Genomic DNA, 60,948 nt, shown 5'->3' with positions numbered 1-60,948 from the left:
TTTACTTTCTTTTGATGAAGAGGTACCTCTGGAAGATGAAGGGTGAAGTCTCAACACAAGTCTGTTACATTGACGTCAAAATCTATCTCTGAGTGAATTTCTCCTCCATTATTTTGTTTAACCTTCACAAAACCAAGCATGTCTAATGGTATATGTTATGGTTATAGATTAATAGTAAAACAGAGTAGAGCCAATGTTTCAGCCAATTAGAAAGTCCCCAGTTGTCTAATCCACCCCACTCACCATTAAGCATTTGATATTTGTCTGAAAGCCGGAAAAACTGGAAAACCCAGATCTTCTTGTTACCGAAAGAGCATGTGGGATCAGGCTGCTCACTGCTCAAAAGCCAATAAACAGGCCAGGCTGGTGGAAAGGAAAGTCTACTTTCTTTCAGATGCTAGCAACTGGGCGGGCGCGCGGGCGGGTCATGGAAACCTGTCCAAAGGCCACTCCCCTTCCACCTGCGACCGTGGGGCAAGAGCTCTCATAGAGAGAAGGCAGGGGAGGGGGGCGTGCGCGGGGAAGGGGGAATATGCAGAAACAGCGCAGCCATCTCTCACAGCCATCTTCAACTGGCCTTCAGTGGTCTGACCAGCATCGTCTTGGTTGTTTTAGGTGCAGTTAATCTTCACTTCCAGGGTGCACTTATTCCTGTTTCTTTGCAGTCGATTCTTGGAATTGTGGCAGCTCGCGTCCCGGCTACAGTCCGATCATCATGTGGTTAACTTCTCCACCTGGGGTTTTAGTGTCTATAAGGCAGCTCACAGGATATGGCTCAGAATATTATCTACAGCCCTTGAGAGAGAGCTAACAGTGCTCGACTCTGCTTAATGCCTACATTACTATTGTTTAGTCTCCTGACTGTTTTCCTCTGTTTCAGCACTTCTCAATTCTCTGATTAGACTTAGTCTTTGACTAAAGCTTCCCACAGGCGTAAGGCAGGCAGCGGGCATGGTGCGGGGGCCTGGACCATAGGGTCCTGCTCCGTTTAACTCCCTCCTTTCATTCTTTCCTTCAGTCTAGGTCAGTGTTTCCCAAACTTTGAATTCAAGGAATCACAATGCACTGTCTTGTTTTGTTATCGCTACCGTTTTATTTTGCCTTGTGTGTGTGTGACTTTTGGTCCCACAGTGCACCATGGAGGATCTTAGCTCCCTGACAAAGGATCAAACCCACGCCCCCTGCCCTGGGAGCAGAGTTTTAACCACCAGGGAACCCACACAGTCGCTTTGTTGCTTTTGTTTCTCCTAAGCAAATTCAAGTAAATCAGACTTTACAGAACTTCAAAGGTGTTCATTCGTGTGTCTTGGCATGGGCGAGCCATAGACTTCAGGACCTAAAATGGCTTTAGAAACTGCAGATCGACCCCAGGACCCCCAGTAAGACCGCCTGCTCTTGCCACTGCTGTTTCCTTCAGCTGAGCGCTCCAACAGCTGAAACTGATAACTACAGGTACCAGGAACTGCCTCTATGCCAGTCATGACAATAGGCATCTTTTGTTGGTTATCTCTGATCCATACCACAGAAAAAGATGGGTGTAACTATCACTATTTACAGAAGAAAAAACAGAGGTTTCCGCCAAGGAGAGCAACACCCTGAGGTCCCTTGGCTAGAGAGCAATGTGGTCAAAACTCAAGCCTGAGGTGTATCCCATGCAAATAGCTCTTTGTACTAGGATGTACCACAGTCGTGATGCCCAGTTCAGAATTCTGCTAGACAGACTCGCTGTGATAACCCAGGCCATGTAAAAGGCCATGTAAATACACATTATTTTTGATATGATCTCTGCTTTATCCAAAGGCTAAAAATAGTAACACTCAGGAAGCAGGCAGTGCTCACTCTTGATCCAATTTAGTTTTCAAGATATACTCACGACACGGGAACTGATTTATCTACGATGTTTCATGGATGAGGCTGAATAACGTGCCCAAGATCACCCACCTTATCAGGGACAAGGGTGTAGCCCCAGTGTCTTGGGCTTTGCTTACCATTATGGAGCCAGCCTATACCCTAGGAAGCTAGGGCCCAGCTGCCAGGGAATCAGGCTTTGGGAGAAATGGCATCTGAAATACAGAAGTCTAATGATCATCTGGTTTCTGTTGTTCAAGGGTACTGACTTTCAGTTGCAAATTTGTTCAAAGAGATTCTGAAGCAAAAAGCATGAAGCATATCATTGTACAAAGAACTTCCCTGAAATCTACCCTTGGTATACACTTCAAATATTGAGGACTAGGAAATAAAGCTTCTTGCTGATATGACAGCTGTGGAGCGAGCTAAACCTCTCTTTGAAAGGACTTGGATAGCAACACTGATGAGCTTGAGAAAACTCTGGGAGACAGAAAGGAACAGGGAAGCCTGGTGTGCTGCCATCCATGGGGTCGCAAAGAGTCAGACACGACTTAGCAACTGAGCAACAACAGCAATCTCATCTTGAGGATTCCCAGGTGGCTCAGGGCTAAGGAATCTGCCTGCCAGAGCTGGAGACGAAGGAGACTCAGGTTCAGTCCCGGGGTCAGGAAGATCCCCTGGAGGAGAAGATGGCAATCCTCTCCAGCACTCCTGCCTGGATGGATGAGGAGGCTGGTGGGCTACAGTCCATGGGGACACAAGTGAGCAACTGAGCATGCGTGCGTCTCATCTTGAAGATTATGACTTTGGAGGAACTAAACTAATTGGAAAGAATCAAAGTATGTGAAATTCCTTAAGAATTTATTGACTTAAATAATTTCACCTATGTTACACCTTAAAAAAAAAAAAACTTTAGTGCAGGGAAAAGGAAGTATCTTGCTTTTCTTTCATCCCCTCTCTGGATTCCTGTTTAAACCCTTTTCCCTTATCCCTAAATTGTCCGATAGTGAGAATTCTCAGTAGCACAGTTCACCAATGTATTGTAGCTAATCCAAACCCTAACTTTCCTCTTTTCTTTTTAAATGATTTACTACTCTTATTGCTATTCTATTTGCATTTTTATTTTGGTCACAAGGCACATGGGATCTTAGTTCCTTGGCCAGGGAGGGAACCTACACTCCCCTCACTGGAAGGCGGAGCCTGGACTACAGGGAAGTTCCCAAACCCTAATTTCTCATAATTAGAAATCAATAGAGGCTCTAACAGAAAATTAGACAGAAAGAAAGGAGTTTTTATTATGTTAGAATAAGTCACAAAATGAAGCACTTTTTCTAAATCACTATGCCACAGACAATTCCTTTTAGCCATTGGAATTCGTCTTGAAAACAAAGTTTCTACTTGAAATAATAAATTTGATGAAAAAAATGAATGAAGTAGGACCTGTCAGGGTAGAGAAGTGAGTTCTCTTGGGCAGACAGAAAATCATACGGACGTGAGCTGTGAGGCTGATGAAATAACAGGAAAACATAAGGTTTCAAACACTTTTTATTTAATTATATTTTTTAAATGTGCCATTAACTTGTGCTAGACACTTTTCTAAGTGCTTTATAAATATTAGCTAGTTTACTCTCACAGCACCCCTGTTAGGTAGGTACTGGTTTTAGCCCTCCTTCTCCAGGGTGCAGTGAAGGAAGGGCTGAGCTGGGACCCAGACTAAGCTCTCTGCTCCCCAGTCTGCTCTTACCCAGCTCTGTGTTGTGTTCCTGTGGCCATGCGTCCTAGGGTAACCAGATAACTAGACAGCAGATAACTAGATAACTAGACAGCAAGGACATGGAAACAGATAACTAGACAGCAAGGACATGGAAACTAAGACATATCCACCTAATACCTCAGCCAACAGTTTTGGAAAACACTGTACCTTCGGTCGTGTGCAACACTTTGTGACCCTGTGAACTGTAGCCCACCAGGCTCCTCTGTCTATGGGGTTTTCCAGGCAAGAATATTGGAGTGGGTTGTCGCTGCCTCCTCCAGGGGGTCTCCCTGACCCAGGGATTGAACTCATATCTCTGAAGTCTCCTGTATGGGCACACAGGTTCTTTACCACTGATGTCTTCTGGGAAGCATCAAAAAATAGAAAACTGCTTGACTGGGAATCGAACCTAGGTCGTGGTAGTGAAAGCACTGAATCCTAGCCACTAGACCACCGGGGAACTGTGCACACAGTACCGAGTCTAGACTACATCTAGCTGAATATCCTCTCAAGGAATAAACCCTGCTAACGCAAGTTTGTGCACCCAACCCACAGTGAAGCTAAACAAACCGAAATGTCAGACTTTGGAACAGAGAAAGGCTTAATGTGGGGCCACGCAAGGAGATGAGTGTCCATGCCCTAAAAATCCCCAAACTCCCCAAGCACTGAAAAAAAAATAAATTTACTGCTTTTTGGCTGTGCTGGTTCTTCGTTGCCACACACAGGCTTTCTCTAGTTACGGCAAGTGGGGGCTACTCCTCCTTTGGACGAGCAGGCTTCTCACTGCGGTGGCTTCTCTTGTTGCGGACCGCAGCTCTGGAGCAAGGGCTCCAGGAGGTGTGGCTCATGGGCTGAGTTGCCAGTGGATTCTAGGGCAAAGCACTGCAGTCAGAGGGAAAGGGGAAGACAAGAGGTCAGAGGCAGCAGGTGGCCTCCCAGATAAGGAGGCCAGAATAACTTGAAGGGCATCCACGGCGGACGCCTTCAGATGCCTTGGTAGAGGACCTGATGTTTACCCTAATCGGCTGGGCAATCACCATGAGGCCCTCAACAGAGGAATGACATCGTTCTGGCTGTTTTAATAGGATAACTCTCGCTGCTGTACTGAAAACAGATTTAAGTGGAGCCAAAACAGGAAGAGAAGGGCAGTCAGTAGGGACTTCCTGGTTGGTCCAGGGATTAAGAATCCTCCTTGCAATTTAAAGGATGCAGGTTCATTCTCTGGGTGGGGAGCTAAGATCCCACATGCCAGGGAACAGCGAAGCTCATGTGCCATAACTACTGAGTGCACACACCATGACTAGAGAGACTGCACACTGCAGCCATCCCACGCGCCACAGCTAAGACCCGACACGGCCAAATAAATGAATAAGACGCTGTTTAAAATAAAGAAGAGCAGTTCATAGAATAAGGCCAATCCACTGCTCGAGCGGTGATGGTGGTTTTACCAGGATGGTATTAAGGAGCTGCTGAGAAATCAGATTCTGAATTTATTTTGGAAAAAAAAAAAAAAAAGTCAACGGCTTTGCTGAAGAACTTGATCTGGGTAAAGAAAGAAAGACTGACTCTGTCTTGATGAAATATGTGAGTGGAACAACCATCTTCTTCAACGAGGGGAAATATAGGAGAAGCAGTTTCACCAGGGTCCAGGAACTCAGATTAGAACTTGCAAAAGGCAAGATGCCTTTTAGACAGCCAAGTGACTGTGTTGCTGCTGGTGCAAAGTACAGATTTCGTCTGTGAGTCATCAGCATGTAGATGGCATTTAGACCTGTGAGCCAGAATGAAATCATCCTGGGAGGGAACAAAGACTGAAAAAGGAAATGGTCCAAAAACCTGAAACTTGGGAAACTCCAAAACTTGTAAGAAAATGGGAGGAAGCAGAGAAATAGACAGAAAGGGAGAAGCCAGAGACGTGAAAGGATTTGGGGTGTCCCTCCAATAGAGGGTGGCTTTCAAGGGATTCAGCCAGGAGGGATGGCCAGAGATGGCCACACCTCCTTCAAAGCAGCCTGGGGTGTGGGGGGCTGGCTCCTCTGTCCTTCTGAATAGGCACACACTTCAGGGACAGCAGTGAGCCTGCAGAACAGGGAGCCTAGGGGACGGGAGAGGACTATGCGACAATCTCAGGTCAAGTTCCTTGGACTAGAGTCATCAGATTGTCTACAGAACGTGCCCCTGAGACGGCAGCTTCACGGGGGATGGGGGAGCCATTAAATACTGTGAAAGACACACAAAGACCCGAGGTGAGAGCTCTGCAAGCTTCTCACAGGAAATGGGGCTATTTGCTGTACTTCAGCTGAAAAGTGTCAATGTGAAAAAAGTATATATATATATACAGAGAGGGAATTAAAAGTGTATATATATATATATATACACAGAGAGAGAAAGTCAAAAAGGGCAAGGGAAGCTTGACAAATGTCCTCTGACAGGTCAGTGCAAAGTCTTACAAGGTGGAGAAGGGATCACTGGGGTCTTGGAGGATCCAACAAGTTTGGTTCCTTCAAGCTGACATTGGAAATGGGCTTCACAGGCCTTGTTTTCCAGGCAAATATAAGAAAGCTCCTCCAGGCAAAAGGAAGCGCCTTTTCTCTTTTAATTGGAGGATAACTGCTTCACAGAGTCGTGCTGGTTTCTGCTGTCACTTCTGTCGCTCAGTCATATCCAACTCTTTGTGACCCCGTGGTGTGCAGCACGCCAGGCTTCCCTGTCCATCACCAACTCATGGAGCTTGCTCAAACTCATGCCTGTCGCGGCGGTTTCTGCTGTAGGACAACAGGAAGTCAGCTGTAGGACAACAGGAAGTCAGCCATAAGCGTGTATATATCCCCTCCCCCGGGAGCCCCCTCCCCCGGGAGCCCCCTCCCCCGGGAGCCCCTCCCCTCCCCCTTCTCCACTCTCTGGGTCGTCGCAGAGCCCTGAGCTGAGCTCCTTTGGTCATGCAGTAGCCTCCCGTTAGCTATCTAGTTTATGCAAGAGCCGTGCAGCGCTTAGGCACTCAGTCACGCCTGACTCTTCACAACCCCGTGGACTGTAGCCCGCCAGGCTCCTCTGTCCGTGGGACTCTCCAGGAAAGAATACTGGAGTCGGTTGCCATGCCCTCCTCCTGGGGATCTTCCCCACCCAGGGACTGAACCCAGGTCTCCCGCATGGCAAGCGGATTCTTTACCAGCTGAGCCACCAGGGAAGCCCGATTTTGCACATGGGAGTGTAGATATCAATGCTGCTTTCTCAATTCACCAGAAGGGAAAGGCTGAATAAAGACATGGAGCGATGTCTGTGGGGTGGAAGGGTTGATGAGCCGTGGGGTGAAAGAGGGGGAGGAAGAAGAGGGTCCGAGGAGGGGACAGGAGTCGGGCGGGCAGCTTCCCCGCCTGGCAATGGGAGCACAAAGAGAGGACGGCCAGCCTGGACCCCTCCACGCTCCATGTGCCATTGCTCAGCCGTCATGAAGAAGTGACCGGAATAATCATTCTGTGCTGCAGAACAAGCCTTAGCCTTTGGCCTAAAAATCGCAGTTCACAGTTTTGAAGCGCCTAGAAGCTCCAGGCCTTCAGGGAACCAGAAATCCATCTGCTTTTCACTATTGTTCAGACTCAAGGACTAAACCTACATGGGCAGAAGGAGGAAGGGTCACACAATTAGCAGAAATATGCAGGGGAGGGGATGGGACAGACCAGAAGAGGAAGTCTGAGCAAAAACGAAACTTCAAGCAAGAGAAACTACAAATTATAGACTAAACGCTTGCTAAACGTATAATTATAGCTATTCAAAACTTTCAGCGTTACGCTGCCCTCAAGTTAAGTACGAGGAGAGCCAAGAGGCATTGACTCCAATCCTTCAACAGTGAGATACTTCCAAAAAGCACAGAGTTTCTCTGTAAGGTTTTGCTATGTTTTGGTAATTTTTTTCATTTTTCACTAATGAAAAAGAAATATGAAAGTATTTAGAAAAGAGAATCAAAGAACAAAGATCTAAATCTATACTATGCCGATTCTTACACTTCCTTTTCACAAAGTTACAGTGAGTGATACATGTTCTTTCTCTACCTCATCTGAGAATTCAAATCTCACCTACTCTTTGGAATTTGTATATAAATACATAACTTAAATATTCAATTTATTGTTGAAAATAATAATAAATTTAAAAATTATATAATATACATAATAGCAATCAATAGTATCAGTAAATTCTGTGGCTTACATGGTTCCATGTAAAAATCATCAACATTAACACAGAAACCAAACATGGTTCATGCCACTCAAAGAAAATTGTGTTATTTGGTTTAACTTCTAAATACAAACGAAAAGGATAAAATAGGAATAGAATAAACAGGAAAATGAAAACAAATGATTCCAAATAAGTTGAACAGGAAAAATTCTAGGGGTTTCCCTGGCAGTCCAGGGTTAAGATTTCTCCTTCCAAAGCAGACGATGCAGGTCTGACCCCTGCTCAGGGAGCTATGATCCCACAGGCCTCCCAGCCAAAAAACCAAGACAAGAACAACAGCGGCAATATTGTAGCAAAGTCAATAAAAACGAAAAATGGTTCACATTTTTAAAAATCTTTAAAGATTTGTATTTGCCTAAAACAAGCATTTCTGAGGAGGAAGTTTCAGTAATCGAGACCTAAGTTAAGCCAAATCTCACTTTGCTTTGGTTTTTTTTCTAACTGATCACCTAGCATTTTATTTGATCCATATTTTAACTGTGTTTTAAGCAGAGGGAAAAGCCAATTGATATTGCTTGTTTTCCCTGTTCAACTTTTTCATGAGGAAAAGAGAAATATGGAAGGAAAGAGAGAGATTTCTGAGAAGAAAGATGATTTGGGTTGGGGAGAGGGAAGGGCTTGGTTGACCTTGAGATCAGCTCAGTTCTTCCACTCAGGAGCCCCTGACCTCGGGGCTGCCCCTCAGGTTTTCTGAGACGCAGTTTCCTGAGACTGGTCTTGCTTATTTTATACACACTCTACCGTCTGTGCTGATGAAATCAGTACGTCATGTGACAACAATACCCATTCCCAGGGCTGCTGTGAGAATCAGATGGGTGAGTGTGCGGAAATATGCATCGTAGTTGTGGAGTATCAGAGCCAGTTCTGTTGGCATTTTGTTAGCGAACAGGAAAAGAGATTCTCGTCGATTAGCACCTCCACAATACAAAATATTTGAAAAAAAAACTCAAAACCTGGGTTATTAACATATAACATTTTTTTAGCTTTTTATTTTATAATAGAAAATAGCCAATTAACAATGCTGTGATAGTTTTAAGGTCACCCGAGATGGATGGATCGTGGTGGAGAGGTCTGACAAAACGTGGTCCACTGGGGAAGGGAATGGCAAACCACTTCAGTATTCTTGCGTTGAGAACCCCATGAACAGTATGAAAAGGCAAAAAGATAGGACACTGACAGATGACCCCCCCAGGTCAGTAGGGGCCCAATATGCTACTGGAGAAGAGTGGAGAAAAAACTCCAGAAAGAATGAGACAGAACCAAAGTGAAAACAACACACTGCTGTGGATGCGCCTGGTGATGGCAGTAAATTCCGATGCTGTAAAGAGCAATATTGCATAGGAACCTGGAATGCTAGGTCCATGAATCAAAGAAAATTGGAAGTGGTCAAACAGGGGATGGCAAGAGTGAACATCAACATTTTAGCAATCAGTGAGCTAAAATGGACCGGAATGGGTGAATTTTATTCAGATGCCCATTATATCTACTTTTGTGGGCAAGAATCCCTTAGAAGAAATGGAGTAGCCATCATAGTCAGCAAAAGTCCAAAATGCAGAACTTGGGTGCAATCTCAAAAATGACAGAATGATCTCTGTTCGTTTCCAAGGCAAACCATTTAGTATCACAATAATCCAACTCTGTGTCCCAAACGCTAATGCTGAAGAAGCTGAAGTTGAAGGGTTCTGTGAAGACCCTTCTAGAACTAACACCAAAAATAGATGTCCTTTTCATCATAGGGGACTGGAATGCAAAAATAGGAAGTCAAGAGATACCTGGAGTAACAGGCAAGTTTGGCCTTGGAGTACAAAATGAAACAGGGCAAAGGCTAATAGAGTTTTGCCAAGAGAATGCACTGGTCACAGCGAACACCCTCTTCCAACAACACAAGAGACAACTCTACACATGGATCTCACTAGACAGTCAACACCAAAATCAGATCGATTCTATTCTTTGAAGCCAAAGATGGAGAATCTCTACACAGTCAGCCAAAACAAGACCGGGAGCTGACTGTGGCTCAGATCATGAACTCTTTGGGAAACCACTAGACCATTCAGGTAAGACCTAAATTGAATCCCTTACAATTTTTCAGTGGAAGTGAGAAATAGATTCAAGGGAGTAGATCTGATAGACAGAGTGCCTGAAGAACTATGGACGGAGGTTCATGACATTTTATAGAAGGTAGTGATCAAGACCATCCCCAAGAAAAAGAAATGCAAAAAGCAAAATGATTGTCTAAGGAGGCCTTACAATAGTTGAGAAAAGAAGAGAAACTAAAGGCAAAGAAGAAAATGAAAAATATAAGCATCTGAATGCAGAGTTCCAAAGAATAGCAAGGAGAGATAAGAAAGCCTTTCTCAGTGATCAGTGCAAAGAAAGAGAGGAAAACAATAGAATGGGAAAGACTACAGATATCTTCAAGAAAATTAGACATACCAAGGGAGAATTTCATGCAAAGATGGAAACAGTAAAGGACAGAAATGGTATGGACCCAACAGAAGCAGAAGATACTAAGAAGAGGTAGCAAGAATACACAGAAGAACTGTACAAAAAAAGACCTTCATGATGCAGATGGTGTGATCACTCACCTAGAGCCAGACATCCTGGAATGTGAAGTCAAGTGGGCCTTAGGAAGCATCACTACAAACAAAGCTAGTGGAGGTGACGGAATTCCAGTTGAGCTATTTCAAATCCTAAAAGAGGATGCTGTGAAAGTGCTGCACTCAATATGTCAGGAAATTTGGAAAACTCAGCAGTGACCACACGACTGGAAAAGCAAGAGAGTTCCAGAAAAATATCTCCTTCTGCTTTATTGACTATGCCAAAGCCTCTGACTGTGTGGATCACAACAAACTGTGGAAAATTCTGAGAAATGGGAATGCCAGACCACCTGCCCTATCTCCTGAGATATCTGTATATAGGTTAAGAAGCAACAGTTAGAACTGGTCATGGAACTGTAGACTGGTTTCAAATCAGGAAAGGAGTATGTCAAGGCTATATATTGTCATCATGATTATTTAACTTCTATGCAGAGTTTATCATGAGAAAGGCTGGGCTGGAAGAAGCACAAGCTGGAATCAAGATTGCCGGGAGAAATATCAATAACCTCAGACATGCAGATGACAGCACTCTTATGGCAGAAAGCAAAGAACTAAAGAGCCTCTTGATGAAAGTGAAAGAGGAGAGTGAAAAAGTTGGCTTAAAACACAACATTCAAAAAACGAAACTCATGACATTGCCATCACTTCATGGCAAATAGATGGGGAAACAGTAGAAACAGTGAGAGACTTTATTTTGGGGGCTCCAAAATCACTGCAGATGGTGACTGCAACCATGAAATTAAAAGATGCTTGCTCTTTGAAAGAAAACCTATGACCAACCTAGACAGCATATTCAAAAGCAGAGACATTACTTTGCCAACAAAGGTCCGTCTAGTCAAAGCTATGGTTTTTCCAGTGGTCATGTATGGATGTGAGAGTTGGACTATAAAGAAAGCTGAGTGCTGAAGAATTGATGCTTTCGAACTGTGGTGTTGGAAAAAACCCTTGAGAGTCCTTTGGACTGCCAGCAGATCAAACCAGTCAACGCTAAAGGAAATCAGTCCTGAATATTCATTGGAAGGACTGATGCTGAAGCTGATGTTTCAATCCTTTGGCCACCTGATGCAAAGAACTGACTCCTTGGAAAAGACTCTGATGCTGGTCAAGATCGAAGGCAGGAGGAGAAGTTGATGACAGAGGATGAGATGGTTGGAGGGTTTCACCGACTCAATGAACATGAGTTCAAACAAGCTCTGGGAGTTGGTGATGGACAGGGAAGCCTGGTGTGCTGCAGTCCATGGGGTCACAAAGAGTTGGGCATGACTGAGTGACTGAACTGAACTGATTTTATAATGGAATATAGCCAATTGACAATGCTGTGATAGTTTCAGGTGGACAGCAAAGGGACTCAGCCCTATATATATGTATCCATTCTCCCCCAGACTGCTCTCCTATCTAGGCTGCCACATTACATTGAGCCAGTTCCCTGTGCTATAGAGTAGGACTTTGTTGCTTACGCATTTTAAATATCACAGTGTGTACATATACATCCCAAACTCCCTACCTAAAATTTTCAATGTATGATTATTCTCAAAATATTAGCTTTGATTTTAAAAGGGCCTTAACTCAGTTACAGTAAGTAACCTTTCAAAAAAAGCAAACCATTAGTTGCTCAGTCATGTCTGACTCTTTGTGACTCTATGGAATGTAGTCTGCCAGGCTCCTCTGTCCACAGAATTCTCCAGGCAAGAGTACTGGAGTGAGTAGCCATTCCTTTCTCCAGGGGATCTTCTCAACCCAGGGATCGAATTCAGGTCTTCCATATTGTGGGCAGATTCTCTATCGTCTGAGCCACGAGGGAAGCCCAAGTGACCCTTGGCGTGGTCGAAACAAGCCCCTCCTTCTATGATACAGTTCAGATTCCCCCCAGGCTCCTGGCCCCAGCCGCTTCCTCACTGCCCACCTCCCCTGGACTTGACCTTCCCGTTTATTTGCAGTTTAGATTGTCAACTCCAGCCCAGGGTGGTTTTGTCTCTACAGAAGATCCTGCGAATACACTTTCCAACTCTCCCATGGGTAGGTCTATAGTTATTTTTTTTCCTCCCAGAGCCCTGGCTGAGAGGAGATTTTTCTCTGCTTTTGGGTGGGTTTTTCTATCCCTCCTCATTACTAGGAAGGTGACCCTTCAAGAGTCAGGTGAAGACAAGACTGAATCAGTCTAACTTCCTACTTTGAGTTACGCTCAAAGCCCTTTTCTGTGTGAGTGGACACCTCCCCCAGAATTCCACTTTGCATCTTTTCTCAAGAAGGGTCATGCAACATCCCATGGGTATTTTTGGCCCTGGAAAAGACTCCTCTACTAATTAAATAAAGAGAAGGCAAACTTCTGTCATAAAATTTGAAATTATGTGTGAGATGCTAAAGGAAATTGATTACAATTTTCTGTAATTGACATGTTCACTGCAAACTATGGATATTTTGAAGTTGCCTGACAATATTATTGTGCCAGTAGCAACTAAGAATGGATTTTCCTCTGTTCTGATTTAACATCTAGGTATCAAAAATTGTCATTGCTGTATGGACTTCCTTGGTGGTCCAGGAATTAAGATTTAGCCTTCCAGTTCTTGGGGTGTGGGTTTGAACCCCAGTCAGAGAGCTAAGCTCCCACGTGCCTCACCGCCAAAAACTCAAAACATTAAACAGAAGCTATATTGCATGAGATCCGTGCAAAAGTAATCATGGTTTTGCCTTGTTGAACTTTGCCATTTGATATTGGAATACTTTCTTAAATAAATGTGGTTATACTTCATTTCAATGCACACATCTCACTTTGCTTTTTTTTTTTTTTTTTTTGGCCAATGACCTATTACTTGTTGCTTATTTTCTATTTATTTCAGACTATAAAAATGATGTTAGACAAAAAGCGAAGTCAAGCAATTTTCTTATTCAAGTTCAAAATGGGTCAGAAAGCAGCAGAGACAACTCTCACCAGCAGCAACACATTTGGCCCAGGAACTGCTAACGAACGGACTGTGCAGTGGTGGCTCAAGGAGTTTTGCAAAAGAGATGAGCACCTTGAAGATGAGGAGCGCAGCGGCTGGCCGTCAGAAGGTGATGATGACCAACAGAGAGGACCATCAAAGCTGATCCTCCTACAACCATATGAGAAGGTGCCCAGGAACTCAGCGTCAACCATCCCATGGTCATTCAGCATTGGCAGCAAATAGGAAAGGTGCAAAAGCTCGTTAAGTGGGTGACTCAAGAGCTGACCACAAATCAGAAAAATTGTCATTTTGAAGCGTCATCTTCTCTTATTCTACACAACAATGAACCATTTCTGGATCGGATTGGGCTGTGAGACCAAAGCTGGGGTTTTATATGAGATCATGGTCAGTCGTAGGTGCTCTGCTGCCAGTCTGACCCACCGCAGCTTTCTGAATCCTGGGAAAATCATTACAGCTAAGGAGGATGCTCACCAAACGCATGAGATGCACCAAAAACTGCAATGCCTGCAGCCGGCATTGGGCAACAGAAAGGGCCCAGTTCACAACAACGCCCAGCTGCACGTCACACCACCAATGCTTCAGAAGCACATTGGACTAAGATGTTTTGCCTCATTCCCCACATCCACCTGACCTCTCGCCAACCAACTACCAGCTCTTCAAACATCTCAAAGACTTTTTGCAGGGAATATGGCTTCCACAACCAGCAGGAGGCAGAAAATGCTTTCCAAGAGGCTGTTGAATCCCAAAGCGTCGATTTTTATGCTACAGGAATAAACAATCTTCTCATTGGCAAAGATGTATTGATTGTTCATCAAAATGGTTCCTATTTTGATTAATAAAGATGCATTTGAACCTAGTTAGAATGATTTAAAATTCATGGTCTGAAACCATGATTACATCTGTACCAACCTAATAACAAATTCAATGAAGACTTTAAAAATGGTCCACATCAAAAGAAAAAAAAATCTTAAAGAAAAAGAAGTTGTCATTACTACAAAATGCAGTTGCCATATGATCCAACAATCCCACTCCTGGACATATATCCAGACAAAACTATAATTCAAAAGGTACATTCACCCCTATGTTTAGAGAAGCAGTATGTACAACGTCCAAGACCTAGAAGTAACCTAAATCCATCAACAGAGGAATGAATGAAAAAGCTGCGATACATGTATACAATGGAATATTACTCAGCCATAACACAGAATGAAATAATGCCATTGGCAGCAACATGAATAGATCTAGAGCTTATCACACTAAGCCAGAAAGAGAAAGACAAACACTGTATGTAATCCCTTCCACATGGAATCTAAAATATGACACAATGAACTTATCTATGAAATAGAAACAGACATAGAGAACAGATTTGTGGTTGCTGGAGACTGAGGGAAAGCAGGATGAATTTGTCCCAAGCAGATAATTAAATCATTAGAAACAAATAAAGGAAAAGACCTAAAACTGGAACCACAGGGACAAAGAACAAAGGAAAATCTGGTTTAAAGTTAAGTTGGAAGAAAAATGGCACAAATAAGTCAATATTGCTTGGAAGGAGAGGGACGCTGATCTCCCTACAGATATTTTATTCATTCTTTGTAAGCGAACACAGCACCCCCTTAAAAGTGTTCTTAATTCCCAGAAAAGAGCTAAAGTTGACAAAACTAGGTCCTCAGCTGCCTTAACTTGTTTTTCTGGATTCCACCCTTGAGCTCTCCTTGGAGTCCAGTAGCCCACACCTCAGGACGCTTTGGGAGCAGCAGCTGTGCTTGAAGCTCACTGTTGACACAACAGTGTGAGCTCTGGGCTGATTTCTCTAAGGACAGACAGAGCCGCCCCTTCCCACAGCTGCAAAAGCTGCCTGACCTAGAGCCACTGCCATGGCCAGCCAGTGGCAAGGCATCCACCAGCTCCTCCAGGCAGAGAAGAGGGCCAAGGACAAGCTCGAGGAAGCCAAGAGGAGTAAGTCTCTTCCGTCCCATCTGATATGTCCGGGGCAAGAGGCACAGGTTCGATCCCTGGGTCGGGAAGATCCCTGGAAGTAATACAGCAATCCACTCCAGTATTCTCGGCTGGAGAATCCCGTGGACAGAGGAGCCTGGTGGGCTCCAGTCCACGGGGTCGCAGAGAGTTAGACACGACTGAGCACGCACCTTCTCTGTCACAAAACAGGATGAGGGGAGTGCAGCAGGGTGGGTATGCACAGGTGTCGGGGGTGGGGGAGATGCCAGTGAAATCCTGGTCCCACCACACTCCCTCGGAGGGGCTGGCTGCTTCCCAGAAACCACCCACGTGTCTGTGTCCCATCACTGTAGTGGGGATGGGTTTCTCGACTCAGATCTGTAAGACCAGTCACGGGCTAAGGGAGACAGTTAAGGGCACTGAAGTCACGGAGCCTTAAGCTTTGCCTCTGAGTTTCCTCCATGGCACTACAGCTCAGAGTCTCAATACTGTGCCATGGTTCCGAGACGGACAACCAGGAACCCCCTGGCCGCCCCCAGGGCCCAGTCCTTGGTTGGGGAACTAAGATCTCATGAGTTCTGGAGCATGGCCAAGAAGACAAAAAAACAAGGATGACTTCCAGACTAAATCTACTTAATAGGGAGTGAATTTCCGCAAGTGACTTATCCTCTGTAAGCTTCGGTTTCTGTTCCTGTAAAATTGTGATCGTAACAGCTCATGGCTCATTCTCCTCCCTCTCTGGATGGCTTTTCATTTCCAATGTTCAAAATTTTTCATTTGCTGTTTAGTTGCTTCAGTCATGTCTGACTCTGTGCGACCCCGTGGACCGTAGGCCACCAGGCTTCCCTGTCTGTGGGATTCTCCAGGCAAGAACACTGCAGTGGGCTGCCGTTTCTCTCTCCTGGGGGTCTTCCCGACCCAGGGATCAAACCTGCACTGGGTCTCTGGGGCTTTCGCTTCTCCTGCATTGTCAGGTGGAGTCTTTACCACTGAGACATCTTTAAAAATATTTCCATTTAATTCTCATTTGCGAACGTTCTTGCTATTTAGTCATGCATCTACTTAATTACATGTAGGATATCCTCCTTAAACCGGTATCTCCTTCCTCTTCTCTTTGCTATTCACAACAACCATATGAATTAGGTATTACTATTATTTCCATTTCATGTATGTGGAAATAATATTTTTTAAAAACTAGAAAAATTCATCCAGGTACCATGACCAAAGCATATCTTGTTTACTCCTCACACCAACCTATTTTGCAAAAAGGGGAACATGACCCTTAGAGAAATCATGCCGGTTGCCCAAGGTTGCACAAAGGATACATCGTAGAGACAGACTTGGATGGGGTCTGAGTCCCGAGGCGCAATCTGCCCTGTACAAAATGTACTTGGTTTTTATACGAATGAACTAACACTGAAGATCTCTGACCCTCTCAGGTTCCCTGAGCCAAGATCTCTTTCTGCACGCCCCGGTTTCCTATCACATCACCACTTAATCCGTCACAGAGAGGGTCATCACCTTCCTCCTAACTACACGCTCTGTCCCTGCGGCAATCAGAATCTAAGCCCTGCAGATTAGGATAGTGTCTTAAAACCATTGTTTATCAGTTCAGTCAGCTCAGTCGCTCAGTCGTGTCCGACTCTTTGCAGCCCCATGAATCGCAGCACACCAGGCCTCCCTGTCCATCACCATCTCCTGGAGTTCACTCAAACTCACATCCATCGAGTCGGTGATGCCATCCAGCCATCTCACCCTCTGTCGTCCCCTTTTCCTCCTGCCCCCAATCCCTCCCAGCATCAGAGTCTTTTCCAATGAGTCAACGCTTCGTACGAGGTGGCCAAAGTACTGGAGTTTCAGCTTTGGCATCATTCCTTCCAAAGAACACCCAGGGCTTATCTCCTTTACAATGGACTGGTTGGATCTCCTTGCAGTCCAAGGGACTCTCAAGAGTCTTCTCCAACACCACAGTTCAAAAGCAACAATTCTTTGGCGCTCAGCTTTCTTCACAGTCCGACTCTCACATCCATATATGACCACTGGAAAAACCATAGCCTTGACTAGATGGACCTTTGTTGGCAAAGTAATGTCTCTGCTTTTTAATATGCTTTCTAGGTTGGTCATAACTTTCCTTCCAAGGAGTGAGCGTCTTTTAATTTCATGGCTGCAGTCACTATCTGCAGTGATTTTGGAGCCCAAAAAAATTTCCCATGAAGTGATGGGACCAGATGCCATGATCTTTGTTTTCTGTATGGTGGGTCCTGCTTTAATATGCTGAATGAAAGACAGGCACAGGACCCTGCAACGAGAGAGAGACAGAGACAGAGATGGAGAGAGAGAGACAGAGATGGAGAGAGAGACAGAGATGGAGAGAAAGGGAGGGAGGGAGACAGAGAGAGACAGAGAGACAGAGATGGAGAGAGAGACAGAGATGGAGAGAAAAGGAGGGAGGGAGACAGAGAGAGAAAGAGACAGAGAGAGACAGAGACAGAGATGGAGAGAGAGACAGAGATGGAGAGAAAAGGAGGGAGGGAGACAGAGAGAGAAAGAGACAGAGAGAGACAGAGACAGAGATGGAGAGAGAGACAGAGATGGAGAGAAAAGGAGGGAGGGAGACAGAGAGAGAGAGACAGAGAGAGACAGAGATGTAGAAAAAGAGAGAGAGGGAGGCAGAGAGACAGATGGAGAGAGAGAAACAGAGAGAGAGAGAGGGAGGCAGGGTCAGGCACCCCTCAGTCCCCGGGGGTTTTCTACTGCAGGTAAAATCATTTTCTTTTCTTAAGATAAGTTGATTACCTGAGCACTCAGCCATGTGGGCACCAACGACAAAAAGAGAAAGAGCCTCGTGGAGGAGCTGGGAGAGGAAAGGCGGGCGAGAGCGAGCGAGGCCAGCCCAGCCCGCCTCCGCCCGCCTCTGCGGGAGCCCAGCCGGGACTGGCCTGCTGGCGCGTGGTTAGGGCGCCACACTTCCAGTGCAGGGGGCGTGGGTTCCATCCTTGGTCAGGGAACTAAAAATGAAATTCTTTAAAAAAAAATTTTAATTAAAAATAAAATTTTAAAAAACATGGCCAAGGATAGCAAAATGGTATAAATGCAGAGCAACTGTAGAGAAAACAAAGTCGCCCAGGACCTGCTGGCTGAAACAGTGTAGAAAATTTGCTTATCTTTTATTCAAATTTCTTTACCACATTTAAACTTTCCAGAACAGAAGACAAGCTGATTTAAGACTTAATAATTATGTTACCTTTGCTTTCCCTTATAGAAGAAACAAAACAATAATAAAATACACAAACAATATTATCAATAAACAATAAGGTCCTACTGTGTAGCACAGAAAACTATATTCAGTACCCTATAGTAAACTATAATGGAAAAGAGTATTTTTTTAAAAATGTATATGTGTGTATAACTGAATCACTTTCCTGTACAGCAGAAATCAATACAACATTGTAAATCAACTATACTTCAATTTTAAAAAATGACAAATCAGAAAAATAAAATAAAGACTATCATCGTAGGGTCCAAATGTTTTTTACCAATTATTTCTCATTTTTCAATGTCATCAGAGCAGCCTAATGAGTCTTGCAAGTTGTTGGGAGGTGGAACCCTCCACAGGATCTAACCTCGGATTTCATAATAAAGATAAAAGCCAAGCCTCTGTTCCTTTCCTCTGGTAAACATGCTGCCTTTGGGCAATCATCCCTCAGAAGTCAGTACTGGAAAATCCATACCGAGTTTTTCTTATGAAAAATGTTAATTTTGTTTACCAGTCGCTGAAAGTATTTGTGTACTTTTTTTTTCTTCGTCTTTGTTCAGAAGTAGTCAAGCAAATATCAGTCAGTAATAGTAAATACTCTGACCTTAAAAACCATTTTGGAGAATATGTTTGTGAATGTTATTTCAACCAATAACCTCTGCCGTCTGCACACACACAATTTTCTTTTAATTTACTTATTTTTTAATTGAAGGATAAATGCTTTGCAGGATTTTGTTGTTTTCTGCCAAACCTCAGCCTGAATCAGCCACAGGTGTACATAATATCCCCTCCCTTTTGAACCTCCCTCCCCTTTCCTACCCCACCCCTCTAGGCTGATACAGAGGCCCTGTTTGTGCACTCAGTTTTTTAAGCAAATATTTGCTTGTTTGTTTGGCTGCAGCAGGGGTTGCCCGTGGCACATGGGACCTCCCACGTTCGTGGCAGCATGTCGGCTCTAGCGCCCTGACCAGGGATCGAAGCTGGGCCCCTGCATTGAGAGCACAGAATCTTAGCCCCTGGACCACCAGGGAAGTCCCTGCCCCCCACTTTATATAGGGTGTCTGTCTTTTTCCTCAAAAAGCGTGGGCCCTGAGGACCGTTTTCACTGGATAAGCCCGGTTTTCTTGCTCAGCTATAGCTGAGCATCGCACTCCCTTCACAGGCAGGCCGGGGTATCCTGGGTAGCTTCTCTTGTATTTCACTGTTCTTTTCTTTCATTCATTTATTTATTCAGTTCAATTGCATCTTTGATCAGAATTAGAATAAAAAATTCAAGGTACTATTATCAACAGGAGGAGTAAGGACTTGTGTCTTTGGAAATACGATTTTTTTACTTTAAGCTTGACGTTTTATTAGAGCACTATTTATCTCACTTATACACACTGCAGTCTCAGAGATGGAGACACCTGTAAGGATGGTAACCAGACAGTGTGGGCTGAGCCTTGGGCTGGCGGGATGGTGCTGGGCAGGTCCATGTTCCATGAAGTCCCACTGAATTACACTTTGCGAGTATGTGATTGCTCAGTCGTGTCTGACTCTTAGAGATCCCGTGGACTGTAGCCCACCAGGCTCCTCTATCCACGGGATTCTCCAGACAAGAATACTGGAGTGGGTTGTGATGCCCTCCTCCAGGGGAATGATACTTTTGCAAAATAAATAATTTAAATATTTCTACTTCTTACTTAGATAACACATCAGTGAGTACAATGATATAGACTTGTTCGGATGGCTTGCCATGAGTTTTTTTGTAATTGCTTATTTGTTTTCCCAATATACAGATATTCCAAATTTATTTCAACAAGCATCTTGACTTACTCATATTTTTCATGATGCAAGTCAGTGTTCTGATTCAGGGAGACATGAATTCTACTTAACTAATAAAACAAAAAATGTGGCAGTAGCAATTCATGGCCCTGTTTGGCATGTTTTGTAAGCTTGTAAACGCTTCCTTTTACTTTATAGTCCACAGACTAATGGGGTATTTGTAGGTACACTGGGCTCTGATATCTTCGAGTGGGTCGTGTTAAAATAATAACCATACAACATTGTCGTCTATTAAAAACAGTTGGTTATATTCAACCTAGGATCTACATAAAACTACATATAATGTAAATATATATATATACATATTTTAACAAGGAAAGAACAAGTAAAAGGAAAACTAAAGGAATTACAAGCAGGCAGAGGAACGAGAGGAGACGCGAGGACCAGCAGAGAAGCCGCACTCTAGCAGTCAAGACCCCGGTAGAGAAATGCTGCTTTGCTTTCCGGGTTATTTACTACTGTTTGTGGTAGGTGAGCAGAATGAGGGCGCATGGTTATATCATAATATTAACAACCCTCTCAAAGCCAGGAGAGATTTTTTTTTTCCTCTCCTTCCATGTAGTAGAGCTTCCCGGGTGGCACAGCGGTAAAGAATCTGCCTGCCAATTCAGGTTTGATCCCTGAGAGAAGGGAATGGCAGCCCACCCCCAGTATTCTTGCCTGGGAAAGCAAGCAATGGACAGAGGAACCTGGCGGGCTACAGCCCATGGGATCACACACACACACACACACACACACACACACACACACACGGTAAAACAGAATAAAAATGTTATTAGTAACAGATAGAATCTCCAAACACTCCCAAAGTGCCCTTTCTGTTTATACCAAATCAAGGTGACCCCTGCTCCGTTTATGCCTTTTTTTCCTTTTTCCATTTGGATACTTAACTCTTTCTACCACACCCAACTACCTGACTTTGCTTCCACTGCTCAACAAACGTTGTTTCTCTGAGCCTTAGCTTCTTCTCAGGACTCCTGTAACCAGGCACCCCACACAGGGTGGCTGGCAGCAACAGAAAGGTGTTAGCCTCCAGGTCTGGCAGCCAGAGTCCAGACTCAAGCTGCTGGGGGTGGGGGCGGCCCTTCCTCACGGGTCTCGGGGAGGACCTTTGCCCTGCTTGTCTCCCAGCTCCCGCTGATGGTCAGCAGCCCTTGCCTTCCCTTGGCCGGGAGCCGCGTCCTTCTAACACGCCTCTGCAGTCAGGCGGCCGCCGCTGTGTGTCTGCTCTCAGCCCCTATGCCTCCGTGTCCAAACTCCCTCTCCTTTCTTGCTTTCTAGGTTTTGTTTTTTATGTGAGTCCTTTTTAAGTCTTGACTGAGTTTGCTACAACATGATTTCTGTTGGTTTTTTGTGGGGGGCAGTTGCAGCACGAGGCATGTGAGATCTGAGAGCCCCAACTAGGGATCAAACCTGCACCCCCTGCATTGGGAGGCACAGTCCTAACCACTGGACCATCAGGGAAGTCTCTCCCTCTCCTTTTAAGGTTGCCAGTCCTCAGGTAGAGGGCCAGTCTTAATCCAGCATGACCTCATCTCAACTTGATTACGTCTACAAAACCCTTCTTTCCAAGAGAGGTCACATTCGCCGGTACCAAATGTAGACAGACTTTCGAGATATGTAGACACAATCTAACATCTGCTGGTTGTCAAATTCACTGATAGTCCTGTGTCCTTATAGTCTTTGTCTGTTTTTGTAGCCTTGAACTTCTGTATGCCTTGAGTCTACATTTTAAAAATCCCCTTTGCTCCAGAAACTCTAATCAGAACTTTGTCCCTCCAGCTCCATCAAAGTTCCCTCTTGTCAAGACCAGCAAAGTTGCTAAACCCAACTAATGAACAATCTCAGTCACAGCTGAATTCTTCTTTCATCTCTGAAACCCTCCCTTTACTGGCCTCTGCAACCCTGCTCTCAGGCTTGAATTTCTGTCATTTGGCCAGTCTTTAGAGTGGGGGCCCCACCTGGGATGTGTCCTCTTCCGTATCCACAGACGCTTCCTAAGAGATTGCATCTAATTCTGTGACTTTAAACCTTGGCTCCGTGCTGATAATTCTCAAACTTTACGTCTCCAGCTTGGCCTGTTTCCCTGATCTCCAGATGTATATAAACATCAGCCTTCTCCCGATCTCCCCTAGATGTTTACTGGGCATCACAATTACACTGCTCCCTTGACTTTGCTCCAGAATAAAATGCTGGAGCCAGCATGGGCTCACGTGTCCCTCCTATTTACCCTTCAACTCTCTTCAAAGGATATGTAACTCCTTGCTAATTAATTCCATGGCTGCTTTGCTATTTCCGCTCATCATAACATTTGTCTGAACCATTGCAGTAAGTTTCAGACCCAGCTTCCTGCTTCTCCCTTGCCCCTACAATCTGTTTTCATCACACCAGCTAAAGAAATTCGTGTAAAACAGAAGTAGCAGAATGCCACATCTTGGCTAAAAACCCTTCACGACTTTGGCATCTCAAGGACCCAAACCTTTACCCTCCTCGTGAGCTCTCTGTGCCCTGGCTTCTGCGGCCTCTCTGACGTCATCTAACACTCAGGCATTCTGCTCTCTCTGACCTGGGACCCACCATGAGGATGCCTTTACTGTTCCTTCAACAGGCCAAGTAGCGTTCCCGCTCAGGGGCTTCGTGTCTACGGTTCCCTCTGCCTGGAATGCTCTTCCCGTTCAGGTGTTTGCATGGCCAATAATATTTCTTGAGGTACCTGCTCATGTGTCTCATCCTCTGAGAGGCTTGCCCTGTGTGTTAGCGCCTGCCCCTCTCTCTGACCCTTAGGCGCCTTTGTTCTCCTGCATGGTACTCATCATCTTTGCTGAATTATATCCTCACTGTCTCTTTTCTATTTCTGCCTCCCCCTATTACATTACACAGATCTGCTTGTGGCTTTTGCAGCTGTATCAACAAGACCCAGAAGAGTGGGCAACTCAGTAGACAGACAGTACTGGTGGGCTAAATGTCTCTTATTTCCACTCCAGGGAACGTGTGTTGGCCACCTTGTTGGTTTTGGGGTTTTGTGGGTTTTTTTCATTTTTATTTTATATTGGAGTATGGTTGATTAACAACGCTGTGATAGCTTCAGTATACAGCAAAGCGATTCAAGCATACCTCTACAAGCATCCATTCTTTTTCAAATTCTTTTCCCATTTAGATTATTACAGAATACTTTTTTTTAACTTTTTACTTTTTAATTGGGGTATAGCAAATTAACAACGCAATAGTTGCCAACTGAACAGTGAAGAGACTCAGCCATCCATATGCATGTACCCATCCTCCTCAACTCCCCGCCCGTGCAGGCTGCCACAGGACACTGACCAGAGCTCCCCATGCTTACAGTAGGACCTTGTTGGTATCATTTCAAATATAGCAGTGTGGACATGTCCAGCCCCCTCTCCCAATCTCTTCCTCCCACCCTTTGCTCCTGGTAACCCTAAACTAGTTCTCTAAGTCTGTGAGTGTTCCTGTTTTGTACATAAGTTCACTGGTATCATTTTTTAAGATTCTGCATTTATGCAATATCTTTGGCTGTTTGTCTTTCTGAAGGTGGTGTAATTTTAAAATTGGGAAACCTCCTGCACAGAGACCCCAGCAAGAGGTTAACAGGAGCAGATCTGAGGCGCTCATTTTGCTTCGCCTCCGATGAGACAGCCGGCCTGAGGCTCCCCGCTTCTTGCCCTGGATGCAATCGGGCAGAACATATGCAGGCCTCCCGGCAGCAGCTGCCCAGTCCTTCCAGAAAACTGCTGTGCAAGCAGCCATCTCCCCGCGGCTCTCCTCTTTAATTGAATGAGAACCAGCAGGTGACCGGTGCCACGCGGGGGAATCAGACACACTCTCAGCTTGTCGCTGTGGGATGGAGCTAGTGTGCGGCCTCTTAAGTGGAGTCCTGGATGCTTCTGGGGGCAGGGCACTTGGAGAGCTTCTTACTAGCATTATTTCTATGTGCTAGAATCATGACTCCGAGACCAGTATTTTTACCTAAGATGCAGTTAAGATGGAAAGTCATGACGTTTCATGTGCTCAACTGGATAAAACCAGATCCTGCAACCCATCATTATGTATCCTACAATCTATCCTAAGAAAATGTTGCTACATCTTAAATACATTTTTCTCCTAATGTCAGTCATGAGCAGTGATAAGAAAGTGGGCTGGGGATCCCAGAAGAGCATACCTTGCCCACATATCATCTGTTTGTTCTATGGATGATCCATGTCCAATTCCCACCAAATGGCTAGAACTATAAAGAACTGAAAAAGTGTGTAGATGCAAAATGGGGAGAAGTGTGAATTAAGTAGGAAAAAGGTGAGCATTGGTGTGAATGTTCCACTAAGTCTCAAGCCTTAGAAGAGCAGTCATGTTCACGAGACCTTGGCTTTTACAGAGGATTTAGGGGAAAGTATCTGTTCTGAAGGAGGTCTGCTCAGGCCCACTCAAGTGAAATAGTCAAACACATTTCAGTTTATAACTCAGAGACTCTGTCTATTCCATCTGTATTCAGTGACTACCAAAGCAGCCTGTATATCGTGGGAAGAGAAATTTACAAACCATTTACACTCAAATACACCAAAGGTACATAAAGCCAAGTAAAGCATGTACCTAGATGAGAGATAAGAGTTTACGGTAACATTTTCTTTTAATAAAATGTTTGAAAAATAAACTAACATTAAAATTCTTTTATGCTACTTAATGAGAACATGCTTCCTAACTTACTTCTGTCGAAGTATCATTGACTTACAATGTTGTGTTTGCTTCAGTATATACATATATGTGTATACATATATATACATACATATACACACACATATGTATGTATGCATGTGTACACATGGGTTTCCCTGGTGGCTCAAGCGGTAAAGAATCCGCCTGCAGTGCGGGAGACCCGGGTTCAATCCCTGGGGTGGGAAGATCCCCTGGAGAAGGGAAAGGCTACCCACTCCAGTATTCTGGCCTGGAGAATTCCTTGGGCTATACAGTCCATGGGGTCGAAAAGAATCGTACATGACTGAGCAACTTTGACAATCAAAATATATACACACACATATATATCTGTGTAAACACAGATCTATATACATATATATATTCTTTTTCAGATGATTTTCCCTGATATGTTATTAGAAAATATTGAATATAGTTTCTTGTGCTATACAGCCCCTGTTGTTTATATTAATATATTTATATATTTGTATATTTATAAATGTTGTTGTTGTTTAGTTCTGATTTGTGTCTGACTCTGCGACCCCGTGGACTGTAACCCGGCAGGCTCTGCTGTCCCTGGGATTGTCCAGGCAAGAGTATGGAGTGGGTTGCCATTTCCTTCTCCGGGGGATCTTCCCCACCCAGAGATCAAACCCATGTCTCCTGCATTGCAGGCGGGTTCTTTACCACCGAGCCGCCTGGGAAGCCCAGATCTGTATTTAGTGGTGCGTGTATGTTAGTCCCAAACTCCTAACTTATCCCTGTCCCCGACTGGCCCCTTTGGGAACCATAAGTTTGTTTTCTATGTCTGAGAAAACGCTTATTTAGTTCAAAGTCCACCCCATAGAGGCTTCCCGGGTGGCGCTAGTCGTAAAAAATCGGCCAGTGCGGGAGGTGTGAGAGGCGCGGGCTCCATCCCTGGGCACGGAAGATCCTCTGGAGGAGGATCCCACCCCAGTATCCTTGCCCGGAAAAATCCATGGACAGAGGATCCTGGCGGGCTTACAGTCCATACGGTCACAAAGAGTCAGATACAACCGGAGCGACTTCGCAGGCACGCACTACCCTGTAAAACAAACCCTTGACAAAAACCATCAACAAAAGCTTAAGAGACATTACCAGAGAAAAGGAAATATGCTGTTAGATGGGCAAAAGGATAAAGGTATGTAACTAAAACAGGCAACAGATTTGGGGAAAAATTAATTTTCATACAGTTTAGGATTTCTTCAAAGTTTTACTTCTTTTTATTTATTTATTTATTTTTTTTTAGGATTTCTTCAAAGTTTTAAAGCTCACGAACCATGAGTATCTGAAGGCGGTGGGTGGCGAGTGACCAGCAGAGATAACTGTTTCTCTGCAACCCCCAGACTTCCTCTGGCTGTCAAACAAAGTCACGGGCTCACCTAATGATCTCCACAGCTCCGTGCTTGTCTGAAACTTTGATCTTCGTTGCTGTCTGCTGGCTTAAGGCTTACACCTTTGCTCTTAATAAAAGAAAAGAGAGCTACTTAACTAAATCTCCTCACCATTAAAAACAATTGGTTTTACAATCACTTTCAAGTCCCCCTCAGAGAAAGCTGCTACAAAAAAAAATCTACTTTGATGTGTTGTGGGGCTTAATCAGACTTTCTAGAGTCAACAAACGGGAAGAGAAAAAATCCAATAAAATACTTTAAAAAAATTGTGAGTCGGTTTGATAGAGTCTGAGTAGCATGTTTGTGCACTTGGATATCTGCCAGTATTAAATAGAATCCAGTTGGTATGGACTGAAGGATTCCTGGCAGCAAATCAGGACAGAAAATCTGACCAAATAATGTCTGCTCGAGTCAGTGACAACCAAAACCTGTTCCCTGGCTGGTGCTGTGAGTAAATGGGCGGGTGTCTACTGAAACATGGACCTGTGAAAGAACGTTGTCATGTCCATGTTCAAAAGAATCCAATTGAAAAAATCAGGGATTTTTCAATATCTATCATTTTTTTAACAAAGGGTGTCATCCTAGAAAGAAAAAGAAAAAAAAAGCTTAAAGAAAATGTAAGACCACATCCACATTTTTAAAAGTTAAGTTGAAAATTCCAGATGTGTTGAAAAGAAATATCACTCCTTCTGTGCCCCTGTTAATTTTCAGGAAAAGTCAAGCGACTGCGCCAAGCCAAGGAGGAAGCAATGGCAGAAACCGATCAGTACAGGATGCAGAGAGATGAGGAGTTTCGACAGAAACAGGCGAAGGTGAGTAAGAGAGCCAGCACCGAGTGTTTTGCAGCATAGACTCTAAGGCATGAATATATTCATTAATAATAAGGTATTGATCCTCCTAAGCGTCACGCACAACGTTGTTGTCGTTTAGTTGCTAAGCCATGTCTGACTCTCTGCCACCCTATGGACTGTAGCCCTGCAGGCTCCTCTGTCCATGGGATTTTCCCAGGCAAGAACACTGGAGTGGGCTGCCATTTCCTCCTCCAGGGGATCTTCCCCACCCAGGGATCAAACCTGCGTCTCCTGCATTGGCAAGTGGGTTTGTCACTACTGAGCCACCAGGGAGGTTCATCATGATACCAGGAGAGAAAAATACACGGGACACAGCAAATAGAGTTCAGCCAAGGCTAAATATGGGGCTTCCCTGGTGGCTCAGCTGGTAAAGAATCTGCCTACAATGTGAGAGACCTGGGTTAGAAAGATCCCCTGGAAAAGGGAAATGCCACCCACTCCAGTATTCTGGCCTGGAGAATCCCATGGACATGGAATGAGTTGCAAAGAGTTGGACACAACGGATCAACTTTCACTTCACTTCAAGGCTGAATATCAATTAAAATCACCTTTTTTTTTTTAAGACTTTTTGATATGGATGGACCATTTTTAAAGTCTTTATTGAATTTGTTACAATATTACTTCTGTTTGATGTTTTGGGCTTTTGGCCCCGAGGCATGTAGAATCTTAGCTCCCCAACCAGGGATCAAACCCATACCCCCTGCATTGGAAGAATGCAGAATCCTAATCCTTGATCTCCAGGAAAGTCCCTCAAACAAATGTTACGAAATTCCTGATTTTACATTTTCACTTCCGAGGAGTTTTGATTTGTCAGAGAAAGTATCAATCAGTAGTTATTATCTAACACAGTATAGGTTAAAAATCATGTTCTCAAATATACAAGTGAATGGAATTGGTAAAAGTATCATTCCTGCTATAGATTATCGACTAATACATGTAAATAAGAAAAAAACTCAGAGAACATTTCTTTTTCTTGCTGCTGTCTATTAGCATTTCCTAGTAGAATCAATAAAAAGTGCTGCACAATGTTTCCAATGAGCTTGCTAGGCCAAATTTCCTTTGGTGAACTCAAGATTTGCAAATGATCCATGTAGCTGCTGTAAATTGCTGAAAAGTCTTCTGGGTTTTCCTTATGATTTCCTTTTCAATTGGCTGACTTCATTCAACAAATCTTTTATTAAAAAATTAAGAAGTGCTTTTTCTTACACTAGTATTTTTAAAATATCTGCAGTTTACAGTAGAAAAAATATAAGGGCATGAATTTTTCTGAGCCGACTGCAGCACAGACTAAAAGAAGCGATGAAGTTCCACGTGCCATAACCAAAGTTTGTATGTTCTCTTTTTGCCTCAGCAAAATTATAAATAAAGCTCTGCGTGGAAGCTGGCCGTTGCAAGATGAACTACGAGCAGTTTGTAAATCTCTCTGTTTACAACTTTGATTTTAGTGGCAGTTGGTATGGAACTCGTGTAGGATTAGGTACATTAGATCCCACAGTAGGAAAGACTTTTCCAAGGGGCTATTTCTTAAACTGAAATGTCCTTCCTAGAATAAACTGGGCAACTTAGCAAAAGCAACTCCTTCTTATCAATATTTGGAAAAATAACTCATAAGATTCCAAGCACATACATGCATATATGCCCTCCACGACTGGCCCCTGGGAATCTTCCCAACGTCAGCTCTGAAAATGGCATGGACTTACTTTTTACTCTGAACTGCAGATATTCATCAAATGCTAGGGTAGGAAACAGCATTGCTTTATATTTTCATGAAGGGTTTATGGAGTGAAGCCAGCTAGTTGAAAAGGAAATCATAGGGAAACACCAGAAGGCTTGTTAGCAATAGACAACAATATCTACTTTGGCCATTTGTAACTTTTTTTGTCTCCACTTGCCCTGTTCTAGCCATATGTCTCCTCATTTTTCCCCAGAAGAACTAAGTAGGCAGCTGCCACCAGGCCTTTTCATATGCTATGTCCATTCTGTGGTTCTTCTTTAACACACATTCACCTCTCCTTGGTCTCTGTTTAGGTATTAGCTCTTCTTACTGATCACCTTGTCTATAATAATGTCTCTGGTTAAAAAAAAAAAAATCCATTATAGCCAGAGCATTTATCACTACTGGATATATTATATATTAAAAAAATTTTTTTTTTGCTTATTGTTTATCTTTCCTTCTGGACTGTGAGCACCAAAGTGATGGTTCTTTGTTTTGTTCTCTGTTGCTTTTGATATTGGAATAGCGTCTGCTCCTCCATAAGTATCCAGTAAGTATTCACTGTACGAATAAGTAACTAAGCATCTCTTCCATGGGCATCTTTTTCTTTTTGAGTTCTGTCATGTGTCCATATATGCTCAGTCATATCTGACTCTCTGTGGCTTCATGAACTGTGGCCCACCAGGCTCCTCTGTCAATGGAACATTCCCAGCAAGAATACTGCAGTGGGTTGCCGTTTCCCTCTCCAAGGGATCTTCCTGACCCAGAGATTGAATCTGCACCTCCTGCGCTGGCTGGCAGATTCTTTACCTCTGTGCCACCTGGGAAGCCCATGACATATTAGGACCCCCCCCCCCCGAGAAAAAAAATAACCGTTCTTGATACCAATCAGCTTTTCTGATCCTGTGTGGGACATTTCTAACATACGCATTACTATTTTTTTTTTAAGTAATTACAAAACTGACCATCGTTTTAGAAAGTAACTGGGTTTATTCCCTTGAAATATTATTTCTCCAGAAGAATCTCCTATAGTGTAAATCTGGCTCAGGATATTTATTCTCTGCATCAGAGAGTCATTAAAACTCCTCATGGCTCTCATAATTAGAGCTCTAAGCCAATTTTACAGCTAGTTGATCAAAAGCTCACATAGAAAGGTCAGCATGTTTAGACCTCTGTTACCTCAAGTATATTGGAAACCACAAGCACGGATCTTCTCTCCTTGCATGACCCCCATATGTCAGACAGAGAGCTAGTCCACTAAAGCTCATCATTGTTAACCCAGGGCACATAGGAGGTCTGGGAGGAGACCCAAGAAACCAGCTCTCTGCCTGCTGCTGGGGTTGCACCTTGCTGCTCCTTTGGGGGGTTGTTTTTTAGCTCTTGTTAATGTATTTTCCAATTCCCCTGACTCATCAAGAGAAACAAGTACTCCTGCGTGGGCTGTATATCAATGAATAGTACTCTTGCCTAGAAAATCCCATGAACGGAGGAGCCTGGTAGGCAGCAGTCTGTGGGGTCGCCAAGAGTCGGACACGACTGAGCGACTTCACTTTCACTTTTCACTTTCATGCATTGGAGAAGGAAATGGCAACCCACTCCAGTGTTCTTGCCTGGAGAATCCCAGGGATGGTGGAGCCTGGTGGGCTGCTGTCTATGGGGTCACACAGAGTCGGACACGACTGAAGTGACTTAGCAGCAGCAGCAGTGATAAAGAATCCACCTGTAATGCGGGAGACCTGGATTCGATCCCTGGGTTAGGAAAATCCTCTGGAGGAGGGCATAACAACACACTCCAGTGTTCTTGCCTGGAGAATCCCAGGGACAGGGAGCCTGGTGGGCTGCTGTCCATGGGGTCGCACAGAGTCAGACACGCCTGAAGCGACTTAGCAGCAGCAGCAACTATTTTCTTATTCTTTGTTTGACTTTATCGCTTGCTAAAATTTCATACCATTCAGCAAGGAGAAGGACCAAACTAGTAAAACATGCAACAGCCTGTATCATTCTAGAAAGATGCTACACTGAGTGAGAGAAGGGAAGATGAACGTCGCTCGGTTGTGTCCGTCTCTTTGTGATCCCATGGACTGTAGCCCACCAGGCTCCTATCCTCTCCAGGCCAGAATGTTGGAGTGGGTAGCCCTTCCTGTCTCCAGGGGATCTTCCCAATCCAGGGACTGTACCCAGATCTCCTGCATTGCAGGTGGATTCTTTACCAGCTGAGCCACCAGGGAAGCCCTCTGAGCCACAAGGGAGTGAGAGAAGGCCATCATTTATACTGTATGATTCCATTTATATGGACACAAAATATATACTCTATTCCCTTTATACGATGTACTCAAAAGACAAATCTCTAGTGATACAGTTACTTCAACCATCCTGCAGGACCTTGGAAAAGCTCTACAAATAGCATCTTCTAATGAGGAAAACAGTAGATTGCTACCATGGAAATATTAAATACTGTTAATGCCAATAAAAGGTGGACTGACCAGGCATCTATACAAAAGACCTAAAAATGAGTGCTCTGGTCATATTGAAGATTTTTATATCTTTAATATTCCTAAATTCACATCATGAAAGTATTTTTGTTTCCTTGAAGCAGCTACAAATTGAGAATGCAAAACTGTGGGCAGGAACTGAACCTCTGTTAGCCTCAAACTGAAATACAACTTACAAAGAAATGTATTTAATGTTGAAAGATTTCACCAGCACTGTTGGTCATTAAATTGTAAAGCTATACACATCAGTCTCAACACTGAAGGTTTGCAAATTCACATGAAGAGGTCCTTCAATGGTAGCCTCTGACCCAACGCACTGCTACGTATCACATCGTTACCCACTTCTAGTTTACATAGTGTCCCAAGCATCCAAACAGCAGGCTTTGGCCGACAAGAGCGATTGAGCACAGGTAATAAGTCCTCTGTAACGCCTGGTGATCCACTCACTGTCTCCTGTTCAACCTACATATTGAGCATCTATTATGTGCCTGACAGTGTTTGAGGCGCTTCAGCTCATCAGTGGCTGAGATAACCCTTACCCTGGTCCTTGCAGAGCTTACATTCTTTCATGTAACTCCTGTGTGGCTTAAATCAGCACTGTCTTCAGATACAAATGGAATTCTTCCCAAAGAAGACCATTTAAAACGGTATATGGGAACTTCCCTGGTGGCCCAGTGGCTGAGACCTTCCAATGCAGGGGGATCAGGTACAATCTCTGGTTGGGGATCTAAGATCCCACATGCCTCATGGCAAAAAATAAAATAAAATAAGACAGAAGCAATACTGTAATAAGTCAATAAAGACTTTTAAAATTGTCCACATTAAATTCATGTTGATGTATGGCAGAAACCATCACAATACTGTAAAGTAATTATCCTCCAATTAAAAATAAAATTTAAAAAACTATAAAAAATCTATTAAAAATAAAATAAAGTGGTCTGTAGTGAGTCAAGGTATGATATTGTCCAAGAAATACTGCAAAAACTCAAATTATTGTGGATCAAATAAACTTAGAAATAATATGCTTATTTATACAGGATGAAATACAAGAGTTTGGGTTATTAAAAGGGTATTCCAACATTTCTGAAAGTTTAAGATGGATTATACACATTTTAAAGTGCAAGCAACACAGTGATACATCATAATAATTATTACTAACATTTACTGTCCATCCTAAAGGAAATCAGTCCTGGGTGTTCATGGAAGGACTGATGCTGAAGCTGAAACTCCAATTCTTTGGCCTCCTGATGCGAAGAGCTGACTCACTGGAAAAGACTCTGATGCTGGGAAAGATTGAGGGCAGGAGGAGAAGGGGACAACAGAGGATGAGATGGTTGGATGGCATCCCCGACTCAATGGACATGGGTTTGGGTGGACTCCGGGAGTTGGTGATGGACAGGGAGGCCTGGCGTGCTGCAGTTCATGGGGTCGCAAAGAGCTGGACACGACTAAGTGACTGAACTGACTGATTGATTACTTGCTCAGTGCTAAGCTTCTGTGCTAAACACCACCTTCATAATAGACATCTTCAGGAAATTATCCTGCTGTCTTAACCAAGCACATCAGGAATACACACCTAATGCTGGTACCTGTCACCTGTTGTCCTGCCCCTACGCTGTCAAAGATGGCCATTCTCGGGTGGCTTCCAAGCACTTGAAGTGCAGCCCGTCCAGATGAAGATGCTCTATAAATAAAACACACGCCAGGTGACGGGAACTTGCTCTTCAATCACTCAGTCGTGTCCGACTCTCTGCGATCTCATGGACTGCAGCACCTCAGTCTTCCCTGCCCTTCACTATCTCCCAAAGTTTGCTGAAATTCGGGGCCATCGAGTCGGTGATGCCGTCTCTCTCATCCTCTGTCGCCCTCTCCTCCTGCCCTCAATCTTTCCCAGCATCGGGGTCTTTCCCAGTGAGTCAGTTCTTCGCATCAGGTGGCCAAAGGCTTGGAGCTGCAGCTTCAGCATCAGTCCTTCCAATGAATATTCAGGACTGATTTCCTCTAGGATTAACTGGTTGGATCTCCTTGCTGTCCAACAAACTCTCAAGAGTCTTCTCCAGCCCCACAATTCGAAAGCATGAATTCTTTGGCACTCGGCCTTCTTTATGGTCCAGCTCTCACATCTATGCATGACTACTGGAAAAACCATAGCTTTGACTAGTTGGACCTCTGTCAGCAAAGTGATGGCATTGCTTTTTAATACATTGCCTAGGTTTGTCATGACAAATAATAATGCAATAATTTTACATTAAAATAATAGCATGGCTATATTGGGCTAAATACAAATATTGTTCAAACTAATTTTTCCAATTTTTAAAATACAATTCTAGATAATTTTAAATTACATTTATGGCTCACTTTGAGGCTATTGCAATTCTGCATGCTTTGCATTCGTAAATCTGGTTGACTTTTTACAATAAACCCATCAAATAGGTGATGTTACCCTCATTTAAAAAATAAAGATCTTAAGGCTGAGATGAAAATTTCCAAAGTCCAATGGGACAGCTGCAGTAATCCAGCCTAATAATAACTATTTTTAATACTTCTCCAAAGAAAAGTAGGTAATATTATATTTTCATAACAGTGTGTCTTTTAAATTTTTCGCTATTTAAGACATTGAATTTAGTAACGGTAATTTTTTTTGAATTTGGTATAAAATCCAATATTGGATGTAGAGGAAATTTTTAATTTTGGTAGAACTACTTTGGTAAGCAGTTTTCTATTATTTTTCAACAGCTTTGAAGCAAGGAAAATTTCATCCACATGTCTGTGCTTCTTGTGTACTCACTTATCAAAATGTTATTTTATAAAAGCTATTTGATGTCTTAGAAGCTATATCACTTCAAAATGATTTTGTTTGAACTAGAAAGACCCAGTTGCCTGAACTATAAACAGAAAAGAACTTGAACCTGATGCCTCAGTGACATTTGGTTTCAAGTCTGGGACCCAGAAAGATCATTCGGATTCTAGAATTTAGAACAGGCTAACATCCTTGAAGTAGAAGTCAATCATTAGTGGAGTCTCCTGGTAAATTAAATGCACGCTTTCCCCAAACACTCAGGGAAGAGAAAAACAAACCAACAAAAACCAGCTGCATCGCCTCCACAATCCCCTGTTCAAGAAAGGCTGAGTTGACAGAGGAGACCAAGTAGGAGGTGGCTGTTTGCTTTAGCAAAGGATAATCTTACAGAGGGTTTCACCGCAGAATTTCTTTAAATTGGTAACTCCGCTGGTAAAATTATCTTTCTGCTTTTTCATACTGTTCATGGAAATTATATTTCAATCATATCATTACTTGACAGAGAAGCTAAGAGAGAGAGGAGACGATAGGAAATACTGGTGATCACTGTTAACGAGAAAACAATCAGAAAGATAAGGGACACTGAGTCTAAAACTGAAATGGGATTAAATCGACAACTACAGGTCTTCTCCAACTTACACTGGGGTTAATTTCTGGTAAACACATGGCAGGTTGAAACTACTGAAGTCAAAAATGTATTGAATATACCCAACCTACCCATGGGCTTCCCAGGTTGCTCACTGTTAAAAAAAAAAAACCTGACATCAATGCAGGAGACATGGGTTCAGTCTCTGCGTCGGGAAGATCTCCTGGAGGAGGAAATGGCAACCAACTCCAGTATCCTTCTCAGGAGAATCCCATGAACTGAAGAATCTCGTAGGGTATGGTCCATAGCGTCGCAGAGAGTTGGACACGACTAAGTGTCTGAACACACACAATAAATGATATATTTGGGCTTCTGGAGGTATCTTATGGGGCATATTGTGGCTGTATATTCCTAAAAAGACAGATTTAAAGAGTCCAGATAATTTATTTTAAAAATTCACAAACCAGTTATTTTCTCTTTCAAGACCAGCAATAATGGGTTTAATGATGTCTTTCAACTTTATTTGCCAGACTTTTAATTCAGAAAGTAAGACACAGGAACTCTGTGGAAACTATCATAAATACATGAAAAAAACTTCTGAGCATGGTATTAATATAATGATTGTGAACTTGCCCTCAATTTGTACTGTGTGAAGGTCAACTTAGAAGTCACCTGCTGTGGCCAGCTTCCTTTTTTTTTTTAATAGTTGATTTACAACATAGCTTCAGTTGTACAGCATAGTGATTCAGCTTTGATCTTTTTTGCAGATTATATATCTTTTAGAAAAGTTTATCCATCCCACTCACAGCATTGGTGACCTTACCCATTTTCTGAAAAAATTCTGGAAAAATAATGCATAATGCAAATGATAATCCAAACTGAATTTAACTTACAAAACAAGGAAATTTTAATATGATGTACAGTGTAGTGAATTCTGTTTTATTTTGGTAGATAATGGGCTCTCAGAGTAACGTCTTAGAAGAAATCGAAGTGCAAACCCTAGGGAAGATAAAAGAACTAAATGCAAGCTACAGTGCGTCCATGGAAAGCGTGATCAATGAGCTTTTAAGCATCGTCTGTGACGTCAAACCAGAAATCCATGTGAACTACAGAATCACCAACTAAATGTGCATCTGATTGTTCAATAAATAGTGTTTTCATGCCCCCTGGTTGTTTATGGCTTCATGGTTGTATTAAGAGATTTGAAATGTTACATCTTGAATTTACTACACATCTACAGATTTTCATGTGATGTAATTCACACATGAATACTGAATTTAAAAGCAAACCAACAAAACAATCGTCATATCTCTCCTGGTGGTAGGTGTGACCTTCTCTTCTAAATTGGTGTAAGCCAAGAATGCAGAGTTAACATATTTTTTACACATGAGCAAAAGCATGAATGGGGCCACTTTTAGTGGGGGTGGGTTGTTTTCTTCCTAATTTCTTCCCCTCTTTATCAGTTTAGAAAATGTGTTCTTAGTTGTGGTTGTTGAAAGGTCATTTTAAGGGAGATAGAATCATGACTCTGATATTGGTATAAAATTATTATATGTTAAGGATTTTATGTAACTCATTAATCAACGAGGAAACCAGTAAGATGTTATCACTAGTTCAAAGAATAAGACCTTCAAAGATAGAAAGAGAGATGATAGATAGACACACACACACACACACACATACATGTATACATACATGAAGAGAAATGGGCTATATAACTATCCTCTCTGCCTAATCTCAACTGGGCAAACATTCTTCTCTTTCAAGCAGAAAAAAAATTTTTTTAAATGACAGATGAGTTGCTAGCACACATGTTTAGGCTGAAAACAAACAAACAAACAAAATCAAACAACAACAGCAACAATAAAAGCTTAAAGGAGAAGTAGCAGGTTAGGGTGTGTGATGACCTGAATGTTTGTATTCCCCACCCCCAAATGCATATGCAGAAATCTAATCCCCAATGTCATGGTGTTTGGAGGTAGAACCTTGGGGAAGCATCAAGTTCCGAGGGTGGCACTCGTGTGAAAGGGACGAGTGGCGTTACTGAAAGAGACCGGGACTTCCTTGGTGGCTCAGCTGATGAGAATCCACCAGCCAGTGCAGGGAACAAGGCCTGGTCTGGGCAGATCCCACATGCGGCAGAGCATCTGAGCCTGCTCGCTGCAGCCCCTGACCCTGTGAACTCAAAAGCCTGTGCTCCTCAACAAGAGAAGCCGCCACAGTGAGAAGTGCTTGCACCATAACACAGCAACACAGATGCAGCCCAGCCCAAACTGATGAAATAAAAGGGGCCAGGAGGCTGCCACCCACCTTCTGCCATGTAAGGCTACAAGAAGCCCTCTGTCTGCAGCTGGGAAGAGGACCCTCGCGGAACCTGGTCATGCTGCCCGCCCTTCATCTGAGACTTCCAGTCTCCAGGACTGTGGAAAGTAAGTTTCTGTTATCCATAAGCCACCCGGACTATGGCAGTTTGTAATAGGAGCCCCCACTCCCACCCTCAAGGGACTAAGTGTGCCATTTAGCCCAGTTGCCCACAGAGGCATAGCTAACTTCTTAAGTCGTTGATGTTGTTCGGTCACTAAGTCATGTCCAACTCTTTGCAACCCCGTGGATTGCAGCATGTCAGGCTCCCTTGTCCTCCACTATCTCCTGGAGTTTGCTCAAATTCATGTCATCGAGTCACTGATGCCATCCAACCCTCTCATCCTCTGTCACTCCCTTCTCCTGCCCTCAATCTTTTCCAGCATCAGCGTCTTTCTAATGAGCTTTCTCTTCCCATCAGGTGGCCAAAATATTGGAGCTTCAGCATCAGTCCTGCCAATGAATATCCAAGGTTGATTTCCTTTAGAATTGACTGGTTTGATCTCCTAGTTAAGGGACTCCCTAAGTCTAAGGGATTCTCAAGAGTCTTAAGTACCAGGTACTTTAACTGCCTTGTATCAATTATCTTGACTCTGTTGCGGTGTGTATTATTAGCATCCCCATGGAACATGATAGGAAATAAGATCAAGAAATTTGCCTAGAGTCGCTTGAGAACTATGGACAATTCAAGGCTTCATCTAGAAATACAACTCCAATGTCTTCATGCTTCCGTACTTACTCTGCTGCCTCCCTGAAAAGTTTCTATATTTTTACCAGTAAGGTCCGAGGCACTCTGATTCTCCAACAATTTGTGTTGTGGTTGTTTAGTTGCAAAGTCATGTCCAAATCTCTGCAACCCCATGGCCTATGGCATGCTACACCTCCCTGTCCCTCACCATCTCCTGGAGTTTGCCTAAGTTCATGTCCATTGGATTGGTGATGCCATTTATAGAAGGACAAACTTTGATTCCAATCCAAACAAAATTTAATTAGGAAATTTTCATTTCTACCAAACTATGCATATACTTAATTCCAAACACAAACTGAAATGATTCTTGTTTTTAGACTCACTTGTAGAATGCTGGTAAAGAATCTGCCTGCAGTGCAGGAGACCCTGATTCAATTCCTGGGTTGGGAAGATCCCCTAGAGAAAGGATATGCTACCCACTCCAGTATTCCTGGGCTTCCCTGGTGGCTCAGCTGGTAAAGAATCTACCTGCAATATGGGAAACCTGGGTTCAATCCTTGCATTGAGAAGATCCCCTGGAGAAGGGAAGAGCTACCCACTCCAGTATTCGGGCCTGGAGAATTCCATGGAAAGTATTCCATGGGGTCACAAAGAGTCGGACAGGACTGAGAAACCTTCAGTTAGATTACCAGCACCGCTGTCTCCTTTTAGCAGACAAAGGTTAAAATTTTATCACAGTTTCAGATCTCATACATGCAACTTTACATTCACATTAGGTAAACAGAAGACACTGAATTCCATTTGTTTCTCTATTTTCCCAACTTTGGAAGCAATGAAAACAAAACAGATTTGTTTACTGGTTTTATGGTGTAAATTTCTCCATTTACCGGAAAGACAACTGATTCCCCAATTAATGATCAGAAAGGTATCAACTTTCCTAGGACACTGCCCCTCATTTTTTCAGAGGGAGGAGAGGGCTGTAGGAGAAGCTGAAGACATCAAACAAAGGCATCTCCACAAAACGAGGGCAGGATTTCCATCTCAACACAGATCTGGAGAATTCATTACTCTCTCCTACAGCTCAAGACATGTCAAACAGTGCATAAAACAGCACATGTGAAAAGTCATCACATGAGAGGATCACTTGGAAAAACACGGCCTTGTGATTTGTCTTGAGTATCTAATCTCATGAAAAATATCTGAAATAACTTATCCCATGAAAACCATCAAGCTGTCAATTTTCTGGATGTAAAAAGCTCAGATAGAGTGTCCAGAACACCCAACCTGATAAATCCCTGAGCTGGCAGAGGAGATAGGATGACTATTTTAAGCCTTAAGCACTGTGGAAACACGCTAAAATCAGCACAGGAACTTTCTCGGCAGGAATCAGCTCCCACGTCCAGAAGGCAGCCATGAAGATTGCCTCTGGTCCCAGCATTGCCTCAAGTTCTCTGTGTCCTACTGGTAACTCAGTCTCTCTGGGCCTCAGATTCTTTTTTTTTTTTTTTACTTTTTATTTTATACTGAAGCACAGCCAGTTAACAATGTTGTGGTCATTTCAGGAGGACAGAAAGAGGACTCAGCCATACATATACATGTATCCATTCACCACCCCAAACTCCCCTCCCATCCAAGCTGCCATATAACACTGAGCAGAGTTTCCTGTGCTATCCAGTAGGTCCTTGTTGGTTATCCATTTTAAATTGAGCAGTGTGTACATGTCTGTCCCAAGCCCCCTAACTATCCCTTCCCCCGCTCCTTCCGCCTGGCAATCATAAGTACATTCTCAAGTTGGATTCTTTCTTTAAAGCCTTAATTGACAACATGGTGTTGAACTAAATGATCTTTACAGGTCTTCACTCCTTCATGGATCACAGCCTTGATGTTGCAAAGAGGCTTGCATGACTCACTGAACCTCTGAGCCTCACCCTGCAGGGCCACCCAAGACAGACGGGTCATAGTGGAGAGACCCACCAAAGCACGGTCCACTGGAGGAAGGAATGGCAGACCACGCCGGCATTCCTGCTGTGATGCCCCATGAACAGTGTGAAGAGGCAAAAAGATGTGGCACCAGAAGGTGAGACTCCCAGGTCAGCAGGTGTCCAGTATGCTAGTGGGGAGAAGTGGAGGGCGGCTACTGACAGCTCCAGAAAGAATGAAGCCGCTGGGCCAAAGTGGAAACGATGCTCAGTTGTAGATGTGTCTGGTGGTGAAAGCAAAGTCTGAAGCTGATAAAGCTCCAATACTTTAGCCACCTGATGCAAAGAGCTCACTCACTGGAAAAGATTCTGATGCTGGGAAAGACTGAAGGCAAAAGGAGAAAGGGGTGGCAGAGGATGCAATGGTTAGATAGCATCACTGAACCAATGGACATGAATTGAGCAAACTCCTGGAGAGAGTGAAGGACAAGGAAGCGTGGTGTGTTGCAGTCCATGGGGTCGCAGAGAGTCAGATACAGCTTAGCTACTGAATAACAACAACAGCAGGGCTTCCACATTTAGTCCCACCAACTAAATCAAGTCAATTGCAGAGAGTGGCTCCCACTATGGGCCCTTTTCTCATCCACTTGTGTAGCATCTGTTCATTTTTCCATGACCCCACAACTACCCTAAACACTGTGTTAGCAGGAATACATGCTGACACCCAGCATTCTGGATTCTCTGTAACACACATAGTTGTACTATTCAAATTTGGTTTCGTCTCTTTGCTTAACTGAATGAGTCATTTCCCAAGAACTCTTACACGGTCACAGATGGCAGAGTCACCAGAGTTTACTCTATTTACATACGAGGAGGTTTTACATATTTCAGAGAACACTCATTTATTTCTTCCAGCTTCCCCAGTCACAAAAAAAGTTGACCTTTCTGCACGTGTCCTCACCCTGCAGGCTTCATCTGTCCCCACAGGTCTTCACACAGAAGGCTGCTTAGAATCCTCCTCTATTTTTATTTTCATTCTTTCTAACATGAACAATGACTCTATTAAGTTCTTAATCATTTCCAATCAATCTGAAAACAAAACCATGCCATTTGCAGAAGTGGAGAGGGACAAAAAGATTTCATACTTTTGTGCCTCTATACTAGTGTGCACACACACACACACACACACACAATCAATAATTGTCACCAGAAAATCAACCCTATTAATGTTCCAAATAGACTGACATGGAATAGAGCTGGCCAGAGTGTGCCAAGATGCCAATGTTGAAATATTGCAGCTAAACATGGAACAACAGACTGGTTCCAAATAGGAAAAGGAGTACGTCAAGGCTGTATATTGTCACTCTGCTTATTTAACTTCTATGCAGAGTACATCATGAGAAACGCTGGGCTGGAAGAAGCACAAGCTGGAATCAAGATTTCTGGAAGAAATATCAATAACCTCAGATATGCAGATAACACCACCCTTATGGCAGAAAGTGAAGAGGAACTAAAAAGCCTCTGGATGAAAGTGAAAGAGGAGAGCAAAAAAGTTGGCTTAAAGCTCAACATTCAGAAAACAAAGATCATGGCATCTGGTCCCATCACTTCATGGGAAATAGATGGGGAAACAGTGTCAGACTTTATTTTGTTGGGCTCCAAAATCACTGCAGATGGTGACTGCAGCCATGAAATTAAAAGACGCTTACTTCTTGGAAGGAAAGTTATGACCAACCTAGATAGTATATTCAAAAGCAGAAACATTACTTTGCCAACAAAGGTCCATCTAGTCAAGGTTATAGTTTTTCCAGTAGTCATGTATGGATGTGAGAGTTGGACTGTGAAGAAAGCTTAGTGCTGAAGAACTGATGCTTTTGAACTGTGGTGTTGGGGAAGACTCTTGAGAGTCCCAACCAGTCCATCCTAAAGGAGATCAGCCCTGGGTGTTCTTTGGAAGGAATGATGCTAAAGCTGAAACTCCAGTACTTTGGCCACGTCATGCGAAGAGATGACTCATTGGAAAAGACTCTGATGCTGGGAGGGACTAGGGTCAGGAGGAGAAAGGTATGGCAGAGGATGAGATGGCTGGATGGCATCACCGACTCAATGGACGTGAGTCTGAGTGAACTCCGGGAGCTGGTGATGGACAGGGAGGTCCCCATGCATTGCATGGGGTCACAAAGAGTAAGACACGACTGAGCTGAACTGAAAGCTATTCTAGAACCAAGGTTATCACAGCATGTAAGAACCCAGCCTAGACCAGCAGAACCATGTTACTTGCAGTTGATCATCACACTTGAGTGAGAAAAGAAGAGAGCATACAAACCACCCACCCCTTCGTGGACCACAGCCGTGTCCTGGTGAAGGGGCTTGCACAACCCAGTGAAGCTGTGAGCCGTGGCATTCAGAGCCACCAAAGATGGACACGGCCCACTGGAGGGGGGGATGGCAAACCACTTCAATCTCTTTGTCCCGAGAACCCCATGAACAGTATGAAAAGGCAAAAAAATTAGACACCAGGAGATGAGCCTCCAGGTCAGAAGGTATCTGATATGCTACTAGGGAAGAGCAGAGGGCAATTACCAAGAGCTCCATACAGGATGAAGCAACTGGGCCAAAGTGGAAATAATGCTCAGCTGTAGATGTGTCTGGTGGTGAAAGTAAAGTCTGATGCTGAAAAGAACAGTTTTGTATAGGAACCTGGAATGTTAGGTCCATGAATCAAGGGAATTTAGATGCAGTCAAACAGGAGATGGCAAGAGTGAACATGGACATTTTAGGAATCACTGAACTAAAATGGACAGGAATAGGTGAATTTAATTCAGATGAATTAATTTAATGTAATTCATTTTACCTACCACTGTGGACAAGAATCCCTTGGAAGAAATGGAGTAGCCTTGATAGATAGTCAACAAAAGAGTACAAAATGCAGTGCTTGGGTGCAATCTCAAAAATGACAGAATGACCTCAGTTCATTTCCGCTGCAAACCAGTCAGCATCAGAGTAATCCAAATCTATGCACCAAACACTGATCCCAAAGAAGATGAAGTTGACCAGTTCTAGGACGACCTACAAGATCTTCTAGAAGTAACACCAGTAAAAGATGTCTTTTACATAACAGGGGATCGGAATGCAAAAGTAGGAAGTCAAGAGATACTTGGAGCAACAGGCAGGTTTGGCCTTGGAGTACAGAATGAAGCAGGACAAAGGCTGACAAAATTTTGTCATGAAAACACACTGGTATAGCAAACACCCTTTTCCAACAACATAAAAGATGACTTTACATGTGGACTTCACCAAAAGGTCAACAGTGAAATCAGATTGATTATAGTCTTTGCAGCTAAAGATGGAGAAGCTCTATACAGTCAGCAAAAACAAGACCTGGAGCTGACTATGGTCCAGATCATCCATCAGCTCCTTATTGTAAACTTCAGGCTTAAATTAAAGAAAGTAGCGAAAACCACTGGGCCATCCAAGTATGACCTAAATCAAATCCCTTATGATTATACAATGGAGGGGAGAAATAGATTCAAGGGATTAGATCTGGTAAACAGAATGCCTGAAGAACTATGGACAGAGGTTTGTAACACTGAACAGGGGGCAGTGATCAAAACCATTCCCAAGAAAAAGAAATGCAAGCAAGGAAAATGGTTGTCCAAAGAGGCTTTGAAAATAGCTGACAAAAGTAGACGAGAAAAACAAGGCAGAAAGGGAAAGATATCCAATGGAATGCAGAGTTCCAGAGAACAGCAAGGAGAGATAAGAAAACCTTCTTAAATGAGCAATGCAAAGAAGCAGAGGAAACCAACAGAATGGGAAAGACTAGGGATCTCTTCAAGAAAATTGGAGATATCAAAGGAACACTTCATACAAAGATGGGCACAATAAAGGTGAGAAATGGTAAGGACCTAACAGAAGCAGAAGATATTAAGAAGAGGCGGCAAGAATACACCAAAGAACTGTACAAAAAACGTCTTAATGACTGGGATAACCATGATGGTGTGATCACTCACCTAGAGCCAGACATCCTGGAGGGTGAAGTCAAGTGGGCCTTAGGAAGCATTACTACAAAGCTAGTGGAGGTGATGGAATTCAAGCTGAGCTATTTCAAATCCTAAAAGATGATGCTGTTAAGTGTGGCACTCAATATGTCAGCAAATTTGGAAAACTCAGCAGGGGCCAAAGGACTGGAAAAAGTCAGTTTTCATTCCAATGCCAAAGAATGTTCAAACTACCATACAATTTCATTCATCTTGGATGCTAGTAAGGTTATGCTCAAAATCCTTCAATCTAGGCTTCAGCAGTATGTCAACCAAGAACTTTCAGATATACAAGCTGGGTTTAGAAAAGGCAGCGGAAGCAGAGACCAAATTGCCAACATTCCTTGGACCATAGAGAAATAAACAGAATTCCAGAAAAACATCTTCTTCTGCTTCATGAACTACACTAAAGCATTTGACTGTGTGGATCACAAGAAACTGTGGAAAATTCTTGAAGAGATGGGAATACCAGACCACTTTGTCTCCTGAGAAACCTGTATGCAGGTCGAGAAGCAACAGTTAGGACTTAAACATGGAACAACAGACTGGTTCCAAATCAGGAAAGGAGTACATCAAGGCTGTATATTGTCACCCTGCTTATTTAACTTATATGCAGAGCACATCATGCAAAATGCTGGGCTGGATGAATCACAAGCTGGAATCAAGATTGCTGGGAGAAATATCAACAGCCTCAGATATGCAGATGGTACCATTCTAATGGCAGAAAGTGAAGAGGAACTAGAGAGCCTTTTGATGAGGGTGGAAGAGGAGAGTAAAAAAGCTGTCTTAAAACGCAGCATTATAAAAACCAAGATCATGGCATCCAGTCCCATCACTTCATGGCAAACAGATAGGGAAATAGTGGAAGCAAGGACAAACTGTATTTTCTTGGGCTCCAGGATCATGGCTGCAACTACAAAATTAAAAGGCACTTGCTCCTGGGAAGAAAAGCTATGACAGACCTAGACAGTGTATTAAAAAGCAGAGACATCACTTTGCCAACAAAGATCTGTATAGTCAAAGCCACACAATCAAAGCTATGCAAGGTTTTTCCAGTAGTCATGTATGGATGTGAGAGTTGGACCATAAGGGATGTTGAAGGCTGAAAAATTGATGCTTTTGAACTGTGGTATTGGAGAAGACTCTTGAGAGTCCCTTGGACCACAAGGAGATCAAAGCAGTCAATCTTCAAGAACAACAACTGAGATTCCACTAAAGAAGCGAAGATTGCAATGCAGAGTAGAAGGAAACTTACAGAAGCCATATCCCTGTGGGGAAAAGAAGCACAGGATTCTCGTTATAACAGGAGTTGACCTTCGATGAAAGTAGGGCCTCTTGTATGAACTGGAAGATAACAGTGGAATCGACATGCAAGTGGGCAGGTAGACTTAGTGCTCAGATGACAAATTTCAGGTCTCACTTACTGCTGTTGTTATTTGTGTCTTAATGAATAGGAGGAAAATGATTAGCTGAGTGAGAAATCTTAGGAGACTTGTCAAGACAAAACAAGGGGAGAAATGGTCATTTTAAGAAGTAAGAAGATGGCTATGCTAGGGACGTGTGATAGGATTACCAAGCAGTGCTGAGTGTCAAAATGAGACACACTGTCATCCTTTTAGAATGAGATGAGGCCAGCGGTGTTTTCCTCTGGTGATGGTGGGATTCAGGAGTGGGCAGGGGGTGGGCAGGTGGTCTGGTTCCACCTCAAGACTCATCGTCCAAGACCTGAGATCTGCTCTCCTGCCCTGCTTCCTTCAGCTCAGAAGTTGCCCTGAGATAATTCTCCTCGAAATGGCTCTCATGGCCCTGAAAGAGAAAGTGAGAGTGAGTCATTCAGCTGTGTCTGACTCTCTGCAACCCCACAGACTATACAGTCCACGGAATTCTCCAGGCCAGAATGCTGGAGTGGGTAGGCTTTCCTTTCTCCAGGGGGTCTTCCCAACCCAGGGACCGAACCCAGGTCTCCTGCATTCCAGGTGGATTCCTTACCAGCTGAGCCACAAGGGAAGCCCAAGAATACTGGAGTGGGTAGCCTATCCCTTCTCCAGCAGATCTTCCCCACCCAGGAATCAAACTGGGGTCTCCTGCATTGCAGGCGGATTCTTTACCAACTGAGCTACCAGGGAAGCCCTAGACTTCAAGAAAAAAGATTACAGGAAGAAGAGCACTAAAAATAAAAATAGAGCTCTATCTATCTGTCTATATTTTTTAGCCATGCCATATGACTTGCAGGATCTTAGTTCCCCAACCAGGGATTGAATCCAGGCCACAGTAGTGAAAGCACCAAGTCCTAACCACTGGACCACCAGTGAAGTGAAAGTCAGTCAGTCATGTCCGACTCTTTGTGACCCCACGGACTATACAGTCCACAGAATTCTCTGGGCCAGAATATTGGAGTGGAGAATATTTCCCTTCTCCAGGAGATCTTCCCAACCCAGGGATCAAACCCAGGTCTCCCACATTGCAGGCAGACTCTACCAGCTGAGCCACAAGGGAAGCCCAAGAATACTGGAGTAGGTAGCCTATCCCTTCTCCAGCGAATCTTCCTGATCCAAGAATCAAACCGGGGTCTCCTGCATTGCAGGTGGATTCTTTACCAACTGAGTTTTCAGAGAAGCCCCGACTGGACCACCAGGAAATTCTCTAAAGCTAGGAATCCAGAGGTTGTTGAAAACATTATGGCTCTATTTCATCAGTGAAAGAGCTGCTTCTAACTGGTAGTCCTGCTTCCTGTTCCCCATCCTCCCGGGTCGATGTGATGCTGGCCTTTCGAAGAGTCACTGGCACAGAGAGTTGCTTCACTCACCTCCCGGGGCAGCCGGAGGGAGTCACTCACCAGTGACGTAACTGCAGATCTTACATCCTGTGTGGTAGTCATTATTCATCCACCCATTCATTTATTCAACCAAGACTGCTGAATCCTGTTGAATCACACATTTGAGACGAGAAATACAGACTCAGGCTCGAGGGTAACTGCCACGCCCATGTTCCTGCTCCTCCTGCCTCAGTGTGAGAGGGGATGTTTTGCAGGCATGGGGTTCTCTGTGTCCTAAAATCAATGAAACTCCTGTTATGACTCTGGGAAGAGAAGCACGTTGACTATCGCCCTGGCTAAAGAGTTCATGTCACACCAGCCCTGCAGTGAGACTGTCTGGACTCCTGGCCAGCACCATCAGTGACTGACTGTGACTTTGAACATGTCACTCACCTCTCTGTTATAGCTCCGTCATCCCTAGAACAAGAGCGATGCTGTTACTACAAAGAGTTAGGATGAATATTAAATAACTAGATTCCCAGAAAACTCTCGGAATGTTACCAGGCACATTATGAGTGATATATGAGCTTCTAATAATTATGACAATTATTATCATTATTATAGCTGAAAAAGAACTAAGCCAAATACACTGATTTAAGAGAGAAATGAGTGTGGTAGGGGATGGTGAGGTGGGGAATGGCAGAAAACCAGTGTGATTTACGTTTGCAGCCAGTTTAAACAGACCATTATGAAATTACCTCATTTTTAAAGTAAACTGTTTATGTTTGGAGAAGTAAAATCTAGCAGAACAGAAGTTTAACAGAGCCTGCTTTATCACGCTATCACTTCCATCGAAAAAGCATCTACCAGTATTAACTTATCATTCTTATTAATGTGCAGTCAATTAATAAGAACATATATGTTCCACAGACCAACCCCAAATATTTAAATAGAGCTTACAGTGAATGTGACAACCCTGTCAATATTCTAAAGACCTGTTTGCTAGTGAGTTCACAGTTCACAGTCACGGTTCAGACAGATTCTTTCCTAGGCAAAAATGTAAGTATGCCCAAACACCTTGAATAAAACCACCAGCCCCAAATGTGAGGTACATACGTCTGCACAAGAGGCAAGAAGTTCCCCCTGGTGACTGTTGGCATCAGCAAAGTTTGAAAGAGCTGTAATGTTGCTGATGGAACGCTGGACAGCCCACCAATCTTGAAAGGACTTTCAAAATTGCCATGACCACACCGAAGGGAAGGCGAAACTCTCAGGCAACAAATACCCACCAACACAGTACCCATCCCCACCCCAGCTGTGAAATGAGTAATTGACTCTTGTCAAAACAACTAATGGGGCTTCCCAGGTGGCTCAGCAGTAAAGAATCCATCTGCCAATACAGCAGACGCCAGAGACACAGGTTCGATCCCTGGGTCAGGAAGATCCTCTAGGGAAGGGAATGACAACCCACTCCAGTATTCTCGCCTGGGAAATCCCATGGAGAGAGGAACCTGGTGGGCTGCAGTCCACGGGGTCGCAAAAGGTTGGACAGGTCCAAGTATGCACACACATGGTACATAAAATAACTAATACCACTCTCTTTCATCCAAGTTAAGGACTTGCTAATGGCAAGAAAGTCACAACAACAGTCTTAGAAGTAGTATCAGCAAGTGAAAAACATTAAGGTCAGTTATAGTAACTTGCCATTCTCTTTGCCTACAGTTTCTGTATCTGGCAAATTTTACTGGTTCTTCAAGGTAGAAATGCCAAAAGCTGGTCCTCTCCAAACTGGTGTAGAATCAAATCTCAGAGACAGACTTTTGGGTGAAGCGGAAAAGAGCAACAGTTCAAGGCTGGGCTTGCTGATAAGGTTAGGGTGTGTGCAGGGCCTGTATGCGTGCTAAGTCGCTTCACTCATGTCCAACTCAGGCAGGCTCCTCTGTCCATGGGATTTTCCAGGCAGAAATTACTGGAGTGGGTTGTCATGCCCTGCTCCAGTGGCTCTTCCCGACTCAGGGATCAAACCAGCATCTCTTATGTTGTCTGCATTGGCAGGCGGGTTCTTTACACTAGCAACACCTGGGAAGCGCCTAGTCCCCTGAACAGGAGTTGAACCCAGGTCCCTGGCATAGGAGCACAGAGCCTTAGGCACTTGACCACCAGGGAAGTCTCTCAGTTAACCTTTTTGGTGAGCGGCTCCGATACTTTAAATCTTGCCTCAGGCGGTCTCTTGGCTGCCCCTCTCTTGATTAGCAACAGTTTGGACTCAGGAAAGGTCCTGGAGGCTGGGGGCCATTCCCTATAAGAAGAAGGGGGACAGAAAGGCCTCTGTGCCCAGGAGCCCCACAGGGTTCTGGTCTGTTTCACTGGGGTTAAAGGTTTATCTCATTTGTGAAGTCTTACCTGGGCCTCCCTGGTGGCTCAGATGGCAAAGAATCCACTTGCAATGCAGGAGACCTTGGTTCTATCCCTGGGTTTGGAAGATCCCTTGGAGGAGGGCAAGGCAACCCACTCCAGTTTTCTTGCCTGGAGAATCCCCACGGACAGAACAGCCTGGTGGGCTACAGTCCATGGGGTCGCAAAGAGTCAGACACGACTGAGGGACTAAAGCACAGCACCCAACTCCCCTAGGAAAGGAGGCCATCACCCCATGGGGACTTTAAAGCTTGTAGCACTTACCATTTCAACAGTTCATGAACTGTGAAATTCCAGATATTCAAGCTGGATTTAGGAAAGACAGAGGAACCAGAGATCAAATTGCCAACATCTGTTGAATGACAGAAAAAGCAAGAGGATTCCAGAAAAAAAATCTACTTCTGCTTTATTGACTATGCCAAAGCCTTTGACTGTGTGGATCACAACAAACTGTGGAAAATAGCTCAAAAGATAGAAATGCCAGACCACCTGACCTGCCTCTTGAGAAACCTGTATGCAGGTCAGGAAGCAACAGTTAGAACTGGACATGGAACAACAGACTGGTTCCAAATTGAGAAAGAAATACATCAAGGCTGTATATTGTCAGCCTGCTTATTTAACTTATATGCAGAGTACATCATGAGAAACGCTGGGCTGGAAGAAGCACAAGCTGGAATCAAGATTGCCGGGAGAAACACCAATAACCTCAGATACACAGATGACACCACCCTTATGGCAGAAAGCGAAGAAGAACTAAAGAGCCTCTTGATGAAAGTGAAAGAAGAAACCCAACATTCAGAAAACTAAGATCATGGCATCCAGTCCCATCACTTCATGGCAAATAGACGGGAAACAATGCAAACAGTGACAGACTTTATTTTTCTGGGCTCCAAAATCACTGCAGATGGTGACTGCAGCCATGAAATTAAAAGACGCTTAATCCTTGGAAGAAAAGCTATGACCAACCTAGACAGCATATTAAAAAGCAGAAACATTATTTTGCCCGACAAAGGTCCATTTAGTCAAAGCTGTGGTTTTTCCAGTAGTCATGAATGGATGTGAGAGTTAGACTATAAAGAAATTTGAGCACCTAAGAATTGATGCTTTTGAACTGTGGTGTTGGAGAAGACGCTAGAGTCCCTTGGACTGCAAGGAAATCAAACCAGTCTATCCTAAAGGAAATCAGTCCTGAATATTCATTGGAACGACTGATATTGAAGCTGAAACTCCAATACTTTGGCCACCTGAAGTGAAGAACTGACTCATTTGAAAAGACCCTGATGCTGGGAAAGATTGAAGGCAAGAGGAGAAGGGGACGACAGAGGATAAGATGGTTGGATGGCTTCACAGATTCAACGGACATGAGTTTGAGCAAGCTCCGGGAGTTGATGATGGACAGGGAAGCCTGTCTACGGGGTCGCAAAGAGTTCGACACGACTGAGTGACTGAACCGAACTGAACTGAGCTGAATGTTGTATAAGGCATAGTCTATTGGCCCCTCCCACCCCCCACCCCGCATCTGTGATTCCTCCAGGGCAAAAGCTGTGTCTTGCAAATCTTCATCTCCTAAGGCCAAACTCAGAGAACAGCTTCCCAAGAACACTGCCACAGGAATTTCACATAATTAGAATTTAAAACGTTTCTTAGAATTTCCTATTGTTGTGCCAGAAAGATGAAAGAAAGCCCAAGCACAAGGTTGTTGGGAGGCAGCCTGGTGAGCGTGGGAGAGTGGGGGACGGCACAGCTGAGAAAGGAGCATGCGCAAAGCGTGAGCTGTAGAAAGCGGGAAGGCGGCATCTGTGAGGAGGAGGCTCAAGTTGCTGCTGGAGACGCTAGAAGGGGAGCGTGTGAAGGGCCTCTTAAACCATGGGAGGAAGTTTGCTCTTTGCCTGAAATGGATCGGGAGCCTCTGAGAAGCTGTACACAGTAGAGTTAAACAGTGAGGCTTGCACGTGCATTGGTCAGTGTGCCCCCAGTGGGTCAGAAAGTGGGACCGACCTGGGGACAAAGGCATCTGTTGGGAAGCGATTGCTGGAATCCAAGCGGGTGATAGGTAGGCCCTTTGCTATGGCAGGCACAGAGACAAGAGACAGAGCGAGAGAGGATAAAGAGGCAGAACTGGCCTGCGAACTGGATGGAAAGGAAACGTGATGGGATGCTAAAAAAATAAATAAAGAAATAAGGAGAAATGCCAGAGATAGCAAAGACTGTGGACGCCGGGAAGAAGCAGTGCTTGGGGACAAAGGGAAGACGAGATAAACAGCCTTGCCCAAGGAGGCTTAGAGCACATCCCTGAGTCTTTATTCTTTGGGCTATTATTCATTTGTATGTGGGCGTATGAGTGCATTTCTTTCTTTCTTTCTTTCTTTTTTTTTTTTGCCATTTCTCTTTTTAAATGAAATGTCTGATTAATTGTTTTTGGCTGCACAGCCTTCCGGCATCGCGGCCTGGGGCTTAGCCGCCTGAGGCCTGTGGAATCTCCCCGGGTCAGGGCTTGAACCTGGGCCCCTGGGTCGGCAGGCAGAGTCTTGACCACTGGACCACTAGGGAAGCCCTGTCATTTCTCCACTCCTAACACCCTCGGTCTTCCTCACGCCCCTCCTTCACGGATCCTTTACCTCCTTTCCTCGTGATACATTGGTCCTCAGTTTTCCTTTTCAGTCTCAGTGGCTCCAGACACCTTTGCTGCTGTCTCCAACAAGGCGTGACTGAGGCCCAGACTGCAAAGTAGACACTCAAGTTAGACACCTCTTAATTGAAACCCAGCTGTGTGCCGCCAGGTTAGCCCACTGCAAGTTCTCCAAGACCCAGCTGGCTCAAGTTGGCTCATCTTAAGAAAAGAATTTGAGACTTCCCTAGTGGTCTAGTGGCTAAGATGCCATGCTTCCAGCTCAGGGGGCCCAGGTTCAATCTCTGGTCAGGGAACTAATCCCACATACTGCAATAAAGAGTTGGCACACTGCAACTAAGACCCAGCACAGACAAATAAGTAAATTTTTTTTTTTAAAAAAAGGAATATTAGAGAGGAAAATGCCTTAAAAGTCACATATGCCTAACTCACAAATTTGCTATAAACATTAAGATGAAAAGGGAATAAACAGCTTCATGCAGAACCTAATTCACAGTAAAAGCTCCAGGGAGAGATGACTTCCATTGGTCTCCCCTTCTTCTGTGGAGTGCCGGGGGATGGTCGACAGTCCCTGCCCTATCTGGGTGCTCTGCTGGTTCTAACCAGCAGTTGATGACGGACATCCCACATGACATTTCTGCCTTCTCCGAGTTCCATTTCTGCAAACCTTTCAGAGCTCTTCTGAGCATTCTCATCCTCAAGTCCTACCTGCATCTTATTTTTACAGTATCACGTTCTTTGATGGTCCTCCAAGCCAGGTCTTCCTTTTCCTGGGTGTTGACTTTTATCCTCCACTCTGTCATCTGCTTTGCCATGTCCTTTTCCTGGGTCACCAATTGCCCTTTTCTTTTCAAAAACTTCCTTTCTTCTGAGCAGGGTATTCTATTTCTGCTGGTCAGATTATGTAGGAAATGGAATGCAAAATCTGACCCTGGGTTGTTGGGATCTGCTGTTTTCTTAGAGATGAATCCCATTATACTGAAAAGCGATTGTATATTAGTCATGCTCGGCATCCCTGCCACGTGTGTGCCCTGTTGGGCCATGAAAATGTCCCCAAAATTACACCATATGGAACCATAGCAGAAGCCAGCTACAAAGAAATGTGCAGGGAAATTTGCTTTAAAAAAAGAGAAAGAGAGCACTTGTTATGTTTTCTAAGGATAAATGAAATTCTCTGTTGTTTGATTCATCTTCTTTTCTTTTTATTTCTGCTTTTTCTTTTACTGTATTCATCTGATATTTTTCTTAAATCTTTGTTACAGAAGTAATATATTCTTCCCTTATTTTAATTTTCTAATTTCCTTTTGCACCTATTTCTCTCTAATTTGAACAGTCTCACTAAAAGCCTCCATTGATATTTCCAGTAGCATCGTACTTCTATTTCTACTCATTTTGATGGCTGTAATAGTGTAATAGATAACTTTAATAACCAAGCATAACTTTATATTTTCATTTTTCATCATTCATGTCAGTTTTATACTTTTATTAAATTTTTATTCCCTTTGACAGCTTTACATGTTTGTTCCTCATCTCCTGTTTTGGTGGAAGAAATGCTGTCTTTTATTCGGAAAGTTATTATTCTCTCTATTTTACAGGTGAAAAAAATTGAGGCTTGGAAAGATTAAATATCCCGCACAAGGTTACATAATTGTTCAATCTGCAGAGCAGGAGCTTAAACACATGTCTGTTGGTTCCATAACCCGGCGCCCCTGGTGCAAACGCTTCAGACCCAGAGCTCCGGCTGTGCTGAGCCTGGGCACAGCAAAGAGGGAGCTGATCCCAGGAGCCCTCCTAAGGAGTCTGCGGCCCAAGGAGGCGTGTCCTTCACCTTATCTTAGAGGTCATCCATCTACCCAGTTCAGACCAATGGTCAGGTTACTTTTCTTTTTGTTTTCAAGCCATATATTCCTTTTTTAAAAACCAAAGTATTGTTGATGTGGGCTTTCCAGCTGGTGCTAGTGGTAAAGAACCCCAGACGCAGGTTCGATCCCTGGGTCAGGAAGATCCCCTGGAGGAGCCATGGCAACCCACTCCAGTATTCTTGCCTGGAGAATCTCATGGACAGAGGAGCCTGGCGGGCTACAGTCTATAAGGTCACAAAGAGTTTTGGACACGACTGAATCGACTTAGCTCACAAGCCCATAGTTGAATTACAGTATCAGGTTAGCTTCAGATTACAGTACAGCGATTCAGATATTCTTTTTTCTTTCTTTTCCCTTGCAGGTTATTACAAAATATCAAGTATAGTTCCCCTGTGCTATACAGTAGGTCCTTGTTAGTTATTTATTTTATATATAGTGGTGTGCATATTTTAATCCCGAACTCGTAATTTATCCTTCCCCTTCCCCATTGCCCTTTGGTAACCTTGAGTTTGTTTTCTACGTCTGTGAGTCTCTTTCTATTCTGGAAATAGGTCCATTATCTTTCTTTGTCTGGCTTACTTCACAGGGTGTGAAGAAAAACGAACCCTTCTATACTGTTGGTGGGAGTATAAATTGGTACAGCCTCAATGGAGAACGGTATGGAGGCTCCTTTAAAAATAAAAACAGAGTTACCACATGACCCTGCAATTCCACTCCTGGGCATATATCCAGAGACAACCCTGAAAATATACAAGCACCCCAGTGTTCATTGCAGCACCATTCACAATAGCCAAGCAACCTAAACGCCCACTGACAGATGACTGGCTCTAGAGAACTTCCTCATTTTCCACAATTTCTCTTTCTTAATCTGTCAGCTTGAATCCCATAAACTGGCCACTCCAAATACTCCCGGGCACCTGGAGGTTGTGCCTTTATTATCCCTGCTTAGACTCTTTATCTCCGACTGTGACCTTAACCTTGTCCTACCAGTGTTTATCCCATTTTGTGTCTCTGATGCCACTTACCCATGCTGTTGCTGCTGATGTTATTCAGTTGCTACCCCTGTCAGACTCTGAGACCCCATGGACTGCAGCACACCAGGCTTCTCTGTCCTTCACTGTCTCCCAGAGTTTGCGCCAACTCATGTCCATTGAGTCAGTGTTGCTATCTAACCTTCCCATCCTCTGTCATCCCCTTCTCCTTTGCCCTCAAATTTTGCCAGCATCAGGGTCTTTTCCAATGAGTCAGTCAGTTTCAACCAGTGCCTTCTATAGTCCCTTCAGGAGCTATTTATGCTTATTAGGCTCTTTAACCGTTAACTTCGTCTTTTCTAGAATGCACTCTAGGTTCCTATTTTACAGCATGGAACTGTGTGTGACTCCTCCCGGCTATCTTAGGAAGACATCTCATCTCAGGGTCATTCATTCCTGGTCTCTGCCCCTTTTAACTGTTTCCTCATCTTGCACAGATGTCTGCCAGGATTTCAGCCTTTTGAAAGGTTAATTTTAGGAGAGAAAGACTCTTCCACTATCGTGAACCATCAGTTGACCCCCTTTCTCTTTGGTAAGAAGAATCAGTAGCAGCCTCGCTTTGTGAAACTCATTGTCAGTATCTGTTCCGGATATCTGTGGTGTGGAGTCTTCCTTTAGTCCGAACATGTCACTTTAATGTTTTATTCAAAATGCTCCGAAATATTGTTTCATTGTTGCCCAGTGGTTCAACCTAAGCATTCCTTAATATCTGTCTTTTGGCCGCTTAGAAATCCCTAATCAAGACCTCAGTTTAGCGTAAATCTTACTGCGTGTAGCAGCCTTTTGACTGATACTCATAAAGATCAGTTTTCTGCTTTCGGAATTTCGGAGGCTGTATCGCTGGTTGCCGTCTTCCAAGTATCTTCGATTCCATTTCTCCTTTCAGCGGCCCTAGCTCCGTATCTGTAAAACGTTAGGTCCAGTTCTTTGAAGGCGCGTGTCCTTCCCACTTCTTAGGCCGGACGCGCTGCTGCGGGCGGCGCCCCGCGCCCCCTGCTCCCCGGCGGGTCCCCGCACAGGCCCGCGGTCCCCGCCGGCTTCGCTCCGCCGCCTTCAGCCCCGGAAGGCCGATGCCGCCCGTGCGCTCGCGGCCCGGGCCTCGGACAAAGGCGCGCTCTCCTGAAGGGCCCTCCGGCCAGCTCGGCCCCGCCGTTCTCAGGACAGCCTCTTACTTCCCCTGCGCCTCTGGTCTGCGCCTCTGCTCCCCCACCCCAGCCGGAATCCTGCATCGGTTTCCTGGCTCACCGCACAAAGCCCCTTCTTCCCGCGCTGCGTCCCCATCGCAGGCCCGGGCCTCCCACGCCGCGGCGGTAGGACTTGCTCCAGTGCTTTCTTTCAGACCCTTTCATCCCGGAGCCCCCCGAGGGCACAACTGCTTCGGAAGCCGCTTTATGCCTCCTTCTTCATCGTCAAGGTGACAGTGTCGCTCCGACCAGCGACTCTGCGGCGCCGGCGGTGGTGTCAGTCGAGTCTGACGCTTTGCGACCCCCTGGACTGCAGCCCCCCAGGCTCCTCTGTCCATAGGATTTTTCCAGGCAAGGGTACTGAAGTGGGTTGCCATGCCCTCCTCCACGGGGTCTTCTCAACCCCGGGATCAAACCCACCCCTCCTGCATTGCAGGCGGATTTTTTTTTTTTTTTTTTTTTTTTTTACTGTCTGAGTTACCAGGGAAACGCTGTGATGTCTGCTCTCCATCCCCAAACATTCAGGTCCGCACAGCAACCCACGGACAACAACCTGCCTCACTCCTAGTCCCAGCAGAGTGCTTGCTTTTCCTTCTGGAAGCTTACCTACAATCAGCTACTAGGCTCTGCACCAACGCTTCCCCCGGGCCCTTGCTCCTTCCTCCTCTCTCTCTGTTTTCCCCCGGAGGCTTTTGGGATCTTAGTTCCCCCACCGAGGATTGAACTGAGCCCTCCGCAGTGGAAGCACAGAGCCTGAGCCACTGGACCCCTCAGGGAATTCTTCCAGATCCTTCCCCTCTTTTCCAGACCTCCTTCCACTCAGTACTTTCGCTCCTGAGTCCCCACATGTGCCAGACAGGGATAAATTTTCTACATTCTCAGACCTGCACCCCAGCTGCCAAATATCCATCCACATCCTTACGTTCTAACTGGTAATAGCTGTATGTGAATGGGTTTTAGGGTTTCCCGATGGCTCAGGGGTTAAGAATCCGCCCGCAATACAGGCGACACAGGTTCAGTCCCTAAGTCAGGACAACCCCCTGGAGGAGGAAAGGGCAACCCACTCCAGTATCCTTGCCTGGAGAATCCCACGGACAGAGGAGCCTGGCGGGCTACACAGTCCACGGGGTCGCAAAGAGTCGGGCGCGACTGAGCGACTACGCCAGCACCACCACCGATGAATTTCATCAGTCCTGGGCTTTTGCAGTCTAAAAGAGGAACTGGCTGGCCACCTGGGCTCTGCAGTCCAGAATAAGGGCTGTTGAAATGCTCCTCCATGCTTACAGACCCTGCCTTCCTGCTGGGGCCTTGGTCTCCGCGGAGCTCTGTCTGCCCAGGATGCTCCACCATCCACAGGGTCTTTCCTCCTTCCTGTTAATTACCCTGAATCCCTCAGGACTTGGCGGGCACAGAAAGGAGGAAGAACCAAGAAAATCTGAACCAAGATTCATGACTCATCAATATAGAAACTCTTAGTTAGTTAGTTCAGTCACTCAGTCATGTCCGACTCTTTGCAACCCCATGAATCGCAGCACGCCAGGCCTCCCTGTCCATCACCGACTCCCAGGGTTCACCCAAACCCACGTCCATCGAGTCGGTGATGCCATCCAGCCATCTCATCCTCTGTCGTCCCCTTCTCCTCCTGCCCCCAATCCCTCCCAGCATCAGAGTCTTTTCCAGTGAGTCAGCTCTTCGTATGAGGTGGCCAAAGTACTGGAGTTTCAGCTTCAGCATCATTCCTTCCAAAGAACACCCAGGGTTGATCTCCTTTAGGAAGGACTGGTTGGATCTCCTTGCAGTCCAAGGGACTCTCAAGAGTCTTCTGGTACTGTCCTAATGAAAGAAAGAAAGAAAAGGAGAAAAAATAACAGTATAGAGGGTAAAAGGTGGAAACTGAACTTTTTCCAGTTAAAAGTGATATTCACTATTTTCAAGAGAATTTCTTTTCTAATAAGGTCATTTCAGAGTAAAAATTCCTCGGTTTTCTATCTCGTCCCAAATATTTCTTGATACTGTGTCGAACTGCAAAGATGCAAATAAATATGATCCCCCAAAACCAACATTGTTTTGTGACAATTATAAGGGATAATATAGTAATTTTTGATAAGCTAATCTTTTTAAAAGGCTACATATTAGAAAACAAAAATTGAACATGAAAAACTATCTAGTGTTTATCTTTTAATAATAGTTTCTTTGAATTTGGCCACAAGTATTAAAGCTAAAATAAAACACTGGAGCAGGAATTCAAAGATATTAGAACTGCACAAAGTTGAAATGGTTTCTAATTTGTACCCTAATTTTGACAATTATTTTATGTGTGCTTTGTGGGATTTTGTTACTTTCTATTGTTAGGTAAGTGTGGTTATAATTTTTAGTGGAAAGATAATATGAATAAAAATAGTATTTAAGAAATATTTATCTTCAGATGTCTGAACTCTAAATACAGAGTGGAGAAAAATCTTACATTCAGATAATACTTGTCTTAATACTCTTAGTATGCAAGATTGTGAATCAGAATTAGGCTGGGTTTGGGGGGCAAATTGAGGAATTTTGAATAATATTACACGGCTTTAATAGGCCATTAGTCATGATACAGATAACTTAAAGATCATCCGAAACCAATACAATATTGTAAATCAACTATACCTCTACTTAGGGATATTCTTGATGGTTTGGTGGTTTAACTCTCCAAGATTCCACCGCAGAGAACACAGTTTCAATCAATCCCTGGCCAGGGAACTAAGAACCCACAAGCCACAAAACAAATAAACACAAAAGCTATAACTCAATTAATAATAAAAAAAGATATGCAGATTACCATGTGGGCATCAACAGGTATTAATGCTGAGAAAGTCAAGGAAATTTACAAGGAAAGCTTAATATCAAAGTTTTTTCTTTTGTTCTTGGTGTTGTTTAGTCGTTAAAATCGTGTCTGACTCTTTGCGACCCCATGGAGTGTATCCCGCCAGCTCCTCTGTCCATGGGATTTCCCAGGCAAGAATACTGGAGTGGATAGCCATTCCCTTCTCCAGGGGATCTTCCCAACCCAGAGATGGTACCCAGGTTTGCTGCTTGGCAGATAGATTCTTTACCATTGAACCACCTGGGAAGCCCACAAACAAAGTAGCGTAGTTAAATAAAGCACCGCAAACAAACAAACAGAAAAAGAAGTTAAAGATGACTAAGAAGCGACTTGAATAAGAAAATAATGTAATGATCAGTGAAAGGGGAATTTTAAAATAGACCTTTTGAGGAAGATAAAACAGTTTTATTTTACGCATAATGAGAGTGAAATATCTCAAAATAAGTAGGTGAAGATATCCAACAAGAAATGACCGAACAAGACTCAAAATTGGAGAGTGAGATCGGAAGTCATGCTAATGGATCTTATTTTTCTTCAGCTCTTGGCCTGTGCTGAGAACTGCTGAAGTGCTTTCCAGAGATTACCTATACAGTAAGTCCCCTACACACCAACCTTTAAGAGGCCAGCTTTCGAAATGCCACCTGCATTCCGTCAACGTCGGGCACGAGTGACATCGCAGCCCGCCCTCCATCTCTGATCGCCAGCGACCCTTCAGCTCTGCCGTCTCCCTCCTCCTCTCCCTCCTGCGGTCAGGGACTCTTCTCGTCTGTCCGCCCGATGCCAGCCCCTGTGCCAGCTGTTGCTCTGAACCACTGTACTCTTCAAGGTGCTATACTGTACGTTACAAAGTGTTCTCTTTATTCTCTGTGTTTGATTTTCGTGTACTATTTGTGTGAAAAGTATCATAAACCTTTCACAGTTCAGTACCATATAGTTGATTGTGTTAGCTGGGTGCCTAAGGAACTTTGTTGGGCTGACGAACCCAGTGGACTTACAAACGTGCTCTCGGAGCAGGACTCATTTGTCTACAGGGGACTTACTGCATTCTGCACACAGGTGTAACTTCAGAAGAAAACCAGCTACAGTGTAGCCCACCAACTGGAATAAAAGACCAAGAGAAGGGGCGTCTCAGGCCTGATGTCAGGAGCAAAGGACAGCTGGATGAATTGGTATCAATCATTTTGTGCCCAGGTACCAAGCACTGAAGATTAAAAAGTCAGGAGTTCCCCCAAGGAAGGTCAAGGTTAAGAAGTTAGAGGCATGAAGGGCAATGCTCCAGCTCAGATCCGGACCAGCGAGTCTGCATCCTCCCAGGTTTCAAATCGCAGGTGGATTCTTGACACAAACAGCCACAAGCTGACGCGAACAGAAACACATTCTCTCACAGCTCTGGAGCCCAGACGGCTGAGATCTGGGTTTCAGCCGGGCCTGGGGACGGCGGGAGACAACGCACCTGGCCAGGGGCAGCCTCTGGGGTGCAGCAGCCTCCTCAGCTTGCGGCCGCCTTCTCCCTCTGCCTCCTCCTTCTCATCCCTTTCCCTTCTGTTTCTTTCAAGCACTTGGCGTTGGATTTAGGGCCCCATCCAGAAGGATCTTATCTCAGAGTCCTTAAGCAAATGGCACCCATAAGGATCCATTTTCAGCTTAAGTTAACATTCATTGGTTCCAGAGACTAGGGTGTGGATTTATCTTTTAGGAGACCCTCACTCATCCCACTGCAGTAGTATGATACAAGCTTCTCCATTCTGCAGAACGAAACTGCAGCCTCACAGACCTAGCAACTTGTCCACAGATTCGCAGCTAAGAAGTCAGTTTAGAGGCCTGTTCAAAGCCCGGTTGCCCAGCTCCAGTGTCCCTGGTCTAAACCAGGACACTGTACTGTGATCCATGGGGCGTAGGAGGTGAAATAGTCTGGAATGAGAATCCCACTCAGAGATCTGAAAGGAAGCTCTTCTGCCGGGGGCCAGCGTGAGGAGCTCCGCCCATGGCAAAGGTCATGAGGAAGGAGGCTTGGCATACGCAAAGGCGTGATCAAGCCTCAGGAAACCCCCTGTTCCCAAGCATCTACCCCAAAAGCAGAGTCTGTTTTTTGCTCTCCCCCATAACCGTTTCTCTCGGAGAAGGAGTAAACGTGCAGCTCCAAGGCAATAAAAATTCCTGGGTGTGACAAGAGTGTTTCAGCTTACGGACTCCTCTGAAGGTTATCTAGCCCGCCTGTATAGGTTTCTCTGGC

At 44.2% G+C, this 60,948-nt stretch overlaps 1 protein-coding gene across 1 annotated transcript; it reads left to right on the top strand.

Moving 5' to 3' along the window:
* On the top strand, window positions 15,123–36,127 carry ATP6V1G3 (ATPase H+ transporting V1 subunit G3). Its single transcript, XM_005691060.3, has 3 exons — window positions 15,123–15,329; window positions 27,237–27,337; window positions 35,920–36,127. The coding sequence occupies exons 1-3, from the start codon at window positions 15,248–15,250 to the stop codon at window positions 36,091–36,093; spliced, it is 357 nt and encodes a 118-aa protein (XP_005691117.1). The 5' UTR covers window positions 15,123–15,247; the 3' UTR covers window positions 36,094–36,127.

The sequence above is a fragment of the Capra hircus genome, chromosome 16 (assembly GCF_001704415.2).
Source record: "Capra hircus breed San Clemente chromosome 16, ASM170441v1, whole genome shotgun sequence".
NCBI lineage: Eukaryota > Metazoa > Chordata > Mammalia > Artiodactyla > Bovidae > Capra > Capra hircus.
The sequence above is the reverse complement of the archived record's forward strand: the minus strand, read 5'-3'. Positions and strand labels throughout refer to the sequence as shown.

Coding starts and splice junctions, on each gene's coding strand:
- ATP6V1G3 (XM_005691060.3), top strand. CDS start 15,248: ATGGCCAGCCAGTGGCAAGGCATCCACCAGCTCCTCCAGGCAGAGAAG. Junction 15,330..27,236: donor GCTCGAGGAAGCCAAGAGGA/GTAAGTCTCTTC, acceptor GTTAATTTTCAG/GAAAAGTCAAGCGACTGCGC. Junction 27,338..35,919: donor TTCGACAGAAACAGGCGAAG/GTGAGTAAGAGA, acceptor TTATTTTGGTAG/ATAATGGGCTCTCAGAGTAA.